The sequence below is a fragment of the Sceloporus occidentalis genome, unplaced genomic scaffold, assembly GCF_023333645.1.
Source record: "Sceloporus occidentalis isolate IW3139 unplaced genomic scaffold, rSceOcc1.0.p SCAF_152, whole genome shotgun sequence".
NCBI lineage: Eukaryota > Metazoa > Chordata > Lepidosauria > Squamata > Phrynosomatidae > Sceloporus > Sceloporus occidentalis.
The window spans coordinates 1,982,593-2,047,875 of NW_028317132.1; the positions used below are offsets into that span (position 1 = coordinate 1,982,593).

Sequence of the window (65,283 nt, forward strand, 5' to 3'; positions counted from 1 at the left end):
CTGTGTCCCTCATGGCGGCCGCTCACTTTAACTGTACATCCCTGAATGTCAGGGGCCTGAATAAACCCCAGCAACGGTCCAAATTACTTTGCCTCCTCCGCTCTTACAAAACACGTATTGCCTTCCTTCAGGAGACCCACTTTGTGGCCGCGAAGGAGCCCAGGCTCACGTCCAACCACTTCCCCCTAGCCTATTTTTCCAGCTCCCCCTCCACTAAGACCAAGGGGGTGGCTGTTCTCCTGCATAAAAGCCTCCCCTTTCAGCTTCTTGATGTGTGGAGGGATACGGAGGGCAGGGGTTTGATTGTCAAGGGGTTTTTGGGTATGCATAAGATTACGCTTGCCACGGTGTATGCTCCTAACAAGGATCAGATCCCTTTCCTAGTCCGCTTCCTCTCTAGGCTGGCAGATTATCAAGAGGGGGTGACGGTGTTCGGGGGGGACCTCAACATGGTTCTGGACCCCAGACTTGACTGCTCGACGGGTACATATCATCTTCCCTACGCGAATATAAAGAAAGTTAAACGAATGCTCCTCCTCAATCAACTGGTTGATGTCTGGCGGGCCTGCAACCCCGCTACCCGTGACTACACTTTTTACTCCCCCCCCACGACCGTTATACCCGTATTGACGCTATATTTTTGTCCCACCACCATTTGTCTTATCTCCATACTGCTTCTATTGGGCCTCAGGTTCTTAGTGACCATGCCCCGGTTCACGTTGCTCTCCGTTTTCCTTTGCATCCTCCCAGGGTGTGGTGCTGGTGCCTTAATGCCAACCTGGTTAATGACCCCACGTTCCTCCCGGAGCTTGAGGAGCACCTCAAGCATTACTTTGATGATAACTCCTCCCGTGGTACCCCGATCCCGACTGTTTGGGAGGCCCATAAGGCGGTAATGAGAGGCCACCTAATCCAACTGGGGGCCAAGCTTAAGCGTTTGGACCACCTGTCCCTCATCTCCCTGACGCGTCAGATAGCGGAGCTGGAAGTTAGGCATAAATTTACTCTGTCCCATGAAATCTTTGAACAGCTCCAAGCCCTTCGTGCCCGTCTTTCTGCCCTCCTAGATTCTAGGGTCAAGCGGAATTTTCTCCTCACCAGGAGGCACTTTTATGAGTTGGGGGACCGGCCTGGGAAGCTCCTTGCTAGGGCCCTCCGGGCTAAGAGGGTAGCCACATTTATCCCCAGGGTCAGGGATGCGTCTGGTACCCTGCAACACCACACGAGGGATATCGCCCGCTGTTTTTCCGCATACTACTCTAAGCTTTACAGCCTTGATGGGGGTAAAGCCCCTGATGACGCTAAGCTTGCCCGCATGTCGGCCTATTTGGATCAGCACCTTAAGCTCAGACTCTCTGCTGCCGACAGGGCTGGCCTTGACTCACCTATTACCCTGGAGGAGGTTGAGTGGGCGGTTAAGTCCTTGCCGAAGGGCAAGAGTCCGGGCCCGGACGGTTTCACCCCACTCTATTACAGTAAATTTTTACGCCCTCTCGGTCCCCACATGGTGTCCCTATTTAATGCCCTAGCCTCTGGGACTCCCCTTGATCCTCAGACCAATACTGCCCACATCACGGTCATCCCAAAGCCGGGCAAGGACCCTGAGATCTGTAGCAACTACCGCCCAATTTCCCTTATCAATGTGGACCTCAAAATCCTCGCCAAAATCCTCTCCTTTAGGCTCAATCTCCTCCTTCCCCGGCTTATTCATAGCGATCAGGCTGGTTTTGTCCCTGGTCGCGAGCCCAGGGACAACACCTTCAAGGTGCTGAACCTGATGGCGCTGACCCATCGCGTAATACTCCATTTCTGTTGGTGTCAATGGACGCTGAAAAGGCTTTCGACAGGGTCTCGTGGGCCTTCTTGTTTCTGGTCCTTGAGAAGCTTGCCATTGGCCCCACGTTCATTCAACTCATTCGGTCCCTGTACTGCTCCCCCTCTGCCTATGTCCGGGTTAACGGTACCCTTTCCGAGAAAATTGTCTTGGCTAATGGCACCAGGCAGGGTTGCCCTCTCTCTCCCCTGCTCTTCCTCCTCTCTTTAGAACCCCTGGCCAATGCCATCCGGGCCAACCCTTCCATTACTGGCTTATCTGTGGAGGGCGTGGATTATAAATTGTCCGTCTACGCCGACGACATGCTATGTTTTGTTACCGATCCTCTTTCCTCTCTTTCGCATCTCACCTCTGAACTACACCATTTCCATGACCTCTCCCAATACAAAATAAACCTTCAAAAATCGGAAGTTCTGGGTGTCCGCGTCGCTCCCTCGGTTAAATCGCAGATTCAGGCTGCCTACCCTTTCCGGTGGACCGATTCGTATCTCACTTACCTGGGGGTTCGTATCCCGGAGGACCTGTCCACGCTGGTGGAGGTGAACTTCACCCCCCTTCTATCCTCAGTCACCAAAGATCTTAAGAAATGGTCCTTTACTCACATCTCCTGGTTCGGGAGGGTAGGAGTCCTTAAGATGAATATCCTCCCGCGCCTCCTATATCTCCTTCAGACTCTTCCGGTTTATCTGATGCAATCGTGCCTTAAGAAATGGACTAGGACCTTTACGGGCTACGTTTGGTCTAATCGCTCCCCTAGGTTGGCCTTCACTTACCTGACTGGTCCTAAGGAACAGGCCGGTCTGGGCCTCCCGGACGTCGAGGGCTATTGGGTTGCTTCCCATCTTAGGAGGGTGGCGGAGTGGACGTCTTGTACCCGCAAACAATGGGTGCACATTGAAAACTCCCTTTTCCCCTTGGAGATAGCTGCTGTCCCATGGCTGCCCCGTCGCCATGGCCGGCCCGCTGTCCCTAATCACCCGACCGTTACCCCGACGCTCCGTGTCCTTTGGAGGGTCCTCGCCAAGTATCCCCTCGCGTCTTGCCCTGGCCCCTTGTCCCCCGTTTCCTCTAATCCTGACTTTCCTCCGGGCCTATGCCAGGCGGATATACGGCTTCTCCTGCCGGCTCGGGAGCGGGTACTCCGTGCTTCGCACCTCTTTACCGGGGACTCGGTCCGCCCCATCTCGGACTTTATACCTGACACCCCGGTTCCCTTTAGGGTCACTTTTCTCTACCACCAAATTAGGCACTTTCTGTCCTCCCTGTCCCCTCCCTCTGACTTGACTAGACCACTGACGCCGTTTGAACTGCTCTGTTCGGACCCCTCTAGGCATTCCCACCTACTCTCTACGCTGTACAAACTCCTACTGACTCACCGTACCCCTAGGAAGCCGTACTTTCTCAGCCTGTGGGAAAGGGATCTGAACCTTTCGTCCCGTAGACTGGGATAGGATGATATTACTCGCCCTTAGAGGGGTCACTTCTAGTAGGTTGCAAGAGTCGGCATATAAGCTCCTCACCAGGTGGTATCGGGTACCTGCTGAGCTCCACCGCTTCCTTCCCCAGGTTTCCCCTCTGTGTTGGAGGTGTGGCTCTGCTGAGGGGTCTTACATGCACTTGTGGTGGTCCTGCCCCCTGGTGCAACCCCTGTGGGCGGCTGTGGCCGCGGTGATACGGGCAGTTGATGACCCTTCCTACCAGGCCTCCCCGGAGGCAATGCTTTTACATCACGGCTCCTCTAGCCTGGGCTCCTACAAGAGGTCGCTCACGATTCACTTCATTACCGCCGCCAGGGCTACCATCCCCTGTTTTTGGCGTCGGGCTGTGCCCCCGCCTGTCTCGGTGTGGCTGAGGAAGGTCAACTTCATATGCCAGATGGAGGATCTGGTCATGACCTCCAGGGGCTTTGGGTATAGAAATGGTTTGAAGTGGTTGCCGTGGCGGGAGTTCTTGGCCTCTCCCTCCTTTCAGACCGTCCTGGGTAGTTTCGTTGCAGCCCCCCCTGCTCTAGACTGAGCTTGCCTGTGGTCTTGTATCCTTGCGTTTTGCTTTGGCTCCTGACGCTCTGCCCTATTGCGGCGCCATTATCTCTGTATGCTTTTGGAGACGGCACCTCAACCACCCTCCCACCCATTTATTCGCGTGTGGTACTGTTGATGTTATTGTTATTATTTCCTTTTGTTACTTTTTGCCTTTTCGCCTGTTTATTTGACAACTTTCCGCTACGGGATCATCTGCTGTCAAGCCTTGTGGTGTTGTACCTCGGCTATTATGTACATTGTATCTCTATGCACGGTATTTTGCCCTCTGTCACCTCTGCCGTTTATTTGCCATCTTATGTGCCTCTGGGAACTGGCATTCCCCAGTGTGACGCTCGCCGTGTGTACGATTGTGTCTTGCTGCCTGCTGTACTGTGTTCACAGAGATGTCTTGCTGCCGATGTACTATGTTCCTTACTTTATGCGCTGTTACCTGTTTTTTCAATAACCGGTGAATTGAAAAAAATATAAGTTCATTCATTTTTCATTTTTTATTTTATCATTTTTTATTCAACTTTTTTACAATATAGTTCATAATTTTATACCTTGATCACACACATATACACATAACACAGTCCATAATACATTTCATTCATTTAATTCATGTATTTATTTTTCTTTATTTTACACATATACATACAGTATCCTCCACACACATATACATACTAATATTCTAAGCACATTATATACTCACACTATTACACAGACACAACACGGTATTTTCTTTTATTTAGGTATTCATATAACTCGTTTTCCATGATTTTTTATTTAATATTAGATTTTTCTTTATATACACACATTCATTACAAAATTTATTTATTCTTCATTCCATCTCCCTTTTTCAAATATACATAGTATATTATATTATTTCATCACCTCTTAACAAATTTATATACAAGGATTATCCTGCACACGTATATTCTTCTTCTGTTCACCCGGCTGATCGGAGTATTATCCTGCATACTTATATTCTTCTTCTGTTCACCGGGCTGATTGGACTATGCCACATCGGGGAGAATTATGCCGATCGAAACCCGGAAGTAGGGCATATCCTCACCAGAAGCCGGCACGTCAGACGCCGATACGCCATGCCGTCAGACGCACGGATGGACTGATTCGTCAGACGCACAGATGGACGGCGCGAAAATTTAAAAAGACACCGGCAAAATACCCCTGAACACTCCTGATGAAGCCAAACCAGGCGAAACGCGTTGAGTTGGAAATCTAGGACTACCTTTTCTTTAACCCGGACTTTGGACATTCTTTTAATAGCTTTTTTAAAAGCTTTTTGAATCTCTCTAAAACAACTCTTGGAAAGGCTTTTATAAAAGCCTTACACTGAAGTTTTTTAATATTTTTATATAGTTGCTTCTGCTATTTTTTATATAGAGATCTTCTCTAATTATATATGGTGAGAAGACCTTAACAAAATTAGAAAAAATCAGATAATAAAATATTACTTTATTTAATTTTTGGTGTGCAGTACCTTCATTTGGTAAGAATTTTTTCTGCCATTGGAATCCAATTACAAAGGAGAAACATCTTGATACTACGGGCACAAACCATTCTACCAAAGTGTAAGTGCAACCTCATTCTTGCGGTTCCCACTTTTAAGCAATATTACACTATTGGCTTGTTTATGTGTTTTGTTTTATATATGCCGCATCCGTAATCCACCAGGCGGACGGTTGAGATATTACCTTGATCAACTCAGACTAAGTGTGAGTGCAAAATTTGGGACATATTTACTGTGAAATATATCTCTACATCTACACTATTATTTGTTTTTTGTTTTGTTGAGATACACGAGCGCCCACTAGTGGATTCCTGATTTACGTATATAAAGGCATGCTCAACACAATATAAAAGTATGTTTTCTCAATAAACTGTTCATGTTGTCACCTCAACATTACTGCTCCCTTGTGCTTGGGGTGGGCTGCTATGATACTGCGATGGGACGCCCTATACCCCAACTGGTACCTCCGTCAATAGCTGCTTCCTAGCTCTTACAAGAACTGTATAGGGCACACTCCAAAGCACTGACTCTCCAGTCACCCAAATGACTAGCTGAAGCTTAATGCAGGGTGAAGTACAAGAACTGTTTATTCAGAGTCAAACACAGGGTTTTTAATACAGACATAAATGAATTTTCAACATAGTGAAATACAATGGGGGGGGGGGGGGGGTGGAGGGGGGACTGGTTTAAACAACATCTCAGTGCACTACATGGTTGCATCCTGAATGTCTGCCAGACATAATCCCCTCAGTAAGACAATATACCTCTGGGAAATGTTATAAGATACAATAAATAATTGCAAAACATCATCTGTGTTGGCAAAGTACAGGACCAATCCCATATCAATATCAGCGCTCCACAGTCCTCAGAGCCTCTAATATTTAGGAAATATGGTTAAACCTGTACTGTGGGAAAATCAGTAGGAACTGACACCCTGTACCGACACACAGAACTCTTTACAAAGTCAGGGCCCCTGGTCAATAGGGAGGAGGCTGTCTCTCAGTCCTCTCCAGGGGCTCCAGTGATGGAGGGTTCCGTCACAGATACTTTATTGTCCTTTTTAGGACAATAGTAATCTGTAGCTAAGCTCCAGTTAGCTATTCTGTTAGCATGGCTCCGTTGGATTGGCGATCTGTTTTATCTTGCAAGCGCTAGATTTATCCATTGCTGAAAGGGTTAACCGCAGAGTCTCGGATTGTAGAAAGCACGATTTGGCGGGTGTACTCTGCGGGGGTACAGGTCGTCCCGTCACAAACGTTATAGTTGACAGCGCTGTACCATGGGTAAACAGAATATGACAAGTAGTGCAGACCATAAATATTTGAAGTTACAGAAACAAAAGGTGAGGAAATTCCCGCTCAAACAATGTAGAAGAAGCTTACAATGAAGAAAGAGTTGGGGTATATTACACAAGAGGTTAAAGTCTCTCTCTTTGCTATGGTCCAGCCAGAATCATTTATATATATGTTTTCTCCTGACCCTTCTTTCAATGCATCTCTAGATAGATCAAGAAACAGGAATTTCGGTGGATACTGCTTAGTGAATAAGAAGGTAAGGGCACTGAATTTAGCTTATTAGACAGCAAGAGTGTTCAACATCCACTTGAAAGGGATGATACCTTTATCTCCTAGGTCGATAATACTTACTCCAGAATAGACTACACCCTGATGAGCCAAACCCTGGTGCCTCTTTTGAGGCCAGCTGATATTCATCCCCTAGCTTGGTTTGATCATGACATAGTGGCGATATGCTGACATCCAATAAAGCGGACATCTTGGAAATGAAATTCTGCATACTTTCTCACCTGGATTTGGTGTCCCAAATCAGGAAGGCACTCAAGAAATAACTTGAACTTAATGACCTCTCCCTGCCGACACATTTATGTACAGGCAGGCCATAAACCTGCTTGATTCCAAGCTCAAGAAATGATTAAAATTAGATTCTTATAAAAACAGATTGCACAACTGGATAGCTTTCATAAAACTAAATATATTCCTCGGTATGGAACCAGCAAAAATATAAAAATGAACAATATTATCAGAAGGCCTCGAATGATGCCACCCATAACATGAAACTGGTCAACTTTTTGTATTGAAAAGCTAATAAGCTGGACACTATACTCTAGCTTGCAAGTTGAGGGGAGGGCTCCAGCCTTACAGCATCCCTACTATTTGTAGGCAGGATGGCATAATTACTCATGACCCTTTAGAGATCATAGATCTTTTTGCAAACTTTTATAGCAGTGTATACAGATGTCAAACAGCCTGGCATAGTCAAGCAGTATGGGGGAGCCAGTGAACATCGGCACGGTGCATGTAGACAACCTCAGCTGCTACCTGGCACTTCCGCCGGGGCTTTTATGATGGAGCATTGGAAGATCATGTCATGCTGGCACTCCTATATAAAAGCCCCGACAGAAGTGTCAGAGAAGAGGATATAGGTCCCCTGCTGCGGTGTGGGGGGTCCTCCTCTCTGGCAGCCGGTGAATGTCTGCGTGATGTGCCCAAACTATCATGTCACACCAGCGCTCAGTTATAGAAGCCCTGGAGGAAGTGCTGGACAGCAGCAGAAGTTGTCTGTGCACATTGTGCAAGTTCACCAGCTGCCAGAGAGGAGGATCAAGGTCCCCTGCAGCACTGAAGGGGATCTGGACCTTATTCAGACCTCTATTTGAGGTTAGATTATGCTCTGGAAAAAAACTTGTCTTACATTAGAGCAAATACGGTGTGTATATATATATATATATATATAATTTAAATTGCTTACACTTAGTAAATACCTGAGAACCCATCATGGACTGGTGCTTTATTATGAGACCTTTAAGGAAATCTTAATACCATGGTTCACTAAACACCGTTGGAGGCATACTCCGTCTTTCCAAAGATCCTTGCCGTCCATACAACCCATGGCCATCCTAATCAAGTAGGCTTTACTCAGCAATATCATAATATTGGGCATATTCTAAACCTCCTACATAAGGCAAAATGTAGTGGCATTCCACCAATTCTTTCATCACATAGAACATTTTTGACCTAGTGGATTGGGACTAATTGTTGGCAGCTCTGGATGTGTTTTCGAGGTAACATCCTCCCAGCAGTGACAGCACTATATTCTAACCTGTACGCTTGCAGGTAGTGGGGTATCAGTCATCCTGGATCATGATCCAAAGTGGAACCAGATACTCTTTCCTCCTCCTCTTTGCGCCGGCTGTCAAACCTCTAATGGCAAACATAAGGGTAGATGGGGATATTATGGTGTTACTCTGGCACTCTCACATATCTATACAGATGTCTGGAGACACATACTGTAATAAAATATTGTTTACTTGCATGAAGCTGAAGTCCAGTTGAGGGCCCCCTACATACTGCATTAGTTTCAAGCAGCGCCCTTTTGATCCCCTTGTAGGCAAGGAACACAAGGAAGGGATGTTGAATAAATGATGATGTATTTAGAAGAAGAAAAGTTCCTAGAGGATCAATGACATACTTGCTACGTCATTGATTAAAGAGTTCTGCTGCACCAATCACACCAGAGATTGCAGCCTGGGGGAGGGGGAGCTTAGCTTCCACTCCACCAATGGCTCAGAGATAAAAGAACCAGCATTCTGCATGGAATGCAGTGACAGCGTTTGAACATCGAAAATGTTTATTCAAAAGGTCTCTTCTATAGTCATGTTGTCCAGCTTCACAAAAAGAAAGGGAGGAGAAAAAATTACTATACTCATTGTGTCAAACATGAACCGAGTTTGTTTTTAGAAGGCACACCTACCATGTGGAAAGGATAAGCTAAATTGTTTTTCATATTGTCATGCATAGCCTGGGGTTTGGCATTGGAAGGGTTAACCTTGCCCTCTTAAGCCACTCAGACTGACCAACACCTTTTACATACCAGAGCCCTGCCATAAAGTCATTAAGGTTCAGCCTCAGTGACCATTAGCGGTACCTCCCCTATGACATGGAATTTAGGGTGATGGCTTTATGCTGGGTTTGGGTCATCTTGAGGACACAATGAGATCTGTCTATCTTAACAGATGCATGTTAAGAGAGAGAGTGTGAACTGTATTGTATACTATTGTATCGTATTTTTGCACATAAGCACTGTGACATTCGTCAGATTAAACTACATATTAATCTAGTTTCCGTCTCTGTGCTCTAACCGAACTCTACCTTCCGAGAACACAGGAATAAACCACGTTACTTAATTGTTTTACTTAAATTGGGTTTTATACATTTTTGATCAGTTCAGTGTGGTACCGGGCATTACTAAAGCGTGCATAAACTGTATTCATCTTAAAATATAACTCAGTGGTGGCAGCGTATTACCAGTCTGGTGTGGGTTTTTGTGGTGTGTTTAAGGGTTAGGTGAGTGACCAAAGGGCTGGTATCGTTAACCCTTGCACACCCACACCCTATGTGTCTGGTTATCCGATAGCTAGAGATATGTGTCACGGCTATCTATGTATAACACCATTAAACAAAAGCCCTACTTTTTTGTTCTGGGGATAATAGATATAAGTGGCAAAAAAGGGGTAAGTAGGATTAAAGCAATATGTAGCAATAACATGAAAATTACCCTGGTCCTGAATGGTTTAATAAATAAAATGTAAAAATCCACAGGAAATACCAGTCACCAGCCACAACCATGACAAATGAGCACACCAGTAAACAGGATTGCAGTTGTATGCTAGATATGGCACTCATAATAAATATTAATTGTATATATAAATGAATACGATGCTTTGAATAAGAAAAAAAACTTTATGGCATTATCATAAACACTACAAGTTTAGCAAATTCGTGACAGCACATCTTGCCTTGATTTAAAGTTTTTTGAGCAAGATGAATAGATCTCATACTCTGTTTGGCAGATGGCGTTTCCCCCAGAACCTGCCCTTAAACTGGAGATCATATGGACTTAACCACTTCCTGCACCCCAGCATATTACAGGATGCTAGACGTTCAAATGTCCATGGGTTCCGATTGTTAATCTCCCTCTCCTTGAGGTTCTCTCGTGTCTCTCTTAGGCTCTCTCTGCTTACAGCTTGGGCTGGAAAGGGGAGTTTCTTGGCCACTTGGCTTAATATTGGTTTCACCTCCTCAAACTCACAACGGCCTCCCACCTCCAGTATCAGCTGGTCTGCCTTGACTGGTGTGACATAATGATCTACAGCTCCTTTGCCACCTCCCATGCGCTGGCCAAGTCCTTTTCGTGTCACAGGCTTATAGGGAGGGGCCACCAACCAGCGGCTGAATGTGGTGCGGGGTGAGAGAGTACGATTTAACGTCAGGCGCATCATCTCAAAGTGACCCCAGTGTAAGTAACCTCCACCCAGAGCCTGTGTGAAGAAATAAGATTTTAAACATTCCAACAGTAGGAGGACTAAGGGTAAACTGGAAATATACATATAGCGGTTCATAAAATCCCTTTCCAATTGGAGAGGATAAACAAATACCGCAAAAGCATACATTAAAAATAACTTTAAAAAATGTTCAGCTATTCTTGTTATATATATTAGACGCCTATGCAAAACATTTTGGATGAGGAAAACTGTATTCATAACAATAATCATGTCCGTCAGTCATCTATTAATGCTGAGATACCATACAGTTTGGTACTGTGTAAGGTATAGCTATTAGTGTATGGAGCAGGGATAAATTGAAACACTACTGTGAAAGTGAGCTAGATTCGGAACATAATCACACTGAAAAACATGTTTTTAACAACTTAATAGCTGAGGTTGTGAATTACTCACCACAATACCATATTGGCCCTCTTGGAATTCCCGACCCTCGAGTGCTGGGCCCCGGATGTCCCGTAGGTTCTTTGGCTCCTTTTTAACCTTAATAAGGTCAGGAACCTTGTTCACAAACTTTAGTTTTAGACGGTCTTTCGTACCGACTCCTAGACAAAGTCAATTTAGAACAATTTCAGGAGCCAAATACACAGGTAAAAAATGTATTTTTTGCCAGTTACATCCAAAGGCTTTCATTTGATGGCAAAAAGAAATTCTGGTCCAAAGTCATAAAATCTGCGTAATCATCAAGAATATTTAATTGGCTAAAATGTCGTCATGTATAAAAAGGGGCATCAATTCGCGGGATAAAAATATAATTTTGCCCCTTTATAAATCAACGGTAAGATCACACCTTGAATATGCTGTGCAATTTTGGGCACCTATTCTAAAGAAGGAGATATGATAGCATTATATAAATATATTCAGGGCCAACACAAACCATTGTGTGGAAATCTATTCATAAACAGGACTATGCATAGGACATGTGGTCACGCATTTAGACTGGAAGAAAAGAGATATTTAGTCTAAGGCAAAGGAAAGGGGTATTTTTTTTTTTTACAGTAAGGACAATAAGGATGTGGAATTATCTGCCTGCAGAGGTAGTTTAATCAGAGTCTGTACAGACATTTAAACAATTGGATGAATAGTTGCAAAAACATAATACTCAAGGATATATTTTTTAAATTATGGGGAAACAGCTTCTTGATCCAAGAAGGAATTTTTTACCCCTAGGTTTGTGCAAAATCAGTATAAGCCACAACTGGGTTTTTTTTTGCCTTCTTTTGGATCAACAGCAAAAAATAAACGGATATGGAAAAGGCTGAACTTGATGGACGCATGTCTTTTTTCAGCCTATGTATGTGACTACGTAACTATGACCGCAGTGCATTATTCAAGTCACAACAGTTTTGCTACATAAACATTGCACAAGCATTTTTTACATTGCTGAGCTTAGCTTAATTTTTCTGGGTGGGTCAAGAATTTGCTGCCCTCCCATATGAATGACAATGATTTAACTCCACATGACTTTTACAATATTAGCAGGCACTTGGGGTATAAAAGGTGAGTTTGGGGTGACTCCTCCTGCAGAAGATGAACGAATTTTTTTTTTTTTTTACTTATGTATACACACACACACACACACACACACACACACACATATACACACTTACCTAGGAATAACGCCTAGTCTACATCTTTCCCTCTATAACTATAATTAATAAAATGTGATTGCCAAGAACATCCAAAGCAAAAAGCAGAAGGTGAACGGTTATGCCTATGATGGAAGGATGTTTCTTTTACCTCACCCAAGTATAAGGTAAGCTGCCAGAGTGGTTTTCCTAAGGACCTGTAAGTATCTGTGTGTGTGCGGGTGTGTTCAAAAGGTTGCTAATATGCTTTTTGTCATGTTGGTAAAGTTTAAATAAATGGTTTTCTTCACAAAGTGAAAACAAAAACAACCCCAAGCAGGAGGAAGCGTCTTTTGACGGGAGTACCCAGTCAGGGTAGCAGATTTCCATAAATTCAGACTTGGTAATAATCTGTCAGGCCAGACAGTAAAAACAAAAAAAAAAAATTGTTCCCAACACAATAGAGTAATCGAAAAGTCTATTGGTGAATTGGGGTAGGGCCTGGTGGGGACTACAGTCACCCATAATAATAATTATTGGAAGTTTTTTTTCCCCACACTGAGATTGGAGAAGGACCATAACACATGCGTCAATGTTGCCACGGGCTCTGAACATTTTTTGGAAACAACCACTTGTTGAGACAAACAGACCTGTGTTTTCTAAGGGTTTCATGCACCTGTGCACAATGCTACCTAGCAGTTACCGGTACACCTGAACGCTGGGGGGAGGGCGACAAAAAACTCCCCTGCTGTTGTGTGTAGTATTCAGGCCTAATCTCACATAGCATGGTCCACAGCATCAGATGCAGTAAATCTTCTGACAAGGACTACTGCATTATACCGCCTGGCGTAAAGAGCTCCTCTCACTCTCCCACAGCTATATATCTCCTATGTTTAGCATGGGATGCTGAGCCAAAATGAGGAAGCCGGGTACATTGTGTTCTGGCATGTGGGGGCTTCTGCTTCTTGCATGCACCCAAATGGTCAACTAAACCATTTTTATTATTATTATTATTATTATTGCTAGACCTGTTTTAAGGGACCCTCTCTAGGTGCTTACAGATCACGAGAGATTGGGAAGCATTAATTAGTTACTTAATCTCATGTATGTCCCAACAGAGGAGTTGGGACGAGCAGACATGGTGTAATGCTGCCATGGAAATAAGCCAGGAAAAGAAAGTTACAGTAATTATGGATATATTTTCCAATTGCAGGACTACCCTTATCTTACCAGAATAATCAGGAGGGATTTCAAATGTTCGGAGGCCAGCGCTCATAACCTTGTGCGTAAAGGACATTAGACCTACAAGGACACAAAAATACAATATAAATAAATAATTGAGACAGAATGGTAGACAAATGTGGTTGATAAAAAATAAAGACCCCAGTGATATCCCCATGACATAAGGGAAATCATCCAGTTCAAATAAAACATGTAAAAATAGTTTATATTTTTGCGAAAACTGGTGCTATATCTTCCCAAAAATCCTGGCACAAAATAGTTAAAATACCAGTATCTGAAATACCTTGGGAGTGTCTAATTTAAAAAAAAAAAGTTTAATGGGGGTAAATTGAATTGTCCCACATAGGGCACAGGCGCAGCCTGAGCAGATGTCAAAATTAAAAAAGCAAAAGCAAATTGTGTAACTCCCAAATGTGACCTTTTAAACCCCAAACAAACCTATGCATGGGTAGTATCACTGTACTCAGGGGATATTTGACAGCGACAAATACCAGGAGTGGTAAAGTCAAACCTGAAGTACAATGTGTGGAGATAAAATGTATAAAAATAAAGAATTACTACAAATTTTGAAATACCAGTACATACGTTAAGGTGGGTAAAGGTGATGGAAAACCCTTCCACTAAAATTAAGGGGGTAGTAGAAGCATTATTAAACACTCATCTACAGACACCAGACAAGCCAGAAGGCTAGTTTTTCCCTCTACCTACCCAGAATCCCTTGTGTTTGTGGCAGTACCATGAGATTTCTGGGGGAAAAACTGTGTGTCTGTAGATGAGTGTTTAATAATGCTTCTACTACAAACTTTGACAAAGGCTGGTGGTAAACCTTTTTCATTTTCAAAAAGATATCGTTTCATGAATTGGCCAGACTTAAACATTTCCCAAATAGGGCATAGGATTGCCAAATGTCAAAGTTCAACTATTAAAAATGTGCACCAATGTGTCCCTTTGGCTCCCAAACAACTAGACAAACCTATGCATGGGTGGTATCACTGTATTTAGACGTTGATGAACACACATTGGGTGGTTGTTTGACAGCAACGTACACCAGGAGCTGTAAATTCATACCAAAAGTACAAATGTGTGTGCACTACTTACCTGGAGAACACATGGCACAAAGATGCAGTACGGAGAACAGAACAGAGGCAGTGTTCTGCTTGGAAACCTTGGGTCCTGTCATTCACCTTGATGTTACTTTGACACATAACACCTACCTTAGCATTGTTGCAGACCATGCACACCCTTTCAAGGACACAGTATTCCCTGATGGCATCGGCCTCTTTAAGCAAGATAATGTCCCCAGCCACAAAGCAAAAAAGGTTCAGGAATGGTTTGAGGAACACAACAGGTTCAAGGTGTTAACTTGGCCTTCGAATTGCCCAAATCTCAATCCAATCAGGCATCTTTGGAATGTACTGGACAAACAAGTCCGATCCATGGAAGCCCCACCTCGCAACTTACAGGATTTATGAAATCTGCTGCTAACATCTTGGTGCAAGATACCACAGCACATCTTCACAGAGCTCATGCCTCTAGAGTCAAGGCTGTCTTGGCAGCAAAAGGGGGACCTACACAATATGAGGCAGGTGGCCATAATGTTATAGCTGATCAGTGTATACGCAACAAACTGCAACGCACTGTGTGTTCTGACACTTTTCTATTAGAACCAGCTTAAATGTTTTCAGCAATTTGAGCTACAGTAGCTTGTCTGTTGGATTTGACCACGTGGCCCAGCCTTCGTCCCACCTCATGCATCAATGAGCCTTGGCCGTCCATGACCCCCATCGCCGGTTCACCTCTTTTCCTTCCTTAGACCACTTATAATAATAGGTACCAACCACTGCAGACTTGGAACACCCTGCAAGAGCTGCAGTCAAGTCACCACAAGTTGGCCCTTGTTAAAGTCACTCAAATCTGTATGCTTTGAGGATGAAATGTTCGCTTGCTGCCTGATATACCCCAACCACTGGTAATAACGCTATGGCTGATTGGTGTGTGTACATACATGTATATATACACACGTCCACCCAGGTGTTATACTCGCTATTAAGAGATAAACACTCTTGATCACAGGTTGGACAGTGACCCCGAAATGTTTTTTTTTTGTACACAGGCATACATTTATTTTTTAAGTTTGAAAAAGTCTTGTGAGTGCTCTCTGCATTCTTTATGGACTGTGTGTGTGTGTGTGTGATATATAACTAACACACACACACAGTCCATAAAGAATGTAGAGAGCACTCACAAGACTTTTTCAAACTTAAAAAACTTAAATAAATGTATGCCTGTGTACAAAAAAAAACATACATTCTTTATGGACTGTGTGTGTGTGTGTGTCTGTTTGTGTGTGTGATATATAACTAACACACACACACACACACACACACACACACACACCTTGCAGCATTAACATTTGTTTACTTATGTTTTCAAACAGTTTATGCATTTAATGGTTCTAAATAAAGCTTGATAATGCCAGGCATTCTTTTATGCTGGATTCTCTAGTTGTAGCCTGCACCATTTTCAGATACAAAAGTGGAGTTTTTGTGTAAAAAAAGCGTATTTGCTAGACCAGGCAGTACATTACTATAATATTAATATAATTGTTGTGCAGTTAGTTTACATACGTATGAAATTCATTGGCATATTTCCCCGACAGAACCGGTGTTAATAACCACAATTATTGCATACACGCTGCAAAAGCTCATATTTGTCACCGTAGACTACGGAACGAAGTGGAAATCAGTCTGATCTACAAAATAAAAAGGAGCAAAGCTCACCTGTCACCGGAAGCCCCCGGCATCCCCTCAAACGGTTACACAGTAACCTCGCCATGACAAGCCAGGTCGAGAAAACTCACAGATCAGGGCACGGACTTACATGGGCGCTGCCATCTTAACAGGAAGTAAACCGAGACGTAACAGGAAACAGTGCGGCTCGTATTCTCTTAAAGTCATAGAACGATGCCCTTAAAATCAACTCACAAACGCCAGGAGTCCCACAAGTCGTTTTACAATACAATATTTATTGAAAAATAATACCGAGATAGGGTGTTAGTAGTATAGTCAACGATATATGTTAACCAATAAATCGGGGGCTTTATCACTCGCAACGTTGGCTTTTGGTACGTAAATAGGTATTAATGTTATCTTTAATAACGTTTCTTTTTTCTCGCGCTATTATTTTTATGATTTTTTTGCTTTCGTTTGGGGTACGCATGTGTTAAGAGGTAACACATTTGGGGTAACGCAGTGAATGCAGTGCTTAGCGCAGCACTTGATACTCGGGTTCTTTTTTGTTGTTACGCTTAAAACTAGTAAGGCGACGAAGTAGGGTGACCACATTTTATTTCTGCCATTCAGGGACACACTATGAAGCTCATGAGATCACACACACAGGTGTATATATATATATATGTGTGTGTGATTATAAGACGACCCCCCAAAATCTGAATATTGATTTAGGAAAGAAAGAAAAAGGCTGAATATAAGACCACCCTATTGGAAAAAAGTTTTACTAGTAAATGTTAACTGATGTAAACTATGTAAACTATTTTTTTTTTTATAAAAGCTATGATTGAGAAAAATATTTTTTTTGTTTTGATTTACTTTTATTTTCCAACCTGCCCCCCGGTTATGCACATCTGCCCCAGGCTTGCCACTCTGCCCCAGAAATGCCTTATACCCCCTATATGCCACTGTGCCCCATGATATACATTTTAACCCTCTAAATGCCACTGTGCCCCATGATATGCCTTTTGACCCCCTATGTGCCAGTCTGACTCCAGAAATGCCTTATACCCTATATGCCACTCTGGCATTTAGGGCGTTAAAAGGCATATTATGGGGCAGAGTGGCATATAGGGGTATAAGGCATTTCAGGAGGCAGAGTGGCGTATAGAGGATTAAAAGGCATTTCTGGAAGCAGAGTGGCATAAAGGGGATTAAAATGCATATCTGGAGGCAGAGTGGCATTAAGGGGGTTAAAAGGCATATCATAGAGCACTCTGCCTACAAAAATGCCTTATGCCCCCCCATTTAAACCCCCCCCATCTTACTGGTCTGTGTCTGACTTCCTGGGCAGCAGATAGACGTCTATGCGACTTGCGTAGGCAACTTCCGCTGCAGCCGGAAGGAGGTGCGGTTCGCAGCGAGGGTTGTCTGTGTCCATCGCGCATACACCCTCCGGCTGTAAGAGAGAATTCCCCGCAGTGGTGCAGGGAACTCTGATCTCTGAAAGCCAGGGAAGGTCTGCGCGATGGAAGCAGACAACCCCCACCGCTGCTAACCGCACCTGTTTCTGGCTGCGGTGGAAGTTGCCTACGCGAATCGCGTAGACGTCTACCCGCTGCCCTGACTACACACCAGGAAGTCAGACGCACCGGTAAGTTTGGGGGGGGGGGTGTTAAATGGGGGGCACAAGACAGGAGGATCCAGGTCCCCTGCAGCGCTGCGGGGGATCTGGATCTTAGTCTCACAGTCAGACCTATTTGAGGTTTGATTATAAGACGGGGGTATTTTTCAGAGCATTTGCTCTAAAAAAAAAAACCCTTGTCTTATAATTGAGCAAATACAGCAGTTCCCGGAGCTTGAGTACTACCCGTCCTCCGGTCGTCGGTCCGCCTCCCGGGCTCGCCGCTTGTTACTGGGGATTGAATGACGGCTGGGGGGTGTGGTCTTTGTTCTGGTCCGGGAGGAGCTTGTGAATTGGCGACAGTTTTAAAAAGACGGCTGTGCCTTTCACAGGCACCCTGTTGTGGTCTTACAGTTAGTGAATTCTGCTTGTGTTACCATTTTCGTGTTTTGACCTTTGGCTTGCCTGATACCCGCTACGATTTGGTACCTTCGCCTGTTACTTCTGGTTTTGACCCCTGGCTCGTCTGAATACCCGCTCTGTGTATCTGACCCCTGGCTCGGCTGACTACTCGCTCTGTGTATCTGACCCCTGGCTCGGCTGCCTACTCGCTCTGTGTATCTGACCCCTGGCTCGGCTGACTACCCGCATTGTGCTCCTGTCTCGTGCTGCGCCTTGCTGCTGCTACCGCCGCTCAGTACCTATCTCCAGCTGGTGGGAGGTTGTCCACTGTTGGGATCATCTAGGTCCTGGACTGCTGCTGCCTGGAACTCCCCTCTCAGTAGTAGTTTGGGCAGAAGAACTTCTGCGGGGACGACCTTCCTTAATAGTCCAGCGTAATAGTGACATTACAACAGGGACATGGATCCATCTGAGCTTGGCAAGGTGCTATCCACCCACGGACAACGTCTGGATTCCCATGAAGTCCGTTTCTCTAGTATACAGGATACCTTAGACCAAATGGCCCGGGCTATTCAAGTTTTGGTGGCCAGATCTGATCCTGGCACCAGGGGTTCTACGTCAGCTTCCACCTCTTCCTCTCCGGTTGTGATTTCTCCTTCAGCTGCGAACACTGGGACTTCCTCTGGCCCCTCGTCTGTGAAACTCCCAGCTCCCACTCGCTACCATGGGGAACCGGATTCCTGCCGCGGCTTTCTTAACCAGTGCTCCATTCAATTCGAACTTACTCCTCACTTGTTTCCTTTGGAAAGAGCCAAAGTAGGATACCTGATTTCCTTGTTATCTGGCAAGGCCCTAGCCTGGGCTTCTCCTTTGTGGGAGAGGGACTCTCCTCTCGTGTATAACTGCTCTGCCTTCATTTCGGCCTTCCGGAAGACCTTCGACACCCCGGGTAAAGCTGCTTCGGCGTCCTTGTCTCTGCCTACCACCCCCAAACTAACGGTATCTCGGAAAGAACAAACCAGACTCTTGAGCAATTTTTACGTCTTTTTATTAATGATCACCAGGACAATTGGGCTTTACTTCTACCTTGGGCTGAGTTTGCTAGAAATAATACTGTTCACGAATCCTCCAAGATTAGTCCTTTTTTCTGTAACTATGGTTTTCACCCTTCTTCCTTGCCTTCTTCTTTCGCTGCTTCTCAAGTTCCAGCCGTAGACCTGTATTTAAAACAATTACCGTTAGTTTGGGACGGGGTGCGCCGTTCGCTGGTTGATGCTGCCCGCAAGTATAAGCGTTATGCGGATCGGCGTCGCCGACTGGGTCCCTCCTTTATGAATGGTGATAGGGTATGGCTTTCCACTAAGAACCTTAAGCTGAAAGTTCCTTCTATGAAACTTGCCCCTCGTTATATTGGCCCTTTTCGAGTGCGGCGCAAGATCAATCCGGTCGCTTATGAATTAATTCTCCCCTCCTCCCTTAGGATACCCAGGGTTTTTCACGTTTCTCTGCTCAAACCTCTCACCTATAACCGCTTTAACCGGTTTGCTCACCGTCCTCGTCCTGTTGTCGTTGACTCCCAGGTTGAATATGAGGTGCAGTCTATTTTAGATTCCAAGAAAGGAACTCTGTCTCGTACCTGGTTCACTGGAAGGGGTATGGTCCTGAAGAGAGGTCTTGGGTTCGTGCTCGGGATCTACATGCTCCTACTTTGCTCCGGGTTTTTCATAGGAAATTCCCGCATAAACCTGGTAGGTGTCGGCCTATGGCCGGCCCTCAAGGGGGGGGTAATGTCACCGTCCCGGCGTCTCTGGACACCGCCGAGAGTGTCCCTGTCCCGGCTCCGGATGCCGCCGGGAGGAGAACTGGCCGCGGTTCTCGAACGCCGGCCGTTCGGGAAGGCGGTCGGTCCTCCGCTCGCCGCACAGGGGTTAGTAGCGGGCGGGGGGTTGGCCGCGGGTCCCGGGAGAACATCTCCCCGGGCAGCGGACCATCCTCCGCCTGAGGTACGCGTCGGGGGAAATTCAGCTCCGAGAACAGCAGTTCCCGGAGCTTGAGTACTTACCCGTCCTCCAGTCGTCGGTCCGCCTCCCGGGCTCGCGGCTTATTACTGGGGATTGAATGACGGCTGGGGGGCGTGGCCTTTCACAGGCACCCTGTTGTGGTCTTACAGTTAGTGAATTCTGCTTGTGTTACCAGTTTCGTGTTTTGACCTTTGGCTTGCCTGATACTCCTTTGCGCTACGATTTGGTACTTTCACCTGTGACTTCTGGTTTTGACCCCTGGCTCGTCTGACTACTCGCTCTGTGTATCTGACCCCTGGCTCGGCTTACTACTCGCTCTGTGTATCTGACCCCTGGCTCGGCTGACTACTCGCTCTGTGTATCTGACCCCTGGCTCGGCTGACTACCCGCATTGTGCTCGTGCTGCGCCTTGCTGCTGCTGCTGCCGCTCAGTACCTATCTCCAGCTGGTGGGAGGTTGTCCACTGTTGGGATCATCTAAGCTGCTGCCGGGAACTCCCCTCTCAGTAGCAGTAGTTTGGGCAGAAGAACTTCTGCGGGGACGACCTTCCTTAATAGTCCAGCGTAATAGTGACACATTCACACAGTTCAGGGGCGTGCTGGGCAGGGGGGAAATTGCCGCCCAGGCCGCCCTGAATCCGGGCCGGCCGAGTGGCCGGCAGACTAACATTCATGGCAGCCGCAAAGTAAAAAACTAAGCGGCTGCCGCCGGGACTGTCCGCCGTGCCTGGAGTGCCGCTCACTGAGGGGTGCCGGCACGCCTCCAAAAACGATGCGCGCGGCAACTGTGGCTGTGCGTCGGGACTTGATGTCAAATCCCGGCGCACAACACTGAAGCCACACCCACCTTCTTTACTGCACCGGAAGGACGGGACACAGAAGAGGAAGAAGAGGAAGAATGAAGAGGAGGAAGAAAAGTGACAGTGCCAGAGGAAAGGTAGGAAAATATTAGTAACTGTGTGAGGGTGATGGGTGTTATGCTATAGTTTATGATGAATGTTTGTGAATGATGGTTTGAGATTGCATGGAAGTGTGGGGGGATAGCATGGCATAGGGAGGCTGTCTAGGCATGATAGGAGTGTGATTGCTGTTATCAAATTTTTTTTGTCCTACTGTGGTGTGTTAACAACATTTTTATTAAAAGTAAATTACATACCAAAATTGGACAGAAAAATTCAATAACAGTATTAATATATATATATGATTGCAAACAGCAATCACACGCCTATCATGCTAAGTCAGCCAGTACATGCTAGAACCTGGGCATGATAGGATTGTGATTGCTGTTAATTATATATATATATATATATATATATATATATATGTATATATATGTATATATATATTAATATTGTTATTTATTTATTTTTTTTGTCTAATTTTGGTGTGTTTTAAAATTTAAACTTTTTTTTTTTTTTGGTTTTGGCCAAATGAATGCAGAATTTTCAGTTTCGGTCCAGAATTTTCATTTAGGTGCATCCCTACTATGTACTAAGCCAGTCACTGAAATGTTAGGCCTACACCACATCAATGTTTGGCTTAGTATATAGTGATAGGGGTTGTACTGCAGTATTGTCAGTTTCTGGCTTAAAGTATAGGCACACATTGACGGTGGTACAGCGTAATCCCTAAGTATATAATGTTAGCAGTTATGCTGTACCACCGTCAATGTGTGCCTAACCATAGAAACTATGCAGTTTTAAAGTGTGTGTGTGTGGGGGGGTGCCACATACAGGATCTGCCACAGGTGCCAAATACCTTGCGTCGTGCGGCAGTCAGGCCCAATGGCCATTCCTCAGCTCTTTGTCCCACGTCTTAAAAGGGGTCGGATGAAGAGCTGAGGCACGGCTATTAATTTCATTAGGCGCCGGTGGAGTGACTGCCGCACGGCGGCCGCTTTCAATGTCGCTCGCAGCCGCTTTGGTGGCGCAATGGGCCACTTGACTAGACTTGCCTCCCAGGCCTTAGGCTGGCAGCCCTCCCCTGACACAGTTCATCCAGACATTAATTATTTCATTCTCTCACTCATTCCCACAATTCATCCACACATTAATTCTTTCATTTTCTCACTCATTCACACAATGCATCTACACATTCATTCATTCTCTCACTCATTCTCATTCTTACCACCCCCTTTCTCACTATGTATCCCCTCTCCCTCCCTTCCCACTATCTACCCCCTGTCCCTCCCTTCCCACTATCTACCCCCTGTCCCTCCCTTCCCACTATCTACCCCCTGTCCCTCCCTTCCCACTATCTACCCTCTGTCCCTCCCTTCCCACTATCTAGAGTGAGGGGCGCCGAGCACTTGCTGAAAATGTATTCTTGAACGGCCACTCTGCGCCCCTCTCTGTCCTCCGCATCAAAAAATAAAAAGGACGCGTTTCAATTCCGGGACAATGCAGGGATTGAGGCTGCCCGGGACTTAAAGTCCCATTGCGGGACTGTCGAGGGCAATCTGGGACAAGTGGTCACCCTAGTGCTGTCATATCTGGCACCAAGATGTGAGCAACACATCCTTTAACTTCTGTAACTTGTGTGGTGAGGCCTCCATGGAGGCATCCTGGTACCATGTGTTCTCCAGGTAAGCGACCCACATGCACATAGCCATCCAGATGATGTAAAAGAAAACCTGATTCATCAGACCATGCCATCTTCTTCCATTGCTCCGTGGCCCAGTTCTTATGCTCACGTGCCCATTGTAGGCAGTTTTGGCAGTGGACAGGGGCCAGCATGCACACCCTGAATGGTCTGCAGTTACACAGCCCCATAGGCACTGAGATGCACTGTTTACCCTGACACCTTTCTATCAGAACCAGCATTAACTTTTTTTCAGCAATTTGTGTTACAGCAGCTTGTCTGTTGGATTTGATCACATGGGCCAGCTTTCACCCCCCACGTGCACCAATGAGCCTTGGCCCGCCCATGACCCTGTTGCTGGTTCTCCGCTTTTCCTTCCTTGGACAACTTTTGATAGGTACTGATCACTGCAGACCGGGAACACCCCACAAGACCTGCGAGTTTTGGAGATGATCTGACCCAGTTGTCTAGCCATCACAATTTGTCCTTTGTCAAAGTCGGTCAAATCCTTACGCTTATTCATTTTTCCTGCTTCTAACACATCAACTTTGAGGAAATGTCCACTTGCTGCCTGATATATCCCACCCATATATCCAATGTTATGGCTGTATGTATCCCATTTAAATGGTACAAGTATAGCAAATGTAGCACTTTTGTTAATTTGATGTTTCCAAAATATTTTTTACGTTTTTTTAAATATTACCTGTGTTTTTTGTGGAACTATATCTATAAAAAAAAATCATAATGTAGTATTATAGGTCAGCTTGGGAACTATAATAAGTAATAAATGAAAATTCAAAATGTATTTTATTAGTCCTGCTTAAAGGTGTCCTATCTGTAACTAAAATATTTCTATTTTCTCAATTACTTTTAACACTTTAATTTATTATTTTTCATCATACTGTTTTCAAGGAATTCCTCCATGACAATGTTTACTCGTTTTCTATAGTCTATGCAAATTTAGTCTGATGTGAGTGAATTGCCCCTTGGGTATACTATTTAACCATAATGGATGGTGACAACTAGACTTGTGAATGTAGCCATTACAGCATGAAAAACATTGTAGTGCAAATGTGTTCTTCTACATGGTGATAAAATGGCTGCATGAAAAGTGTCAAAATATCCCAAGCTGACTACCCTGGGTTGTTTGGGTCCAAAAAACAATTTTTTACCATTTTTTTTTTGTTATAGTAAATTAGTTGATAAATGAGATTTTATAATTACAGCTAAACACAAACACCGTAGATATGTTCTCCCTCTGTCTCTGGCATGATGGGAACAAAAAATTAAAAAAACATATCAGGAGTTAAATTAAGTGTTTCAAAATATTACTTATACATTTATTTCACACTTCAGTATCCAATACAAACTTGTTCAGCTGAGGTCTTTTGTACATACAAAGAAGCAGGATAGAATATAAATGGTAACTAAAGAATGGATGAAACTTTATCAGTATTTGCTGAAGATGGCTAATATATGCTCCTTGTTGTGAGGCTTGTACGTGCTTACACCTAGGAAACAAAAAGAGAAAATGTTGAAAGGTACATGGAAACATTGAAAAAGTTAAAATATGGAGGAGAGGGAAATAACAAAAGCAATAGTTTAATAGTTTAGGTTAGTGTAAATATCAACACCCCTATTATAGTTGGTATAAGGTCATGCAGTTACAGATGTGAGTGTAAGCTATCATAGTACCAGAATTGGCCTTGTCAGTGCGGGCCATGATTCACATGTTGCCATACTGAGAGTCTTTATTTCAATATAATATATTTTATTGGGCCACCGTAGGAAAAGGTGTAGTGTTGAGTAGGCGTTCAAGACCTCAGAGGTCTTTTCTTCAGTATTGGGAGCAGGACAAAAGAATTTCAAAACTGTAGTGAGTGCAGATCAATTTAGCTATTATGTACTTCTTGTCAAATTATTGTTGTAATGCATTTGATCACATAACGTACTCCTCAAGATACCCCAAATCCGTTAATATTATTTTTGATCATTTGAAATGTACTATTTCTTTCTTTGACTGCTGGATCGTACAAAGGCTGGCATTACTGGAGTATACATGCATTTGTTTTCAATTTGCAAAATTAACATACATACTAATGTTTTTGGTTTTGAATTAATGTCACGGGGGAAATATTATGAATAGGACACATTTTTTGCATGATTTAACAGTTATTTCTGGGAAAGGTTTGGCCATTCAACAGTACTAGGAATGATGTTTCTAATGCTGTTTTAATGGTATTTCCTACTAGATATAACCAGGTGAAAAATAAATACACAAAAACATGAATGTTACCTTCCTCCAAGGGAGTAATTCCACTAAAAAACTGCCAGTATGTCTTCTGGTTGCTGTTTCCACCAAGATTGTTAATGCTTGTTATAAAGAGGCCCCAAGATGTTTCTTCTGTGCTGAAACTGAAACAGGAGTGACCACAAAATTATATCTGTTTGATGTAGCAACCTTACCATTTTTTATTGACTTTCATTTGCAGCAAAAAAATATATATATAAATATAAACTAATATATTTTAGTACTCCTGAAACTGAGCTATATACTAATCGAAGGGTTTTTTTTATTGAAGATTAGAGTTTGTCACTCGAAAATTGTTATTGTTTTCATTTTTGGCATGACCAAGACAACTTTGTACTAAATCAGCAGTTAGACGGCTCTGTAGTCATCTGACATGAACCCCAGAAGAAATCATACTTTGTAGGTGTGCCTTTACGGAAATATGCTGTATTAACTCATTGTATTTCACTTACCCTAGTACATAACTTGGGAAAAATGTGCAGTTTTCACATTATAGATAGTGATCCAGTCCAGGCTTCTCGAATGTTCTCAAAAGTTGCTGTTACATTTTCAAATGCATGTGGTCTATCAGGAATTTCCTCACCTGAACTCTTTAGGGTTGACCTCTGCTGCTTTCTCCATGACCTGAAGCAATGTGGAGCCTTCTGGTACTGCAACCTGTGTTTGAAGTGGTCCCCTATCAAATCATTCTATCAGGAATTTCCTCACCTGAACTCTTTAGGGTTGACCTCTGCTGCTTTCTCCATGACCTGAAGCAATGTGGAGCCTTCTGGTACTGCAACCTGTATGGAGTGTTTGAAGTAGTCCCCTATCAAATCATTTACTATGGTATAGTCCACAGTAATGAGAGTAGCTGCATAAGGGAGAAAAAAAAAATCATTTTTATAATAATAAAACAATGTAATTAAATAACCATGATCAGGGGAGGGGAAGTCAGAAGTAGGTAACACAATTAAAAAGTTGAAAATGTTTTAAAAGTCATTGATCTCTTGAAAACTTACCAGCTTCTCCACTACTTAATGTGTGTGACACACACAGCAGCACAACCATGCATAGGACACGTATATACATGATTCTTTGGTGATTGTGTACAATGCAATCCAGTCAACGCAAATGCTAATCTAATATACAGAGCAAGCTGCCTTTATACAAAATCACCTCCCCCTCAGTAATGTTTGATTCCCACAACCATATTATCTGTAACTTGTAAGGGCTGATAACAACCTTTTAAAGAGCAAATACTTTCACATTGAAACTATGGCATGATCACAGCTAATATGTGAATAGTAGTGCTGACTGCCCAAGGGTGAGGTAACCCTTTGAATAGTTCCCTGTTGCTACTAATTTGAGCTCAGATACTTTCCTATGCAGGTTAGAACCAGGGGCTATAATAAAGCCTGGCCTTGGGCAACATAAAATGTACAATAACTGAACAAAGCTCTTCCACATTACCTTTGGGTCAAGGATACTATGTTAACAAGATTAGGATGGAGAGAATAGAGGGGGGAAATATAAAGGAGAAAGGTGTGTGAGGTATAGTTGTCTCCCTCCAACGCATGAAAATGGCACATTTATTCTCAAACCAATTGCTACCAGAGCCACAGATTTTATAATGTAATTGTAGGGTACATTTAGCTCTACATAATAATATCTGTAATAGGTAATCCAAGCCTGTTTCTCCTGTTTGTGTACTACGACGGAACGGTACATACCGTTGTTAGCTTGACACTGCATCCCCTTTACATTTAAGTAGCTTCTGCCATTCAGAAAGGGCAGCACTTGAGCAGCTGCTATGGGCAGAGAGAATGTACCCTGGCGTATCTGCTGAAGGATTTTCTGCACTGTGAGAGGGCAGTCCCAGGAACCTGAGGGATAATATAACTGCGCGGCTGTGAGAGCCTAAAAGCAGAACAAAAGGAAGTGGAACATGACAATAAAATACCTAATAGCTCTATAGCTACCATGTGGATCATAAACACTATCAATTATTTATTATCAACACTAAAATTATTTATTATTTCAACATTTATTTGAAATTGGTTAAATTATTTCTGAAGCACACCCAAGTATCATGTTTAAAACACAACATTAAAAGAAAAAAGCCAAAACAGCATAAACGTAAAACAAATCTGGAGCCAAATTGTCATATCAACAAGCGAGTAACTTAGTATATGGCTTCTGGTTGTGAAGGAAGATCTTGTAATGTTCCACTGTGTCCACCGGGTAGTGCATACTTACTACAGAATATGTCCAGATCCCATGTCATTCTATGGAGTTTTTTTTTGTTCATAATTTATTGCATGGAGAGTTTTTGATAAAATAACTGCCTAGCTTTTTTCACCATGATTCTAAATTAACATTGCGGAACAGAATATTTAAAAGCCATTTTATTAGTTTCTTTTTCTCTTGCCACATTACAAAAAGTATGTTACTGTACCTGCCCAGCCAGGCCAGTGCTGTAAATGTTTCCAATGGTGCCATCGCTCTTCTTTTGCTTCAGGATTAGGTCTAACATAATAGACTGGGCATTTTTCAGAGTTTTAATGGACTCTGTGCGAGTAGTGTCCATGCTGAGCACACATGAAAATCCCATGACAGCGACTGCTGCAGTGTCTGTGAAATATGTGAACACAGTGAGCTTTCTCATTCTGTGGGTACTAGTTATATCATGGAGATCCCTACTCATAAATCCTGGAAATACCTACAGGAAAGACTACATGAATTTAGCAGTCCTGTTCTAGTCTCTAAAGCAGCCATAATTTGATAACCAACAGTGCCGCGGAATATGCTGGTGCTATATAATTCATTAAATAATAACTGGCATCAATGTTTATTATCATTAAGCATCCACTTTTTGGATTCATCAGGCTGTATGGAGACATTGAAAACCAAAAAAACTTTATATTCATGGTTATATATGTCAATGACATGTACAGTTAGATTCCGATAGTGTATTAAAATAAAATAGCTTAGGGGATCAAGAGTAGTACAGACGTTCCAGGAAAAATACTGGGATTAAAAAGCAGCAGTTTACAATGTCCACCTTGACTGTTTACCCAGCATGTTATTGGAGAAAATAATATGCAACACCTAACTAGCTAATAAGAGTCTGTGGTTCCCTGGTTTTATATGAATGAGACGTTAGGAAAGATGTCAATTTCTTCTTTGACATACCTACAGAGAATGCAGGTCCAGATGGATTTGGTGGAATAGCTTTGCTCAATGTAGTTGCAGCTGGGAATGCCCCAGGACTGGACATCACACACAAAGCCAGGACATCCAAAGCCACTTGGTAATATGTGGTCAGCGGGGAGTGATTGTTTTCTGCAAGTATTATTCAACAAGGATCAGAAACATATACTTTCCGAATTTAATGATAAATTGACCAAGATTGATTTAAAAAACAGGGTGAGCATGACAGCTTTAAAATGAGCAGAACCACATCTACAGGCCCCATGCAGTTGATGAAGTATGATAAAAAGAGGAAATTACATTGTACTATCACTGTGAATGTGTCTGCAATGCTGGGAAGAATTGTAACCAGCAAACCTATGGAACTGGTAGGCATGGTATTTCACAATGAGATAATTACCAATAAGTCATAGACACCTAGAAAGGAAACTAATGATATACAGTAACGATGAGATAGGGCAGTCATATTTCTCAATAAATCATTAATATTCTTGTCTCTGTATTATGTTTCGAAATACTATATTCATCCCTTTTTCTCAAAGGTGTCTATGGAGTTTGATAGCACCAATATGACATTCGTAGGTTCTGTTCTTCCTGTATAGGATCATTTTGGTTAAAAGTGAATCTCTACAGTTGTCATGCCTGTCTCACCCTTACCTGCTCTTCCTAGCTGTCCTCCGTCACTGCAGGCCTCCCAAAAGCTACGCTGCTACTACAGTCCGCGCAGTATGCCAAAACTGCAGACTGTAGTAGCAGCGCCTACCCGCGATTGTGATGGCAGTAGTGCAGTAGGCCAAAACCGCGGCCTAAAGTTACAACAAACCCCAGGGAAGACTTCCAGGTGTTGCCCAGATATCAGCATAATGTTGTACACCTGTGGAGGGGAGGTAAAGCCTGCCTCCACCATCAACTATCCACCAATGATGTTCACACACAGAAACAGTGAACCAGATGCTGTGGAATCACTCCTCTCTGGTAACCAATCCAGCGAGGAGCTTGTTTAGCACAAGGGAGGAGTAGACACCTGCAGCACTATAAAAACCCCTCAGACTGTGACCACTTTACTCCAGTGTTCCAGAACTTTGGTTCCTGTATGTCTATGGACTCCAGATTCCTGTTCTTCTGTGCTCACCTTGCTACAGACCCTGTATTGGATTCTCCGTTACTTGACCTTTGGCTTTCCTATTGGACTACCCCATTTGTCTGTTCCCTGGTACCGTCTCTGAACTCAGCCACCCCCTGACCTATTGAACTGCTCCTGACATCGTTTTAGACGCTCCAAACCCAATCCTGACAACAGTAAACTTCTTGTTGAGCAAACTATAAAGTCAGGAAGCAGGGATCTTTAAAAGTATGCTATACATTTCATAAACATTACATTAAGTCCAAGGAATTCAATTTTTGTTCCAGTAAATTTCAGTATTTCCCAGTTATGAGTGTGCATCAATATGAACAAAAAAGAGCTCCTAAATTTCTCACCAATACTTTTTATCTCCGCCCTTGTTTTTTCTTCAAGTACTTTTACTAGATTAAGATTGCCATTAGGTCTTGAGATTTGGCAGGGGTCAGAGCAGGAGGAACGGAGAGCAAGAATATAAAGTGCAACTTTCCCAGATGTAAAGGGCAGATCTGCAAGAGAAGAAATATACACATATCAACCAGCGATTAGTCATTGAGTAATCATCTGCAAGCCACAACACGCTGGACATGTTATATAAAGAGCAGCCATTACAGCATTTCATTGAATGTTTCTGCTGGTTGCACAACATTTCCCACTTTCCATTTAATCTAAGAATTGTATGACACCCATTGAATCATTTAATATAGTAAGACTAAATTGTTATGTGTGATTTAGGTAACCTTTATAATTTGTTGATATAATAATACAATATGGGATTTTACAAAATATGTTCTAAACATGCATGTGTGTTCTAAAGAAATTCATATGCTTTTACCAATGACTAAGTAATAAACAACATGCTTGCAACAGTTAGTGTGAAAGAACGAACCTAGATACAGCTGCACCAAAGTAAAAGATATGTTGTGTCAAATATTGTTCCGATTCAGTACATGTGTCCTCCAGCTAGGACTCCATGTACCACATGTTCCACTATTGGCCCATTTGTTAAAGTAAATATAATAATTATGATGTATGAAATAATGTTAAAGAATAATTAAAAATCATGTTAAGACAAACAAAACATGTTTATTGTATTTTTCAGGATGTCCATTGCACTCAGTGTTATGGAGGTACTTTTTATACTGTAAGTTTATCTATTAAAAAATTGATCAGCAGGAATTCCATTGAAAGTTGCATCTAAAATAGCCTGTAAAACCACAAAGGGCTTATTATTCAAAAGTCTTATTCAATTGTACATGTTTTCAAAGAACTTGGTGAACCCCAGCTAAAACTTGGGCTAGAATACACATGCTGCTTACAACTGAAATCATATGAAATCAAGAAATGGTTGGAATTATGTTGATCATGGTCAGTGCTTTGATTCCCACAGTATTTAATGCTTCAATTTCTACAATGCTCTAACTTTCTACAATTAAAGTTAAATGTTATATATATATATATATATATATATATATATATATATATATATATATATATATATAATGTCCAAAATTAACAATTGCACACCAATCACCACCTTTTTAGCCCGGTGCCAAGTAGCTGCAACAGCAAATCATCAAACATCTATATATATATATATATATATATATATCAGAATTAGCCTGGCTGCACAGAATATGAGTATATATATTTAATTCATGTTAGTTATTGTTAATATCGAATAAAAGTAGCGATTCTCACTTTGAGACACTTTTGTAATTGCATCTTCTTTCAGTTGTTTTATCAGTAGTTCTCTGGCTTCAGGGTTCAGGTTCTTGCTTCCCAGATTCAATGCTAGTAAAATGCTAGGGTCTGGAGTGACACATGGTCCCACAGATATGGCCATGTTCAGCTGGAGGCTGGTAACTAAAGCCTTCTGCTCATCTGGAACAGCTGTGTAGAAAAACAAAATATAAGTCTTGTTTTAGAGCTATATAATTGTTTCAGGCATAAAATGGCTATTTGCCCCTTTCCCCCATTTTCAATGTACTCACAGCAGACTGCCCCAGAATGGACACTGTGTGCCCAAGTGAAGATCGCAGCACAGAGAGCCAGCCACTGCATGTTCAGAGTCAGTGTCATAACAAATTGTCTTGCTTCCTCTACTTATATTCTTGCGTTTGGCAAGCACCCATATGTTGATACATAATCTCAGAATCAAGAACACAATGTGTTTTGTTCATTATTACTCACTGAGCATTGATTGAATTGTTTTGCAGATATAAACACCCTTGCATTACTGTGGAATACAGAAGGTGTTTTGACAAAAATGATGTCAAATTTGAAAGTATTACTGAAAACTGAAAAGTAAAATGTTAAATTTTTTTTCTTGACAGGTGCCATGTAGCACATTCAAAAACTGCTTACAAAATATTACTACATTTACTAAATATTACTACATTTAAAAATATTACTAAATATTAGACTTGGGCACCGGCCAACTCTTCGTGTTCGTCTTTGTGTTGGGGGAAATCTTCGTATTCCGTGAATATTCGCCTGTTCCTGTGTTCGGTTCGGGCGGATATTCGTGTGCATCCTTCGTGTTCGTTTTTTTCTTCGTATGTTGCCGTTTTTTTTTTTACAAGGGGTTAATACGGGGTTAACGCAGTATGGACTACGCAGCAGCTTTGGCGCCAGGAGTTGAAATGTCCGTACGAGCAACTCTATTGGTAACCTGCAGGGGCCTCCTCTGCCATCAACCAATGAAGTACACCTGTACTTCCTTGGTTGATGGCAGATAAGCCCCCTGCTGGCGACCAATAGAGTCGCTCGTACAGACTTTTAAAATCCTGGTCCAGCAACTTGGCCGGCAGAGACCACTGGTCTGGTACAGACTTTTAACTGTTGGAGCAGGGAGACCAGTGGCAGGGGCGTACCTAGAGTATTTGGCACCCGTGGATGATCCTGTATGTGGCACCCCCCCACACACACACACACACTTTAAAACTGCATAGCTTCTACCGTTATATACCGGCGCAGACACTGAAGCTGGTACAGAATTACTGTTATCATTATATACTGAGGCAGACATTGACGGTGGTACAGCATAACACTTATCACTGTATACTGAGGCAGAAATTGACGGTGGTACAGCATAACACCTACCACTATATACTGAGACAGACAATGACGGTGGTACAGCATAACACCTATCACTATATACTGAGGCACACATTGACGGTGGTACAGCGTAATCCCTATCACTATACATTGAGCCAGACATTGACAATAGTGCAGCATAACCCCAATCACTATATACTAAGCCAAACATTGATGTGGTGTAGTACTACCACTTCATTAGTAGTAGGGATGCACCAAAACAAATTCTGGACTGAAACCGAAAATGCAGCATTTACCTGGCCGAAACTGAATATGACCCCCCCCCCACACACCATAAAAAAAATCTAACACTTTTATTTAAAGTAAGTAACACACCAAAATAGGACAAAACAATTAAATAACAATATTAATATATATATATATATATATATATATATATATATAATTGTTAACAGCAATCACATTCCTATCATGCCCAGGCATACCCAGATTCCAGGAGGCACTCGCAGACTTGGCATGATAGGCATGTGATTGCCCTATCTACCCCCTCCTAACTATCTACCCTCTTTGAAGTTCACTTACCTTTCAGGAGTCCTGCGGTGGGGGTGCAAGGCCTCGTCTCCCAGCTCTGCCACTGTATGGAACAGTATAGAGTGATGGGAGTTATGATGTACTTTAGATGAAAAATACATTGGAAATGGTACAGCATAACACCCATCACTCTCACACACTTACCAATCCACACACATACCAATCCACTGTCACGCACCGAGGACACAGGTTGATAAGGAGCCCAGGTGCAGGGGATACGAGGGGCTCTGTCTGCACCCCACGATGCATTATGGTCTGGGGTTGTTACAGACAGGCGCCGGAATAAACCACAGACAACAGATCTGGATTAAGAGTTGTATTGAATGCGGTGGTACAACAATATATACAAAGAGTCACTCGACTTGGCAGGAAGCCCACTTGCGGGGCACACGGCAGATAAGCCCACTTGCGGGGCACACGGCAGATAAGTCCTCTTGCGGGGCACACGGCAGATAAGCCCTCTTGCGGGGCACACGGCAGATAAGCCCACTTGCGGGGCACACGGCAGATAAGCCCACTTGCGGGGCACACGGCAGATAAGCCCACTTGCGGGGCACACGGCAGATAAGCCCACTTGCGGGGCACACGGCAGATAAGCCCACTTGCGGGGCACACGGCAGATAAGCCCACTTGCGGGGCACACGGCAGGTAAGCCCACTTGCGGGGCACACGGCAGGTAAGCCCACTTGCGGGGCACACGGCAGGTAAGCCCACTTGCGGGGCACACGGCTTAAAATCACTCAAGGGAGCCGGAGGTCTGTTAAAGACCTCCGATACCGCTCCCTTGCGAGCCTGCTCCTCCAGCAGCGGACATTACTGTCCGTCTCTGGAGGGGTGCCGGGTGCCGGCAAGTTGGCACCCCCCTGATGAGCGGCACCCGGTGCGGACCACCCTCCCCCCCGCTAGGTACGCTACTGACCAGTGGTCTCTGTCGGCCAAGTTGCACCAAGTTAACCCCTGACGGCGAACCTACGGATTTCCGCTCCCGTTATCTATGCAGCATCGCAGGGGATAACGGGGTTCGCTGCCAGGGGGTTAAGAGGCCGAGTGAACGACTCTATTGGTCCAGAATGGACACTGTATGCACAAGTCAAGATTGCAGCACAGAGAGCCAGCCACTGCATGTTCAGAGTCAGTGTCATAACAAATTGTCTAGCTTCCTCTACTTATATTCTTGTTGCATTTGGCAAGCACCCATATGTTGATACATAATCTCACAATCAAGAACACAATGTGAACTTTTGTTCATTATTACTCACTGAGCATTGATTGAATTGTTTTGCAGATATAAACACCCTTGTTCTAGATGCCATGTAGAACATTTGAAAAGTTCTTACAAAATATTACTACATTTACTAACTATTACTAAATTAAAAAATATTACTAAGTATTAGACTTGGGCACAGGCCAACTCTTCGTGTTCATCTTCGTGGGGGAAAAAAATCTTCGTATTCGGCGAATATACACCCGTTCCTGTGTTTTTCTTCGTCCCCCCCCCCCCCCGTTTTTTGTAGAAGGGGTTAATACGGGGTTAACGCGGTACAGGCTACCCAGCAGCTTTGGCGCCAGGAGTTTAAATGTCCGTCCGAGCAACTCTATTGGTCGCCTGCACTTCATTTCCTTTGTTGATGGCAGACGAGCCCCCTGCAGGCGACCAATAGAGTCGTTCGCATGGCCTCTTAACTCCTGACGGCGAACCTACGGATTTCCGCTTCCGTCAACCCCTGCGATGCTGTGTACATAAGGAAGGCTAGATGGGGAAGGGACCAGGGAGATTAGTAGACGAAGACGAACACGAAGATTCTTTGTGTTGTGTGTCTTCGCCTTTTCGTTTCTTCGGGACGAACAGCGAAAACACGCTCTTCGTGTTCATTTTCATGTTCACCCGAATACGAATGCACAAGTCTACTAAATATATTAAAAATATTACTGATTATGCATAAATTAAGATTTATTTTCACATGACACCTATCGGGCAGCATTTAGGAGCATATGCATAATCTTAGGAAACTCTTAGGAAACACTTATAATCAAATAAACAAATAATCCTTTGATTTCCATTGTTTGAATTCTGTTTAGCAACCTTTTTGTGGTAGTGAAGAAATACAGTTAATACTAGGATGCGTTAATTGTCAGTATTCAAGCAGGGATTCCAACCTTGGCAAATACATTTACTGAACCTACTGGTCTCTTACTCCAAGGCTACTAAACAGCTTGTAGTTCCTGATCCTACCCTGTCTTGTGGTATATGTTCCAGTGTGATTTTTTGCTCAAAGTAGTCCCTGAAATAGAGTTGAGATACACTAAGGGAAGTGGCAAGGGCTTTTTACTACGTATCATGTGGTAAACAGTTTCATAACATACTTTTCCAAATGTGCAAGCAGTGGCCCTGCCTACGTTCATACCATACCCAGCAGTGGCGTCTCCAGCTTTCATTTTTAGGGGGGGGGACATCTTGGGGGCAGAGTGGCAGCATATCTAAAGGGGGCACATCTTGGGGGCAGAGTGGCGGCATATCTCGGGGGACACACAGAGTGGGAGCATATCTCGGGAGAGCAGAATATCTGGGGTGGGCAGAGTGGCAGCATATCTATTCCACTGGTTTTTTTTACTAAAAGGTTTTTCTTTAAAAAAGCACTTAACTTTTAGGGTGCGGCCTATATTCGGGTGCGGCCTATATTCGAGCCAATACGGTATTTGCTTCCCTCGCCCTCTGTCTCATTTCTCTCAACCTCCTAATAGGTTGTAAACTCACAAGATCAGGGCCCTCTTATCCTCCTGTGCTAGTATGGCTTAATATGTGTTAATGTTATCGACAATTCTGTTTATTGTGAATGTTAATGTTGTTAGTTTTCACTCTCTCTGTTATTATAGCTATATGAAATCTGCTGATGTTATACAGTACCCTCCATTAATATTGGCACTCTTGGTAAATATGAGCAAAGAAAGCTGTGAAAAAGCTGCTTAATCCTATCATCTTTTCTTCAAAAAATACACAAAAATCCTCTTGTGGACATCAAACAATTGCAAACACAACACAAATCTATTTAAAAAAAAATGTTAAATATAGGTATGGCACAATTATTGGCACTTTACAATATTTGTAAAGTATATTCCCATTGATTGATTTTTTTTAGTACACCTGGGTTTCATGGAAGGATAAATATTAGGTAACACATAGGCAAAATTCCCTTAAACCAAGAAATATAGCTGTGATGTGCAGCAAAAGGTTGTTTGCTTCACGAAATGGGAAGTGGCTATATGAAAATAGCAAAATGCCCATTTCCACCATGACGGCAATAATTAAGAAGTTCCAGGAAATGTTATGAATCAACCGGGAAGAGGACATGTGTCCACAGTGCATTGACGCAGTATAAAAGGAATGTTTCGAGCCGCCAAAAAATCTTCAAGGATCACAGCTGGGGAATTGCAGAAGTTAAGAAGTTGCATGTTGGGGTAAGAAACTCTCCAAAACTACAATCCGACATCACCGACATCACCTACATCACCACAAGTTGTTTGGAAGGGTTTCAAGAAAAAAGCCTGTACTCTCATCCAAGAACAAGATCAACCGTCTTAATTTTGCCAGACACTACTGGAACTTCAAATGGGATCCAAAATCGAGCTTTTTCGTTATAAACACCAAAGGTGAGTTTAGCATACAAAGAGAGGTACCCATATGGAAAAGTACCTCATGCCCACAGTTAAATATGGTAGTGTTTTTTTAATGTTTTTCTGCCAGAGAACCTGGACATTTTCTTAGCATACATGGCATCATAGACTCTACCAAATATCAACAGATATTAAATAAACACCTGACTGCCTTTCCCAGAAAGCTTAAAATGGGCCGTGGTTGGATCTTCTAGCAGGATAATGATCCAAAACATACATAAAAAAAGGTCCTACCATGACCATCCCAGTCCCTTAACTTGAACAACATAGAAAACATGTGTGGTGAACTGAGGGGACATCGAAATTGGATGGAGCTGGAGAGATCCTATATGGAGGAATGGTCTCAGATCCCTTGCCATATATTCTCCAACTTCAATCAGGCATTATAGGAGAAGACTCAGAGCTGTTGTCTTGACTAAAAGGGTGCCATTAATTGTCCCACACATGTATTTAATTATATTATTTATTTTTTGGATAAACCTGTATTGTTTTGCAATTGTTTAATATCATTGAGAGCAGAGTATTTTTGTATATATATTGAAGAAAAGATCACATTTTCACAGCCTTCTTTGCTCATATTTAAAGGGTGAAAATGCAATCTACACTAGCGTTAAAAAGATTGGTGTCAGAAATACAGTGTAGATGTTGTTAAGGTTGTAATGACTATTGTACCAGAAAAAAGCTAATTTTAATGGAATATCTTCGTAGGCGTACAGAGGCCCTTTTTCAGCTACCATCAGTGACACCAAACCTTTGAATGGTAGTGTTAATGTAACAATGTAATGTCTCTACCTGTTCCTTTAGTCATTATGTGTTTTTCTAACATTCTATTGTTTAAAAAGTTGCCTATTTAATTCAGGTTAAAAAGTGTTGTGTTTCCTCCTCTCGCAAATTTATAACATACTGGTTGATGAACATTGTAAAACTAAGCCGTTTTTCCTTAGTTTGTGGGAGAGAGATCTTTCCCTGCCTGCCCCCTTTTCGGACTCTGAATAGGATAAGATCCTAGTGCTGACGCATAAAGGATCCATTTCGAGCAAGATACAAGAGTGCTCCTATAAGTTACTATCCCGTTGGTATAAGGTTCCCCAGGACCTTCACCACTACATGCCTCAGGTCTCTCCTCTATGTTGGAGGTGTGGCATAGCTGTTGGCTCTTATATTCACCTTTGGTGGGAATGTAAGGACATCAGGCCATTCTGGGATACGGTGGGGACAGTGGTCAGGGAAATTGCTGATCCCGACTTCGTCCCCTCTCCAGCGGCGTACCTTTTCCATCACACTCGCTCCCCCTGTGGCTCCTATAAACGGTCTTTAGTCTTCCATCTTATCCATGCGGCTAAATCAATTATTCCCCATTTTTGGAAGACCCCGGGTCCGCCTCCCATAGGGGCCTGGATCTCCAGGGTAAATACAATCTCCCAGATGGAAGACTTAGTTGCTTCCGCCAAAGGGGAGGAATATCAGAATGCCCTTCGGTGGCTCCCGTGGTCAATGTTCCTTTCCTCGCCTCGTGTGCGGGATCTGGGTCTGGTTTAACCCCACCTCATCTGATTCGGTCTTCTCACCCGTGTGTTACCATCTTTACCTGCTGGGCTACCTTTCTCGGCTGGGGTTACCGGTCGTGTTTCGGAGTTCCACCACACTTCGGTGTGGGTTGTCATGTCTTTGTCCGGACTACCGTGCAGTGTCTTTTTCTTATTTTGTACTTTATGTTTTTATTTACTATGTTAAGTTTTCTTTGTATCATTGTTTCCTCAGTGTCTCCAGCATTATCTGTATTTATCCATATTATTGTGTAGCGGCTCTTCTCTATCTATGTGATTATGGTCCCTGGTGTGCCGTTTCTACTTTCATGCGACCCGGTGCTCTCCACCTTTGTACCGACCGCAATGATCGGCTCTAGGTTGCCTATGAAGCGTCTTACACTTGTCTGATTTATTGTGCACATTGTCTGTATAACCTTTATGTGCGCTCTTGTTTTCTCTCGTTGTGCATATTTTCAATAAAGCAGAATTGAGAAAAAAAGTGTTGTGTTTCAAAATCTGAGTGCAATCCTTTTAGGGTCAGTACTTTAAATTCAAATTTACTGTGACTGGACAAAAAAAGACAACTGGCCCCTGACAACTTTGGTGAAGGGATTTCTTTCTCTAGACACTTCAGGCATTCTTTTCTCCTGGATCCTGACAGATTACTTCTTGGGCTAGTGAAGTGTAAAGAAGGCAAACACAGCTACATTAAGCAGTGATAACAAAAAGTTTTGTTAGTCTACTGACCTCCTAACCACATTCTACCATTCTACTTTGGAGGAGTAGTTAATGCCACTCCAAGCTAGTCAAGATATGGTTAAGGGGGGTTAACAACAAGCACACTTAAAAAATGCAGGCATTTATGTGGATGTGGAGGTTCTTATCAATGCAAAGTGGCACCAGCAATTAACCCCTTCAGCATAACCCCAAAAGAGTCACGTGTCTGACAACGGATGTCCGTAGTGACACAGTTTCAATTGTCGACACTGCACAGTATCATGGATTTGTGGCTAGGTCCCGGTCAGGCTTGTAGAGCCCCTATAGCCGGCTAGTTCATGGGAGTCTGGTTAGGGCAGACCAGACGGGGTTTCCTGTTCACCCAATGAGCACAGGATGACATAGACATAAGAGTGGACTGGGTAGGTAGGTAAGGAGTCTCCTCAGGGATCCACCAGTGCCCCCCTCCCAAACTCAAACATACCCCTATGTGTCCTCAGCCTCGGGGGGGTTACCGTGACAACAGGTTTATTGGCATGTTTACACAGTGAACATAAAAAAACACACAATTTAATGACTTTCATTTCCAGGCAGTTATAAACCTTAATTTTTCAGATGAGTTAAATGTTTTGTGTACTCTTAATTGAGAGGAAAAGTTTTTTTCATTAACAGCAGGGGTTAATGCTGAGATATTTGTGCATGAGGGAAAGAGTAGTGTTCTTTTTTCTGAGACCTTGTACTTTGTTGATCCAGCTGGTTAGGTGATGGCAAGGAGAGATAAATAGAAAAGAACACGGATATAGTTTATTAAGTAAATACAAGGAAAGGCTTACAAGAAACAAAGAAGTGGACAAAACATAAAGGATATAAAGAATAAAATAACTACAATTAAATTTGTCTGAATGTAAGAATTAGTTAATTGGGTTGGGAGGGGTCACAATAATTTGCTGATCTCTATTATGAATACATAAAAGGGTGGGTCACTGTTCTTTATTAAAATTTTTGATATAATACTGCATTTCATAATGGCTTATGTACGTCTTTCATTTAGTTTGATTACTTTTAAGGACAACCCTTTTAAAATATCAATCAGTTTTTTTCATATATGTCTTTCATCCCTTTTACCAGTACAACACCAAAAGAAGTGGATAAAACAGCAAACATAATGCCAAGTTATATACCGTAGAATAATAACCTGCACATTGACTATACCATTTTGCACAATACCATTTTGCCCAGGAGTTGAACTTGACCTGGACTGAACCACCAGCCACAGTTACACCAGCTCACTGGTCCTCTTAGGAAACCCATAATACCAACCAAGGCGACTGGAAACCACTTCCTGGCACCCAGGGTTTTGCAGAGTTGCCATCAGGAATCTGGCACCCTATGCTTCCCTGCGTAAATAAACCACCAGGAATATAAAAACTTGGGGGAATTGGGGAAGAAAAAAAAAAGCTGACTCCTAGATCCAAACCAAATGTGTTGACACATGCTGTCCGGTGTCCTGGCTACGACGGGTTAAAGTTTGTGGGCAGGACATGTGGCACATGGACAGGGCAACACATGAGGGGAGGACAAAAGCATAACAAAAACAAACTACAACATATACTGGGAAATGCAGGCATTACAAACAATAACTATTACAGATGGCACCATTTAACCCGGGGCCATCACTGCGGGAATGGAGCAGGGTCATTTGACGTGACATAATTTCACGTTACTCCGCTGAGTTCCTGCTTCCCCTGTGCAAATTCAAGAGACGTTGCTCGCACAACCCTGCATCTCCTGGGCAATAATTTGTCAGGGGACAGTGTCCTCAATCCGGGGACTGCCCCTGGAAACCGGTATTTTACTGAAAATGCTGATAATCAGCCCTTTGAAGCCGGTGGCGGCATAAGTAAAATACTCGCAATGCAAAGTCTGCTCCCTCTTCAGCTGCCAGCAGCAATAGAGTCACAGGTGAGGGACTATATCTAGCCATCTACCACCTCTCTCATTCTCCCAAACAATTTCCCAAGTGTCTGTTTTAACAAGCCTCTTCCTTTCCATTCCTGCTTCCTCTAGTCTAGCCCACCCCCTTTTGCATCTGCTGGATAGCCTAGCTCTAGTTAGAGTGAGGATGGAGTGAATGTGTGTAATGGCTGTGTGTGATGTGTTATGGGAATAAGTTGTGATGGATGAGTGCGATAGGAATGATGTGTAGTTGCTAGGTGTAATGGAAGTTAAGTGTGATGGCTGGGTGTCATAGGAGTGGTGAAGTGGAGTCTGCTATGATGGGAGTGAGGTATAATGGGAGATATGGTAGTGAGATATGATGAAAAATTTAAGAAAAAAGGTGGAAAAGAGAAAAAAGAGTGAGAGAGAGAAACGAAAGAAGGTTAAAAAATGAAAGAGGTAGAGAAAAAAGTAAAGGGGTAAAAATGAAAAGGAAGAGAAAAGAAAGAGAGAAAGAAGAGTAAGAGAGAGGAGAAAGTAGTGAATATATAATGGGGACAGAGAAAAACAGTAGTGAAAGGGATAGAGAATAGAAAGAAGGTTAAGAAATGAAAAAAGAAAAGAAGGAGTACAAATGAAAAGAGAAGAGAAAGAAAGGCAAAATGAGGGAATGAGAGTAAGAGAGAAAAGAATGAATGTGGGAAGAAAGAAGTGAATATATATAATGAGGACAGAGAAAAACAGGAGTGTGGAGAAAAAAAGAGATGGAGAGAAAGTAGAAAGAAGAGGAGAGAACCAAACTGAGGAGGAGAGGGGAATAAATGATGGATGTGAGGTGTGTCGGTTGGATGTGATGGCTGGTATGGTTGAAAGAAAAGAGAAACTCTAAAGAAAGAAGACAAAAGAGGCAAGAGAAGAAGTGAAGCTGTGGAAAAGGAGACAGGAATGTGTAGTGCTCGGCAGAGAAGATAGGGAGACGTTGAGAGAGTGAGCAAGTGCAAGAGCGTCAGTAAGAGTGAGTGAGGGTGTGAGAGTGTGAATAAGAGTAAGTGTGAGAGAGCATGAGTAAGAGTGTGATAGTGTAAGTAAGTGTGGGTGAGAGTGAAATAGCTACAAAATGCAAACAAAAATTAGGCTAATGATGGGAGATGGGAGTTACACTGTATCACCGTCAATGTCTGACTCGTGATATAGTGATGGTTGTTATGGCTTACCACAATCAGTGCCAGGCTTAGTTTATAATGATGTTCTAGGGCTTCAGAATACGGTTTACACCGTCGCTTTTTGGAACATAACATTCTCTGTCCCTGAGCTCTCCATTGGCACCCAGGGATTGGTGCCGCTCTCTCTGGATCACCCCGATTGCTGACCATAGAAATGCATGGATGCGCCAGGCTGTCTGGGCAGGGTATTGTTTGGTTGATGTGTTTATACTCCTTATCTGATAAAGTTAAGGCTGTCTGTTGTTCCAATAAACTGTTCCTGTTGTTACCTCAACATTAGTGCTGTCTGATGCTTGGCATGGGCTGCTATGATAATTTATTGTTCTTTTTAGGACAATAGCAACACTGTATTGCTCAGCTTCAGATAGCCACAGTGTCAGCGGCCCTGCTCCATCTCGTCCAGCTCAGCCGTAGAAATCTTCCTTGCCATGAATGGTCAGTTGCTCAAGGGTTAATCCTAAATAATCCCCCCCCTAAGCACTAGTTGAGATTTAGTGTAGGGGTAAAACAGAACTGAGTTTATTAAGGACAGCACAGATATTTATACACAAAACATAATAGGATTAGGAGTATAATCTCATCAACCACCAGACAGCCTGGCCCCTCTATACAGTTCTATGGCCAGCAATGCCCACTTGACAAAGATTCACTATTTCGGGGTGATCCCGAGGGAATGGCGTCAATCCAAGGGTACCAATGGAGAGCTCAGGGTTTGAGTATGTTATGTTACAAAAAGCGACTTGATCTGACATCAGGACCCTGAGCGTCAGCATCGGAAACTTCCCCGGGAATAGTCTGTGCGTTAGCCTGCCAGAGTTCCAAAGCCGCAGCTGGGTAAATGCTGGTCCTAAAGACTAGTAATAAAACCAGGGTTCCCAAATTAGCTCCCTCTCCCACCACAAGCACAGTATTGCTCCAAAAGAGCGACGTGGTGGGACAACAGATGTCTATAGCGACACAGTTCCAATTATTGGCAGGTATCGCTGAGGTTCCTAGCCGCTATACAGTTCCATGAATTTGTGGCTATGTCCCAGTCTGGCGCAACGAGCATTTCCGTGCATGTAGAGCCCCCTGTGCCCCTCAATTAGCACAGACATAAGAGGGAACTGGGCAGGCAGGTACACAGTCTTCCCAAGGAATCCATCAGTGCTCTCCTCACAAACTCAAACATACCCTCATGTGTTCTCGGCCTCAGGGGGTTACCGTGACATTTCTCCCCCTTCCCAAGGAAACTTACACAGGAGGAGACCCCAGACAGGTTGACTCCAAAGTTAGTTAGTCCCTCCAATCCCAAATTGGTCTCTTAGCCAAATTGCCCCTACAGGGCAACACTCACCCAACCAACCTCTGTCTCTCCCGCCGTTGGAGAGAAGTGCCGACTGCTCCTTCTGCCTGGAGTTCACTCAGCCGCCTGCATCCCCTTCCTTGTGATCCTGCGGCCGCTGGTGAGCTGGGCCAGCTGCGCCATCTTCCAGGTACTCACCTAACTGCTGGGGAGTAATGTCGCCTGTATCCCCTCCTTGGTGCTCCTGCTGCCGCTGTGGAGTTATGCCACCTGCATTCCCTCCCTGGAGTTCCTGCTGCCTCTGGGGAGGTGGGTTGGTTGCGTCATCTCCCGGGCACTCACCCACCCGCTGGGGAGTGATGCTGTCTGCATCCCCTCCCTGGTGCTCCTGCTGCCGCTGGGGAGATGGGCCGGCCGTGCCATCTCCCGGGCACTGACTCAGACGCTGGGGAGTGATGCCACCTACATTCCCTCCCTGGTGCTCCCATCCACTACCACAGTCTCTGTTAAAGGCAAGACACAAGACAGGACAACAAAGCACAGAGCTGACAAGACTGACCAGGCTACACATGACAAGAGTACACAGAAACCACAGGACCAAACAGGACTTGCCTAGGACTATAAGACAACAATTGGAGATTCCGTCACATTTTATGGCCATAGTATGCTTAGCCCACCACTACGCCAAAGTACTCCAATATTCAGTGGGTCTTAATGCTTAACCCTGCCTACAGAGGTACTAAACAAACTAAACATGGAATCTAAACACATATCAGAGAGACTTACCTGTAGACTGCAGACTGAGACTAACATAACGGGTGGAGCACACCTTATAAAGGAAACAGAAGCTGAAGAACAGGACTGGAATCCAGGAATTCGAGGTTCAGGAGAGAACATACAGTAATCCAGAAATGGACCACAGCAAGACAGGGGAACAGCAGCAAGACAGGGAAACTATAGCAAGACAGGAACAAACAGAGACATGCAGCTCCGCAGCCTGGGTAGAGCGTGACATCTCTCTGGGTAGAGCGTTAGAGCCTTAACCATCTCCCAAAGCGGGTTTGCCCAGGCTAAGGCCTTATCAGTAAGGAGTGAAAATAGGAACCCCACCTTACTTCTGTCATTTGGAAAGGCCTGCGGGACCATTTCTAAATAGATGCTCACTTGGTTCAGAAAGCCTCTACATTGGTTAGGATCACCCCCATAACACTGATCCGGTAAACCCACGGGTGGCAACGGGGTTTGGAGACAGCAGGTATAGATGCTGTCAGCTATCTTAGAATGGAAAGCAAATGTAGTGTATTTTAGCATATTACACTCACACAAACACAAAATGGAGTCAGAGCCATCTTGTTTGTTTTAAATCACATAAAGGATTTGTTTTCAATCTATATTGAGAACAAAGAAGATCTGTTGAAAATAGCTGCTTCAGCAAGTCTTTCCTAATTACCGTATTAGCTCGGATATAGGCCGCACCCGAATATAGGCCGCACCCTAAAAGTTTGGTGCTTTTTTAAAGAAAAAATTTGGTAATAGATATGCTGCCACTCTGTCCCCCCCATCCCCGAGAAATGCTGCCACTCTGCCCCCCCGATATGCTGCCACTCTGTCCTCCCCCCCTCGAGATATGCTGCCACTCTGTCCTCCCCCCTCGAGATATGCTGCCACTCTGCCCCCCCCCGACTTACCAGAGCAGACTCCCGGGTGTCTTGCGGGGCCGGAGGGGGACATCTACGCAATACGCGTATACAACTCCCGGTGCTGGCACTCAGCGGAAGTAAAATGCATCGTGCGGACGTTCACCAGCTGCGGCGATGCGCGTAAACAACCTCCGCTGCCGGCACGTCTGCACGATGTGCTTTAACAATCTCCCTTGCTGGGACTCCCCTCGTGGGAATTCCCGGCAAGGGAGATTGTTAAAGCACGTCGTGCAGACGTACCGGCAGCGGAGGTTGTTTACGCACGCATCTCTGCAGCCGGTGAACGTCTGCGCGATGCGCCTAGACAATCTCGCATGCCGGCACTCCCCCCGTGGAAAGTGCCGGCAGTGGAGGCTGTCTGAGCGTATCAGAGAGTAGGATGCGGGTCCCCTGCACCGCTGCGGGGGATCTGTATCCTAACCCTGCTGCCTGCCTGGCGCCCAGAACTGCATGTCCCGGGCGTCGGGCGCTAGACCCCGAATATAGGCTGCACCCCCATTTTAAAGACTTTAACTGGGGGAAAAAGTGCGGCCTATATTCGGGCCAATACGGTAAATAAATGGTTAGTTTCAATAGTATGAGAAATTTAGGGAGTAGAAACTACTTATCTCTACAGATATAATTTACACAGGTTGCTACACTGCAAGGCCATTGAAAACAATTTTACTGAGAATGTATTCTTTTGTAGAGATACACTATCTGGTCAAGGGTAAACACCAGATGTTTTTTTTAAATTATTCCATAGACCGGAGCGTCTCTCTGTACTTAATGATGGAAATAATTTTGTGCAAATATGCTATGAAATTTCTAATTATTGTCAGAGAACTTCCGAGTACTTCTATACCTTGGAGTAATATTCAAAATTTCTGATTGGAGGATTTCAATCAATAGGTGGAGATTATGGTAATAAGCATTGTCTTTAAAAGCTTATGTTTAGATAAAATCAGGGAGAGATTTTAGACCGTATTTTTACTTTGATTAGCTAATAATTTTCAGATTTACTATCTTCTCCTGGCTAACTGGAGTTTTATGGTGATTGCCTAATTTTAAGAAAGTTATTTTTCCCTCCACTAAATTTTCCCCCTGAACCTGCCACAAGTGGTGGTAAATATAACCATGATCTATTATTCTGAATAAGAGGTGAATTTTGTCTGCTTCAATATAGAAGAGTTTATAACCTGTGATAATGGCAATGATGTAAAAGATATTTTTAGCTGTAATTAAGTATATTTTTCTGAAGTTTGACATTATTTGCATCTATTAAAAATCTCACTAATAATCTATAGACATTATCAAAATACAGACATATCTGAGTACTTGTCTTTTCAAATTGTTGCATTAGTACCATTGCTACAGAATAATATAGCAAGATATACTGATCTTTTTGTTGCCATCCTAATTATTGCCTTTTCTTTTATTTGTGGGTGCCGAGTGGACTGGAAATTAACTGGCTTGATATTAACACATGCGGTTTATATGATGTAACAAACAAAACACCAGCTCAGACCACATAAATAAAAAGCAAGGCGAGAGTCACTCACAAATTCACTTTCATTCACACAATTCATTCACATCATTTATTCTTTAACTCTTTCACACAAATTATTTACACATTCATTAATGCATTCTCACAAATTCATTAATTCTGTCACTCATTCACACAATTCATCCATACATTAATTCATTTATTCTCTCACTCATTCACGCAATGCATCCACACATTAATCCATTCTCTCTCTCATTCTGACTCTTTATTTCGATATTCTTGTTACCCTCCTTTCTCACTATCTACCCCTCTCTCCCCCCTTCTCCCCATCTACCCCCTCCTAACTATCTACCCTCTCCCCCCTTTGAAGTTCACTTACCTTATAGTCCTGCGGTAGGAGCGCAAGGCCTTTGTCTTCCTGCTCTATCATGACTGCCCCCCTCAAAAAAAGGTGTTTCAACTGGGGGAGGGCCCACAGCATGATGCCACTGAATCCCATATGTATAAAAAAATATAGTGTGTCCAAAATTATGCAAGAAAAGAAATAAACAAAAAATCATACCAGCCGCAGAAAAAGAGAGACTGTTTGACGTGTTTCGCACCTCAACTGCTTTATCAAAAACGAATCTTTATTTGGGTATATCATTTGTTTTGAATTCTTTATTTCATATTATTGGGTGATTTATTTATTTTTGCTATTACTATCAGTTTTTTTTATTTTTTATGTGTTTGATTAACGTGGTTATATTAGGGTTGCTTTTGTCTTGTGGGATTAGTTTTTGATAAAGCACACTTTATTTTTTATACATATGGGATCAAGCATCCGATTAAAGAATTTTTTTTCTATACTCCTATCTTCATGGAGTGCCGGTGTTCCTTTATTTGAGAGCATTCTGATAAATTGCAGATGTTAATGCAATGTACTGCTTCATCTGTTGCATTTTTGTATGTGTTGGATTAATAAACCAGTGATTCATACCTGATAACGATCAATAATACGATGTATTCTATGTCATGATTTATTTTGACATGTTTTGAAGATAATCTTTCTGTTTTATCTTTTGCACTGCACAGATCATATAGATATTTAGTGTTTTGTCACGCGCGCTGCCGCGGCTCCCTCTCCGGCTGCTACCGCCGGTTCGCCGGGCGTCGGCAACCCCACCTCCGTCCCGCACGCGGGTTGCCGACGGCTTACACGCGCTGCCGCTGCACTCACCTTGGCCGCTGGGTCCCCCGACGTCGGTGGTTCCGCCTCCGGTGCTACCGCGGTGACTCGAGGGGCTTGTGGTCCTTCTTCGTCGGGCGCGCGCACCCGCTCACGCTCCAGGCACGTCGCCACGCGCACACGCCGGGAAACCGGCGGTAGTGCGCCATCTGGTGGTGGTTCCAGATATCGCACCTGATATCAAGTTTAGGGCGCGACACGCTCTACGGCGCGGCTGATGACGTGAGTGTTACCTTCCTATTTAAACCCCATTCGTACGCCTTGTCTTTGCCCGTTCTAAACGTTCTCTAGCGTTGGGTGTGCTATAGTTCTTCTTCTAGTTTGATCTCTGCCTTGTGTACCGACCTCTTGCCTGTTTAAACGACCACGATTCTTCTCTGCCTGCCTACGAACCCGGACCTGTTTACCGTTTTGCACCTGATCTACCTGCCCTGACCTCGGATTGTTTTTGACCTTGCTGCCTGCTGTTGCCCTCGACCTCGGACTGTGTTCTGGACTTTCTTTAGCTGTGCTTACCTGCATTGTTGGATCCCTCGTCTACCTGACCGTAACAGTAGAACGGGCCAACACATGGATCCCGCGGATATGGCACGGCTGCAAGCCCGACAGGATCTCCAAGACCAGCGTCTTGCCGCACAGTCTACACAGCTCCAAACGCTGGAACAAAAGGTCGACGCCATGACCGATCTTCTGCGTTCTCTGACCGCCCTCCCGTCGGTTCATAGGGAGGCCTCCCACGAGGGCATGGGGGCTGTTGCTAGGTTCCCGCTACCCGAGAAGTATTCCGGGGACCCGAAGGAATGTCGCGGTTTCCTCAACCAGTGTATGCTCCACTTCCGAAACCATCCCCAGGCGTTCCAAACATCATCCAAGAGGGTGTCATTTATCATATCCCTACTTAAGGGTGATGCATTGCTATGGGCCTCGCCTCTGGTGGAGCAAGAATCCTATCTGCTTGAGGACTGTCCCGCTTTTATGGAAGCCATACGAACTGTTTTTGATGCTCCGGGTCGTAAGGAGACCGCTGAGTCCTCTCTGCTTGACCTCCAGCAAGGCCGTAAAACCTTAGCCCAATACACTGTGGAGTTTCGTACCCTAGCCCATGAGACCAACTGGGAAGAAGGCGCCCTCAAGGCCGCCTACAGAAAAGGGCTCAACGAAAAGATCAAAGACGCCCTAGTGTACCACGACACACCTATGGATCTCGAAGAGTACATCGCCCTCTGTCTCAGGGTGGACAAACGAATCCAGGAAAGGACAGCAGAACACAACAGAGGAAAAAGACCGGGGTCCTACACTCCAGGCCCCACAAGATCTTCTTCGTCTCCTCTTCCGTCCGTTTCCGCTTCGGATGAGCCCATGGAAATAGGAACCGTCCGCAAACTCTCCGAGGCCGAGAAAAGATACAGAAGGATACAAGGACTCTGTCTCTATTGTGGTCAAGCCGATCACCTGTTGCCTACCTGTCCTCTCAGACCGGTAAAAGAGAACGCTTAGGGATCACAGGAGGAAGCTCCCTAAGCGCATGCCGTTTCCCTATTCCTCCCAAAACACGCATGACAGTACCCATAACGCTCTGTTGGGAGAACCACTCCGTGGCCACAAGGGCCTTCCTTGACTCCGGAGCAGCTGGCGTCTTTATGGACCAGCTATGGGCACTGACACATCGCATACCACTCCGCACCAAGGAAGCACCCTCTCTGGTGGCTTCTGTCGACGGCTCTCTTTTGGGAACAGGGATCGTCACTCAGGAGACCGAATTGACCCTGCAAGTAGGGGCCACACACCAGGAACGACTCACGTTTGAGTTAATCAAATCACCTCACGCCCCTCTTATCCTGGGATATCCGTGGCTCCGTCACCACAACCCGGTCATAGATTGGCAAAGAGGCGAGATCCTATCATGGAGCCACCAGTGTCACAACCACTGCATCATACCCTGTCGACGCCTTAATCTCATACTCGAGATCGCTCCTACTGACCCCAGGTCTCTCGTTCCAAGACACTACTGGGACTATTTGGATGTGTTCTCCAAAAAAGACGCGGAGAGACTACCTCCACATCGGGCCTACGATTGCGCCATCAACCTGTTGCCAGGCTCCGACCCACCACGGGGCCGCACCTATCCGCTGTCTGAACCAGAGAACAAGGCTTTAGAGCAGTACATCAAAGAAAGCCTGGAAAAAGGCTTCATTCGTCCGTCCTCATCCCCTGCTGGTGCCGGGTTTTTCTTCGTGGCCAAAAAGGAAGGCTCATTGCGACCATGCATCGACTACCGGGGATTAAATCGCATCACTATAAAAAATCGTTACCCGCTTCCCCTCATCACAGAGATCTATGACCTCCTAAAAGGAGCAAAGATCTTCACCAAGTTGGATCTCAGGGGTGCGTACAATTTAATCCGTGTCAAGTCTGGTGACGAATGGAAGACGGCGTTCAACACCAGATTCGGGCATTACGAATACACCGTTATGCCCTTCGGGTTATGTAACGCCCCTGCTATATTTCAGACCTTCGTCAATGACGTTTTCAGAGATATGCTCCTGTCCCACGTCATCGTGTACTTAGACGATATCCTCGTGTACTCTCCTACGCTTGAAACCCATCGACATCATCTGAGGTCCGTGTTACAGAGACTACGAGAGAACGGTCTGTACGCCAAGGCCGAGAAATGCGCCTTTGAGAAAACCAGTCTGCCCTTCCTTGGGTATATAGTCTCTTCCGACGGTCTCCATATGGATCCGGCTAAACTCGAGGCCATCACAGCATGGCCTCTCCCTCGTACTCTCAAAGCCATCCAACGGTTTCTTGGCTTTGCTAATTACTACCGGCGCTTCATCCGGAATTACTCCGCCATAGCGGCTCCCATCACCGCCATGACAAAAAAGGGGGTTGACCCAACCCTCTGGACTCAAGAAGCCAGGAAAGCGTTTGAGAACCTGAAACAAGCCTTCATCTCGGCTCCTGTCCTTCTACGTCCGGACCCAACAAAACAGTATCTACTGGAAGTCGATGCCTCTGAAACCGGTGCCGGGGCTATATTGTCACAACGCAAAGAACAAACCACGAAATACCATCCCTGTGCCTTCTTCTCCAAGCGTTTTTCCGCAGCCGAACAAAACTATGACGTCGGCAACCGTGAGCTTCTGGCCATCAAAATGGCATTTGAGGAGTGGCGTCACTTACTAGAAGGTACCGAACAACCTGTGGTCGTTGTGACAGACCACAAGAACCTTGCGTACATTGAAAGCGCTAAACGGTTATGTCCTCGCCAGGCCCGGTGGTCGCTCTTTTTCACACGTTTTAACTACTACATCACCTACAGGCCAGGAACCAAGAACATCAAAGCTGACGCTCTATCCCGTCAATTCGATTATCAACACGATCGGCGCTGCGACGACCCCATCATACCCTCCACGCGGCTCATCGCCAGCTTGTCTACCCACATGATGGGCCGAATCCGTATGTCCCAAAGGACCATCCCGGCCAATGAACGTCCTCCTCCAGGTCGTCTCCATGTGCCTCCCAAATATCGCACGGACGTCCTTCGCTGGGGTCACGATTCCCTGCTGGCGGGCCACTCTGGCTTCCGGAAAACGATGTTCCTCATCCGTCGTTCCTTCTGGTGGCCGTCCCTGGCCAGGGATATCCGGTCTTATCTCGCTGCCTGTCATACATGTGCACGACAGAAGTCCCCCCGGACGCGTCCACAGGGCCTCCTACATCCACTTCCCGTTCCTACGGCTCCCTGGACACACGTCTCTCTGGACTTTGTTGTGGAACTACCTAGGTCCCAAGGAAACACCACCATCCTGGTGGTTGTTGACCGCTTCTCCAAGCAGGCTCACTTTATCCCTTTGCCGCGCCTGCCTACCTCTATGCAACTGGCCGACATCTTCATCAAAGACATTGTCCGCATACACGGTCTTCCTCTACACATGGTATCCGATCGAGGCACGCAGTTCGTATCCAGCTATTGGAAACACCTGTGCCGTAAGCTCGGCATACAACACCACTTGTCGTCTGCCTACCACCCAGAGACCAATGGGCAAACAGAAAGAACGAACCAAACCCTCAAGCAATACCTGAGGATGTACAGCAATGTACGACAAGACAACTGGGCATCTCTTCTCCCGCTCGCTGAGATGACGTACAACGGGTCCCTGCACGAATCCATCGGCAGTACCCCGTTCTTTGCGGCATTGGGTTACCACCCGGTGATCCTGCCTCCTCCATCTTCTCATTCCTCCTCTGCTGTGCCGGCGGTCGACCGTCGAGTGACTGACATGCGGAAACATTGGAGTTCCCTTCGCAATGTTCTCTCCAATGCACAGCATCGCTGTAAGCGAGCGGCTGACTCCAAACGATCATCTCCCCCGGATTACAAAGTGGGTGACAGGGTGTGGTTGTCGACTCGCAACATCCGCTTGCGCCAACCATCCAGGTCCTTGGGTCCCCGTTACATCGGGCCCTTTCGCATCAGTAAACGTCTTAACGATGTGTCCGTGTCCCTTGACCTCCCCCCTACCATGCGGATTCCTCGGTCCTTTCACATCTCCCTGCTCAAGCCTTACGTCTCCAACCGTCACTCCGTTCCTTTCCAGCCTCCTGCTCCGCTTGTCGTCCGGGGCCATGACGAGTACGTCGTCGAGCGGATCCTCGATTCCCGTCGCGTGCGGAATGGTATCCAGTACCTTGTTGCCTGGAAGGGGTACGGTCCTGAGGAGCGGACGTGGGTGCCTGCTCGCTTTGTTCACGCTCCCCGCTGCGTCGCTCGCTTTCATGCTCTTTGCCCCCTTCGTCCCGCTCCGTCGCGCTCGGTGCGCGCTCCTGGAGGGGGGGGTACTGTCACGCGCGCTGCCGCGGCTCCCTCTCCGGCTGCTACCCGCCGGTTCGCCGGGCGTCGGCAACCCCACCTCCGTCCCGCACGCGGGTTGCCGACGGCTTACACGCGCTGCCGCTGCACTCACCTTGGCCGCTGGGTCCCCCGACGTCGGTGGTTCCGCCTCCGGTGCTACCGCGGTGACTCGAGGGGCTTGTGGTCCTTCTTCGTCGGGCGCGCGCACCCGCTCACGCTCCAGGCACGTCGCCACGCGCACACGCCGGGAAACCGGTGGTAGTGCGCCATCTGGTGGTGGTTCCAGATATCGCACCTGATATCAAGTTTAGGGCGCGACACGCTCTACGGCGCGGCTGATGACGTGAGTGTTACCTTCCTATTTAAACCCCATTCGTACGCCTTGTCTTTGCCCGTTCTAAACGTTCTCTAGCGTTGGGTGTGCTATAGTTCTTCTTCTAGTTTGATCTCTGCCTTGTGTACCGACCTCTTGCCTGTTTAAACGACCACGATTCTTCTCTGCCTGCCTACGAACCCGGACCTGTTTACCGTTTTGCACCTGATCTACCTGCCCTGACCTCGGATTGTTTTTGACCTTGCTGCCTGCTGTTGCCCTCGACCTCGGACTGTGTTCTGGACTTTCTTTAGCTGTGCTTACCTGCATTGTTGGATCCCTCGTCTACCTGACCGTAACATGTTTTCACAATAAATAATATCTTGATTAACTATCGTGGTGATATAATATCTCATTTTGATTTATACATTTTGGTATCTCTTTAATCTCTTTAGCCTGCACATGTATGGGCTGCTTTCAAATACTTGCAATCACCATCGAAAACGCAGCAATCACAAGCCTCACAAGTGACACTAGCCATGGAGGAAGGCCCTCCCCCAGACAGATCTTAGGAAGCCATAAGCAATCGCCTTCTAAGTGTAATCGGTGTTGCTGGCATGCCCCCATATCAAGGCATTCAGCAACACAACCCCCCAAGATCTGAAGATAACTTCAAGCGCCATCAGTGAGTAGCATTGCAACTGACACACCAATGAGTTCACAGGGGGTCTATCCAGACCCTCATGAGAACTCTCCAGGTACTGCATTCAACCATGCAAGTCAATGGAGCTCAGCTCAATGTAACAATAACATGTAACAATAATTCCCCACTGAGGGTCACAAAAAAAAGTCCTTGAATTAAAGCTACATCTTCACAAAAAATGTTGCATGGAAAGAGTTCAAATATTGGCATTTTAAATGCCCATGGGGTGTTTTAAAAAATGTATGATTTGATGGGTAAATCGAATTGGCTGGCTTCAAAGATGTCCCAAATAGGACATGAGCACAGACTGACCAGATGTCCAAAATCCAAAAAATGCACAAATCACAAATGTGTCCTTTTACCTCCCAAATAACCCAACAAACCCATGCATGGGGGGTATCACTGTGCTCAGGAAATGTTACTGAACACATATTGAGGTGTTGTTTGACAGGGACATATACCAAAATTCATACCTGGAATAAAATGTGTGTGAAAACAACACACAAGAAAATACTACGGCAAACTGTAACAAAGGCTGGTGGTAAAATGTTAAAAGTTAAAATACCAGCATTATAAAATCCCAGGGGTGTATATTTTTTAAAAATATATGATTTGATCGGGTAAATTAAATTGGCCGGGTGCTAAGATATCCCAAATAGGATATGTGGGCAGAATTTCCAACATGTAAAAATTCCAATTTTAAAAATGCACACCTCCCAAATGTGGCCTTTTAGTCCCCAAACAACCCAACAAATCTATGCATGTGGGGTATCACTGTGATCAGGAGATGTTGTTTGACAGTAGCATATACCTGAATTACGATGTATGTGGGGGGGGGGCTATTTACTACCATAAAGTTTGCATGGAAAGAGTTAAGATACTAGCATTTGAAATACCCTTGGGTGTCTAGTTTTCAAAAATATATGGTTTCATGGCGTAAATTGCATCGGCTGTCTTCAAAGACGTCCCAAATAGCACATGGGGCAGAATGACCAGATTTGGGAAAAATGGTTTTGAAATAGCAAAAACACTACTTATTGCCAAAAAAAACATAAAAAACATTGGGTATTTCTAAACTCAGGACAAATAGTGGAATCTATTTAGCAGGTTTTTTTTATTAGTTTTTGCAGATGAGTAAAAGATTTTTCATAGTAAAAAAAACTGTCCTGAAAAACCCCCAATATATAATGTGTGTGGGTGCACTAAGTGGGAAAGAAGAAAATTACAGCTAAAACAGCAAAACCAGAAAATTTTGAAAAAGCCTTTGTCCCAAAATGTACTACAAGTAAGAAGCGGTCTTGTCATTAAGGGGTTAAATTCATATTTTGGTTGTGATCCTACAACAATTAAAAGCGCCAGAATTACGTGTATGTGATAGAGCAGGAGCAGCCGGTTGAACCATAGGAGACTAGCTCAACTGTGCGGTTTAAGAGACTCTGCATAGCAAGTGGCAATTGCTCAATCCTTTGATCTTGCAGATCCATCCTGATAAATATGTTTGGAACTGGTGAATTACCTGCACCATCTGGATTCATAGCCCTTGCTTAATGTCAGGAACCACAAAACCAGACAGACACTTTTATGAAATATAAATAAGAAAGCAATAATGGAATCCAGAGACATAGTCAGGTACTCAGACAAGGTACTCAGACAAGGTGAAGTCAGGATACCGGAAGACAACATAGTCAGGAACAGAACCAGGGATCAGGAACCAGAGTGGGATGTCAGCCAGGCCAGGGTCAACACGAATAATCAGCCGAAAGAATGGTAAATGTGCTATGAAGTCAGAGACCATGCAAGGACAGAGAGATACTGGGGCAAGCATGATTGAGGGAAAGAATGAGGATATGTGAATGAGAGAATGAATGAGTATATGAATGAGTGAATGAATGTTTGTGAATGATGTTTGCGGGAGCGGGCGGGATTGGACACATGTATGTTGCGGGAGCGGGCAGGATTGGGCACATATGTTGCGGGAGCGGGCGGGAGAAGAACACACAAGTTGCGGGAGCGGGCAGTAATAGTCAGAAATTCCGCGGGCGTGAGCGGGATTAAGAAAACAGTCCCGCTCAGGGCTCTAGCCGGCTCTCCAGTCCAGGTGTACATGGGCATCGGAATCCTAAACATATGCACGCCTGCCACTTTTAGAGCTACGGATTGTCCGGTGTGTTTAGTGGGGGGAAATAATATGCAGCTGGACCAAGGTGAGAGTGGCTTCGGAGTCCCTTAGCCCTTGAGCAATGTGTCCGTTTATTCAGACTGTCTGGCGATGATGCTGGCTGTTGTCCCTAGCTGCCGCCTGTACCAGGGACACTTGATATAAAATGCCCCAGTCCTCCTCTGCAAGGTCCCTTGATGGCTGAGGAGCTGGTGCTCCTCTTCTCAGTCCTGGTGAAGACAGTGAAAAGCAACTCGGGTGGTAGGTAAGCTCCATTATTCATAGGGGAGCGTCCCCTGCTTAGTGGGCAGCGGCCTTTCTTGTGCCCAATCTGACAGCACCTGTAGCATCGGGGTCCGGTCCATCGGGGCTCGTTTCTGGGTTTGACTGCAGGGGCTTCCCTTGCGGGGCTAGTGGGGTAGTGCCGGTGGTGCCAGAGGTAGAGGATGAGAGGCTGCAGGGGGCGCATCTGGCATCCGCCAGGCTCATAGCTTTCTTAAGGGTAAGAGGGCGTTGATCCCAAACCCAATCCCTAACCTAGTCAGGGATATAGTTGTGAAATTGCTCCAGCAGGAACAGCTGAAGTACCCCCCCCCCCCACAGTGGTAGCTTGGCATCCCTGGATCCACCACTGGGCCACCCCGGTGCATGCCATGCCCCTATTCTGTATGGGAGTTACTGTCTCCCTTCAGTAAGCTGTGGAATTTGAGACGTTGGGCTTTGGGAGTAATGGTATGTCGACCGAGCAGCTTTTTTTTAACCTTTTGGTTTATCACACTGTCCTCATCAGGTACAGCCTGATATGCCTCCAAAGCCCATCTGGTCAGTCTGCTCACCAAAATAGGGACCCAGTCAGCTGATTTGACACCCTGCAGCCAGCATTGTCGTTGTCGAGGAAGCCGTCAATGTCCTCATCGGCCTCACGTTTACCCGTGGTCCTGGAAGTGCCTGGCGATATGGAGCCTGCAGAGTGCTGTGAAATCTTGGCTACCCGCAGTTTGGTAGCTTCCATGAGAACGAGGAAGATGGCGTCAGCCGGAGGGTTTGGACCAAACAGCGCTGTCACGGAGCTGGATAGTCCGACCGACTACCTCCGCTCACTTTCTAAGCTTGTCTAATCAAATGATGTGCCAGGCACATCGTTGGTCGTTATGATGTGGGACGTTTGTTTGTGGGCCGTTATTGGGGGTTAAGGGTGCACAAGAGGGTGCTAGCTGGGGGCATCACATAAATCTAGGGGTGGGCTGGGTGGTGGGATAACTATACAATGTGAGGCTGGCTGGAGGCAATGCATTGGGTGTGGGGGAATTAGGGTGACCACAGCGGCTATGTGTGACGGGACCAGAGCCGGCCTTAGGTGTTCTGGCGCCCTGTGCGGACTACTCCTCTGGCGCCCCCCCATCCCAAAAAAAGAAAGGAATAAAAACTTGTAACAAAACTTGTAACAAAACCGAAATCGCTATATACTACGCCAAACATTGATGTGGTCTAGGCCTACCACTTAATTGTCTGGCTTAGTAGTAGGGATGCACCGAAACGAATTCTGGACTGAAACCGAAAGTGCAGCATTTACCTGGCCAAAACCGAATATGACCCCCCCAACACCATAAAAAATCTAACACTTTTATTTAAAGTAAGTAACACACCAAAATAGGAGAAAACAATAAAATAATATTATATATATATATATATATATATATAAAGTCCAAAAATAGTTACCGGCACTCCAGGGACTTTCCAAATAACCACACAAACAACTTCGGTTTTCAAGTCTATATATATCATATATATATATGATTAACAGCAATCACATTCCTATCATGCCCAGTGTCAGATATTTTATGATAGAAAACATGTATTCCATATATTCTGTACTTTACATGAACACAAAATGGAGTCAGAGCCATTTTATTTTACTTAATCATGTAGTGATTATTTCTTTTTGTCCTTGTTCCCTCTATAATTGAGAACAAAGGAGTATTCATGTATAATGATGTTTCAGCATATGTATGATACAATTAATGTTATCTTCCATGAGAAAGTTAAGGAGTAGACGCTGCATATCTTTAGAAATGTAACTTGGAATGGGGGATACTTGGTAAGACTACCAAGGCCTGAGTTACTATCTAGGAGGTAACACCTGGCGATAAGGGTGACCAAGGATAAATTCCAAACACATATGTAATGGTTTTAAATTAATTCTTAGACCAGAGCGTCTCTCACAGGTAAATTAAGAAATTACAACGGTGTAAATATGAGTAGAAATCCTAATTATAATGGGTAAAACCCACCGTTATGATTGGATAATTCCAATCAAGAGGTGGAGGCTATGATAATAAGCCCTGTCTTTAAAAGCTTATGTCTTTAATAATTAAAAAAAAAGGACCTTTAAAAATCGCACCCTGAAACAGACAGACCCGGACGGACTTATTCACCAAATTTACCCCAGAGAATTGGAATCTTAAGATTCTGGCACCATATTTCACTCTTGGAGTTACTTTGAGTTCTAACCTATATAACTGGTAGAAAGTTATATTCTTTTCCACTTAATTTCTTGCCAATGAATCTGGATTAACTTCTACAAGTACCAGTTGGACAACAGCAACAAGTGGTGGTAAATATAATTGTTTTATTATTCTGAATAGAGATGAATTTTGTCTTCTTCATATAGAATTCCCTGTTTCTGGGAAGTACTATATTGCATTATTGTATATGACGGCTTGTGAGACTGCAGCTTATAACCCGTGATAATAACAATAATGAAAAGGTATTTTTACCTGTAGATGAAGTTTGACATCATTTGCATCTATTAGGACTTTCACTAATACTCGTAGACATTATTAAATTACTTTTTAATTTGTCATATTAGTTAAACTAATATAAGAGAAATAGTGATATCTTTATTACTGCCCTGATTATTATAAATTGTTGGTTGCTGAGTGGACTGGAAATTAATTGTGTGTTAGACTCATATAGTACTAATTCATATTGATAACTATCGATAATATATTGTATTTGAATTGATTCAATTTTGACATGTTTTAAGAACTTTGTGTTTTATATTATGCACTGTGTGACCCATATATAGATTTTATAAATTGTATTTACAATAAATAAATATTTTTGATTGACTATCGTGGCGATATCTATCTAATTTGAATTATAATTTTCGGCGATCTGAAAGAATTTAGGATCGGAGATAAAATATAGGGTATCTCCTTAAATTCATATTGTGGATGTGGTACTACAATATTTGATAGCGTCGTTATTTTGCGTATGTGATAAAATATTGGTTTTGCCTATTTTGTCTCATTAATATCCCTAACACCAGGCATACCCAGATTCCAGGATTTACTCGCAGACTTGGCATGATAGGAGTATGATTGCCCTATCTACCCCTTCTCACTCTCTTCTGCCGTATCTACCCCTTCTCACTCCCTTCTCCCTATCTACCCCCTTTCCCCTGTCTCACTCCCTTCTCCCTATATACGCCCTCCTAACTATCTACCCTTTCCCTCTTTGAAGTTCACTTACCTTTCAAGGCCTCTGCCTCCCAGCTCTGCCACTGTATGGAACGGTATAGAATGATGGGAGTTATGATGTACTTTTAGAGCATAATTAGATCATGAAAAAGACATTGGAAATGGTACAGCATAACACCCATCACTCTCACACACTTACCAATCCACACGCATACCAATCCACACGCATACCAATCCACACGCATACCAATCCACACGCATACCAATCCACACGCATACCAATCCACACGTATACCAATCCACACGTATACCAATCCACACACATACCAATCCACACACATACCAATCCAGACGTATACCAATCCACACGTATACCAATCCACACGTATACCAATCCACACATATATACCAATCCACACATATATACCAATCCACACATATATACCAATCCACACATATATACACTAATCCACACACATACCAATCCACTCTCACTGAATGCTTTCCTACCTTTCCTCTTTTCTCCTTACAGCTCCTTTTCCTCCTCTTCGTTCTTCTTCTTCAGTTCTTCTGTCTTCTTCCGGGTCAGAGGGCACGGACAGCGGTGGGCGCGGCTTCAGTGTTGTGCGCCGGGATCTGACAACAAACCCCGGCGCACAGCAGCTGTTGCCGGCTTGCCGCGCGGATCACAAGGGAGCGGTATCGGAGGTCTTTAACAGACCAACGGCTCCCTTGAGTGATGTTAAGCCGGGTTCAAGGGAGATCCTTGAACCGGCTTAAAATCACTCAAGGGAGCCGGAGGTCTGTTAAAGACCTCCGATACCGCTCCCTTGCGAGCCTGCTCCTCCAGCGGCGGACATTACTGTCCATCTCTGGAGGGGTGCCGGGTGCCCCCCTGATGAGCGGCACCAGGTGCCGCTCGCCCCCCCCCCGCCGCTAGGTACGCTGCCGGCGGCAGCGGTACGCTACGGTGGCGGCGGCGCCCCCTGGAGTGTGGCGCCCTGTGCGGTCGCACAGGTCGCACACCCCAAAGGCCGGCCCTGGACGGGACCTCCTGTTCCAAAAGTTGCTTCCACCTGCCGGGACACCAGCGATTAACCTCTTCAGCACCAGACAGAACCAGCGTTGTAGAGAGAAGGGGGGATGCCGCTGCACTGGAGCTGCGTTGGCACTGTGGCTAGCCAAAGCTTAACTAAACAGCGTGACTATTGTCCTAAAAAGGACAATAATGTATCTTAGCAGCCAAGCATCAGACAACACTCATGAGACAGGACTTAGTTTATTTTGATACACACCAGTATTTAAACAGTAATTTACATACAAAAAATGTTTAGCCCAGATAAAATGCTGCAGTATGTGGGATGTATATGGACATGGTCAGCAACAATACTCAGGTAGGCTGTTGCGTTTAAGTGATGCTCAGTTGAACCAATTAGTCAGATATACATTTGCCATACTGCACAGCAGCATTTCATCTGGGATAGCTGCATCAATACACAAGGGGGGCAGCTGGGGCCATTACTGTTATGTCCTTAATTACGTAATAACGCAATGACCATTCCCATATGCAACTGATGCTTTTTATTATGCTGTCTGCTAACAAGAAAAACAACTGTCAACTGTCTTTTCACGTACCTGCCAGTTAATGGCATCATGCTTGTACAGAAGCCAGTGTCATTCATCCAAGCAGGCAGCAAGCACAACGCTACAATAACATAAATCAATACTAAAGGAAGGGAAGGCTGGGGGTATAAATACACATCACTATGTGTATTTATGCCCCCAGCCTTCCCTTCCTTTAGTATTGATTTATGTAATTGTAGCCTTGATTTACTGGCTGGGGGCGATACACAAGGGGGCAAAAACACAAAAGGGAGGTGTCACAGTAACCCCTAAGGCTGAGGACACATGAGGGTATGTTTGAGTTTGGGAGCAGGGCACTGATGGATTCCTGAAGAGACTCCTTACCTGGCTACCCAGTCCCCTCTTATGTCTAAGTCACCCTGTGCTCATTCGGGAGTACAGGCTGAACAGGAAAACCCGTCTGGTCTGCCCTAACCAGACTCCCATGAACTAGCTGGCTATGGGACCTCTACATGCACAGAAACGCTCAAACGCTAGGAACTGCGGCAATACCCGCCGAAAATCGGAACGTATATCCGCTAACCCACTACGTCGCTCCTTTGGGGTTACACTGTGCTTGTGGTGAGCAACATTCGGTGATTACAGAGAAGGAGCTTATTTGGAAACCTTGGTTTTATTACCAATCTTAAGGACCGGGGCTTACCCAGCCACAGCCACAGCTATGGCCCGGCTACCACGCAGACTATTCCCTGGGACTTTTCAAACACTGTACCTCAGGGCCCTGACGTCGGATAAGGTCACTTTTCAGAATATAACATCCTCTGACCCTGACCTCTCCATTGGTATACCGGGATTGACTCCAGTCCCTTGGGATCACCCCAAAATATTGACTCTTTGTCAGGTGGGCATTGCTGGCTATAGAACTGTATGCCGGGCTGTCTGGAAGTGATGGGATTATTCACCTCAACATTGGTGCTGTCTGGTGCTTAGGGTGGGCTGCTGTAATAACTCACTGTCCTTTACAGGACAATACATGCCCTGAATACACTAAGCTACGGCTAGCCACAGCGCAGCGGCATCCCCCTTCTCTCAACAACGCTGGTTCTGTCTGGCGCTGAAGGGGTTAAGCGCTTGTGTCCCGGCAGGAGGAAGTGCAGTTTGGCAGGAGAACCCAGTCGGTGTACAGGGTGTCACAGGGGGTGAATGACAAAGCAGTGTGGAAAATAGATTTTTTTTATTGTTGTATCTTAGGTCGTCCGAATATGGATGTCAGTGTGGCAGAGCCTGTCTTGGTGTGTGTGTTTGGGTGTCGATGTGGCAGATAAAACACCCAGGCCCAGATATCAGTGAGAGGAAAAGTAAATGTATTGTGTTATTTACTCAATCTGCATATCATATTACAAAGAATTAGTCGCACGAAAATGTGATTTCAGGCATCCCATGTATGACTTTTTTTACATCACATTAGTGTACTGATGTACTCCCAATACCTTTATGTAAGATTATATCCTATACTATCTGCCTAGTACCGACATTGCATTCCAGGAAGTCAGACATTCTCTGGATCAGGTAGGTAAGTAGGGAGATGACCTGGACCCTAATGGCATTTCTTTGGCTGAAGTTCGAGGTCACATCCTTGAATGGCTTCAGAATTGCCCCTACCCCATTAATGCCCATTCCTATAATGAATTTGCTTCTTCATGCTTTGGGCTAGGTTAACAATGACACACAAGACCGGTAAAGTAATTACACCACAGTACTGACCAAGGTGGCGTGACAGGGGAGGTGGTGGTGGAGAGTGAGAAACATTGTTAGAAACATTCCAGCGCTGGCAATGCTTACTTTGGTAGGTGGGGTGGACAAGATTTTAGCACTACTAGAGTCAGAATGTTCCTACTTCCAAACTTGTTAGTTATTTTGTTTCCTGCTTCCATTTTGTCAGTGTGATGTCACTGCAGCCATTTTAAAGCCCTCAATGTCTATATTATTCATAGTTGGATATTTGAAATATCAAATTTATTACACTGAAGCCACTTCCCCCAACTCGTTATGTTAGTTATGATGACATTCATTTTCGGGAAAAAATCTCCAACTATGATTTATTAAATAGACAATTATATTCTACACTCAAATTGGCTACAGTATAGTATATCATGGTCTATATAAACCACAGTTTGTGTGTGTGTGTGACTAGAGCTATGTCTTTTTTCTCTGTTTGGACTGTTTTTTTTTTATTGATTACTGCTTGTTGAAGTGCTACAAAATGAATGGAGCCACTATCTGTGCAAGTATCTCTTTTTTGCGACTTACGAAACCGAAAAATTGTTTTCTCGCAGTGACCATATTGTTGGATACGGTGAGAGTGTTCAAGATACAGTTTTCAAATGGAGTTTGTCCAAGTGAAGACAATGTAAGAGAAAAATGTGTTTTTAGTCTCTCTGTGCAATCTCCTGTTTATGACAACACCTTAAATTTACTTGTTCTTGTGTGTGCCTGTGTCTGTGTGTGTGAGTGTGAGTGACTGCCGGAGTCTGTGTGAGTGACTGCCGGAGTCTGTGTGTGCAGACCTTAATCTCCCTTATATTTTATTTGCATTATTCCTCTGTTTGCACTGTTTTTGTTTTTTTTTTATTGATTATTGCTTGACTTAAGAAATTGAGAAATCGTTTTCTCACAGTGACCATATTTTTTAGATATGGTGAGTGTTGAAGAATATACAGTTAAATTGCGCTTGTGTTTGTCTAAGTGAAGACTTAATGTAAGAGAAAAATGTGTTTGAAGTTCACTGTGCAAATTTCTGTTAATGACAACTTAAATCTACTTGTTCTTGTATGTTGTTTATTTCAGGACAAGATGGGCTTTCTTCAGATACCATTATTTTGATCATATCTTATTTACTATAAAATAATAAAACATGGTGAAAATTTGTAAAATGGTATGACTTTTATTTGAAAGCTCTTCCTCACCTACAAAAGCAAGTAAAAAAAAACTAGCTAAATAGAGTATTCTCTTTGTCCTGAGTTTAGAAATACCCAATGTTTTTAGCGTTTTAGGATCTCCAAACCTTTTTTTTCCCAAATCTGGTCATTCTGCCTCCATCTCCTCTTTGGAACATCTTTGAAGCCATTTAACTCAAATTATCCCCATCAAACCATATATTTTTGAAAACTAGACACCCCAAGGTATTTCAAATGCTGGTATTTTAACCCTTTTTATTCATGAGATTCTACCACCAGCCTTTGCCAAAGTTTGTGGTAGTATTTTACTAATTACATTGTGATTAGAAAGCTGGGCTCCATTGACTTACATGGTTGAATGCAGTACCTGTATTCAACCTGCAAGTGGAGCCGGATTCAGGAGACCCTCCGGAGAAATGTTTTCAACGTCCTTGTTTTGTTTTTTTTAAAGGATGTCGCCATCTTGCGAGTGGCAAAATCACTCGCAGCAGCGGTTGTGACCGTTCTCTGGAGCGTCCTGGGTCATTGTTTGGTGTCGCTGAACGCCTCGCTATCGAGGCACTTCAGCGACACCATTGAAGTTTAGGAGGTGATCGTTTTAGGACGACTCCTAAAACGAGCGTCCACCACCATACAGTGTATGGCGGACTTTGACGCCCTGGGGAGGGGCCAGACATCGACATCGAGGCATTACAGCAACGCTGTTTCAGCGAGCTTTTTTAATGTAATGATGGTTCAGGACCGTCAACGGTCGTTAACAGACCGTTTTTGCGTCACGGCCCTGAACAGTCATCGGTCATTAAGGGGTTAAACATTGTGTGTGTGTGCAATCTCATGTTTATGACAAGGCCACCGGTGTACTTATATCTTTTAGAAATGATAAACCAATATTGATGTTCCATTCAAGCATTTTTACCTATGAACTAATATTCAAGTGAAGTATTGATGTGGAGACGATGAAGATTCAGCGACTTTTTTTTATATTTTTATTTTTTTAAGTAATTTCCATCTAGGCTTTTTTTTTTCCCCCCTCGGAAGTGGTTACTAAAAAATTTGAATCCCACTACTGTTGCTATGGTATACTGTTTAGAAGTCAGAGTAATTGTTTTCCTCTGCTTGGTTACAAAGCAAAGAAAAACAATTTAAAATAAAATGGCGCACACACAAAATAAAACTTTCCTGAATCCTTTAATGTGTTCACTCCACATCTTGCAATTTCTTAACATTCACATTTCCTTGACATATGGATGATATTGTGTTGTCGTT

The 65,283-nt window shown here is 44.3% G+C and overlaps 2 protein-coding genes across 2 annotated transcripts; both read right to left on the reverse strand.

The window, feature by feature from the left end:
- Positions 1-10,238: 10,238 nt before the first annotated feature.
- Positions 10,239-17,725, reverse strand: LOC149280600 (large ribosomal subunit protein uL16m-like). Its single transcript, XM_089500359.1, has 5 exons — positions 17,613-17,725; positions 13,839-13,849; positions 13,544-13,615; positions 11,142-11,290; positions 10,239-10,724 (listed from the first exon to the last, which is right to left on the reverse strand). Exons 1-5 carry the CDS (start codon positions 17,723-17,725, stop codon positions 10,239-10,241), a joined length of 831 nt encoding a protein of 276 aa, XP_089356485.1.
- Positions 17,726-24,359: 6,634 nt separating this feature from the next.
- Positions 24,360-48,534, reverse strand: LOC149280601 (cobalamin binding intrinsic factor-like). The gene is made up of 10 exons (XM_089500360.1): positions 48,504-48,534; positions 47,954-48,111; positions 43,747-43,849; positions 31,235-31,426; positions 29,893-30,042; positions 27,659-27,834; positions 26,934-27,120; positions 25,930-26,074; positions 25,207-25,325; positions 24,360-24,421 (listed from the first exon to the last, which is right to left on the reverse strand). The coding sequence occupies exons 1-10, from the start codon at positions 48,532-48,534 to the stop codon at positions 24,360-24,362; spliced, it is 1,323 nt and encodes a 440-aa protein (XP_089356486.1).
- Between the last annotated feature and the right edge of the window lie 16,749 nt (positions 48,535-65,283).

Bases quoted from the DNA above. Each gene is read 5' to 3' on its own strand.
- LOC149280601 (XM_089500360.1), bottom strand. From the start codon at position 48,534: ATGTGTTGGCCCGTTCTACTGTTACGGTCAG. The intron at 43,850-47,953 runs GTGAGTGCAGCG...CCACCTCCCCAG, and splicing joins CGGGGGACCCAGCGGCCAAG to AGGCAGCAGGAACTCCAGGG. The intron at 24,422-25,206 runs GTAACATTCATG...TTTGTTTCCTAG, and splicing joins AATTACTCCCTTGGAGGAAG to GTGTAAGCACGTACAAGCCT.
- LOC149280600 (XM_089500359.1), bottom strand. From the start codon at position 17,725: ATGGACACAGACAACCCTCGCTGCGAACCGCACCTCCTTCCGGCTGCA. The intron at 11,291-13,543 runs GTAAGATAAGGG...GACTTTGTCTAG, and splicing joins AATCCCTCCTGATTATTCTG to GAGTCGGTACGAAAGACCGT. The intron at 10,725-11,141 runs GTGAGTAATTCA...TTCTTCACACAG, and splicing joins AGGGCCAATATGGTATTGTG to GCTCTGGGTGGAGGTTACTT.